Source organism: Lytechinus variegatus, chromosome 15, assembly GCF_018143015.1.
Source record: "Lytechinus variegatus isolate NC3 chromosome 15, Lvar_3.0, whole genome shotgun sequence".
NCBI lineage: Eukaryota > Metazoa > Echinodermata > Echinoidea > Temnopleuroida > Toxopneustidae > Lytechinus > Lytechinus variegatus.
This window is the reverse complement of record NC_054754.1, coordinates 14,659,351-14,731,439: the sequence shown is the minus strand read 5'-3', so window position 1 is coordinate 14,731,439 and position 72,089 is coordinate 14,659,351. Positions and strand designations below refer to the sequence as shown.

The window sequence follows — 72,089 nt, the reverse complement described above, 5'->3', positions numbered from 1 at the left end:
ACTACTACTACTACTACTACTATACTACTACTACTACTACTACTACTACTACTACTACTACTACTACTACTACTACTACTACTACTACTACTACTACTACTACTACTACTACTACTGATATTACTACTACTTCTACTACTACTACTACTACTACTACTACTACTACTACTACTACTACTACTACTACTACTACTACTACTACTGCTACTGCTACTGCTACTACTAATGCTGCTGCTGCTGCTACTACTACAATAGTATATACTACTACTACTACTACTGCTACTATACTACTACTACTTGTCTATTATACCATCACCACCACCACTTATACTATTACTATACTACTCAGCAGCGTACCTAGGATTTTCCAAAGGGGGGCAAATTTTTTGGAGGATATTTCGTCCTCGAAAAATACTACTACTACTACTACTACTACTACTACTACTACTACTACTACTACTACTACTACTACTACTACTACTACTACTATACTACTACTACTACTACTACTACTACTACTACTACTACTACTACTACTACTACTACTACTACTACTACTACTACTACTGATATTACTACTACTTCTACTACTGATATTACTAATACTACTACTACTACTACTACTACTACTACTTCTACTACTTCTACTACTACTACTACTACTACTACTACTACTACTACTACTACTACTACTACTACTACTTGTCTACTACCACTACCACCACCACCACCACCTTTACTACTATACTACTTCTCAGCGGCGTACCAAGGATTCTCCAAAGGGGGCATATTTCTTGGAGGATATTTCGTCCTCGAAAAATATATTTTTTAACATATTGTACGCTTATCTGTAATCAATTCATTGTAAATCTATTTTAAATTATTTTAATTATGTAATAATTTATGTGACACAATTTTTCTCAAAGCATGCTGAACTATGTTTTTCAGGATGTACCTCGCTCTTCTTAATCTTCTGTGATTTGATACGGCACCTTAACCGCCTTGGATATCTATGCTTTCATTTTGCATGGCTACCCCATGGTGCCATCATTCACTTTGCAAAGACTCACAGTCTCGTCATCTTACAATATACAAGAACTTAGTCTCTCGTTTTCAAAATTTTCAAAGAGAAGCAATTTTGAAACAAAAACGTGCTAAATTGTTCGGTTGTAATCCCATAAACCGCTACCGAATTATTGATTTTTACCTCTCCCTCAACACACTCAGTCGGCGATGTGGAGACAGTGGCGGTCGAAATAAGCCACTGTTATGGGCTTGGTGGGAGGGGCAAACCGAACTAACGAATGGCGGGTATAACAATCGCGTCTGAGATACTGTGCTGATCTATTTTAATAGGATTGAACAGATCGCCACCCAGATTTATGGTACTCTCCACCACATTTCGGAGGATGCCCCTAATTCATGCACTAAATTTCTTTTCTAATGACTAGTCATATGTACCCCCTCTCCATTTCGATTTTACTCGAGGCGCCCCCTGACTTACGTCCGTTATCTCCCCGTCCTAATGTTAGCCCGGAGTTCATTGTCATAATTCATACAATTTAATTTCTTTTTGAGTTTTTTACAGGGGGTGAGCTATTGTTCATTTAATAAAGGGTGAAAGTGTGGAAAAGATTTATCGTTTAGTCAGGCGTTTAGTGCCCCCTCCAAACGAAAAAATGTAACATTTTAAAGAAATCACTATATGCTTCGAGTCATTGCATTTTAAAAAAATAACTTTGTAAACATCTTGTGGAATTATTGGTTCACAAGATATTATCATTGGTCTAAAATTGTGAACAGGAACCAGAATTCAGGCCATTAAAGTGTTTGCCTTGATTAGCCCTTTGAAATGGATATATAAACGAAAAAAAATAAATCAATGAAACTCGGAAGTACATGAATAAACAAAATAATGCATAAACAATAAATAATCATGTACTAATGAGTACCATTTAGTCCTACACAAATAATGAAAACAAAAATTATCATAAAAATATACATGAATGATTGAACTACATCAGAAAAAACAAATCAATTAAAATAAATTCGAATGGCGTCATGAATGATTTAATACAAAAGAAATATCCATTGTGATCTTTACTTCATATTGTGTAGTAAACTGGGCGTGGTGGCTCAGTGGTAGAGCGTCCGCCTCATGAACGGGAGGTCGTGGGTTCGATCCCGGCCGAGTCATACCAAAGACTTATGAAAATGGGACCTTCTGCCTTCTTGTTAGATAATTTTGCAATATGCAGGACCCACTGGTAGAGCTGTGTCCTAACTGAAGAGGCTTCCCTGGGTAAATAAAACGTTATTATTATTATTACATTATTATTATCATTATTATTTATGAATGAATGAGTAATGTGCCTCGAATCGATACATTCCCTTTATTAACTGCATTAATCTAGTAAAATCTTAAAATTTTTACTTGACCTATAATTAAATCAATTTTGACCTGCTGATTTTCCTTCTCTTTTTTCCAGCTGATTTCTTCAAATGTACTTTTCTTTTCTGTTGATGCATTGAATTCAAAGTGATCTATAATCTATTTAGATCCAAAACTCCTTTACTTAATTTGACAATTATATTTATTATCTTTGTTTTGTGTAATTTGCTTATTGACTGTCTATTTTTCAAATACATCTTTTTTATTTATTTACTTTTTGTATCATATTATTGGATGTTCAAAATCTTCGATCTATGTAAACATGGCTACCAAATATGTGATTTATCAAACCTTTTCTCTTTTTTTGCTATGTTATACCATTATCATCTTGATAGAACTTACCTAATAAAAAAATGTCAATTAAAAAATGGGTCATTATCCAAAATGATTTTACGGTATAATTTGCCCCTTTCCATGTCGGCTTACACTCCAAGAAACATGGAAATGTGTCATGAAAAACTTTCATTTTCAGCAAACTTTTCTCAAAATTAATATAAAAATCCCCCGTCTCCTTTGGCTGGTCTTCACCCATCCCCCTCTCAAACACATTACAAATGGGGTAGGTACATATTATATTTTCCTCTCGAAGGTTCACTTTGGACCTAAAACGAATGTCGAAGTTAAGACATTTCGGAGGCGCAGAGGTCATAAAGATGATCCGATTAGACCGTTGGTCAAAACATTTCTTTGTATGGCTATGGAATATAAGAATGAAGATACACCGGTGAAAGGAAAGCGACGCCGCAGCATAAAAGACACACAAGTAAAAGGAAAGAATAGAAGCGATAAAAGAAACTCACTGAAGGGGGACTAAGATGAGGAATGTGTTAAGCTAGAATCGAGAAGAAAGCCCTATTTAGACGTCCACAGAAGGCTTCTATTTGGGTTTAAGGGATGAGTGCCTTTTCTCTAACCATCATCCTATTGTGAAAGGGCCTACAACAGATCAATAAAGGATGAGCGGGAAAGAGAAATATATTTTGACCGTTCGACTCCGCCCCGTTCATAACTTAAAACAGATCCTGATCATCGGGTGTGATCGGGTGTTAACTTTAAGATAGACCGTGTTTTTTAAATCGTGTACGAAAACGTAACAATGACCATCTCATATTGTCATTTTTTTCACTGGGTCAGCACCCGCCCAACTTTGCCTAATATTATGTAGTCCTTTGGGGTTAACATGATGAAAGTAAATATAATGAACACCTGAAATAAAAAGTGTTTATATATATAAATGCTTTGGTAAGAAGACATTTTCATGGAAAATAAGTTGAGTCTTGATTTTACGTGGGATGACGGCCACATGTTTAGTCCTGTATATAATTATATATTTATTCCAACAATTAAGATGCCATGATTATACCTACTTGAGCTGAGATTATATCCAATAATATGCGATTTATTTTCTCCAGAAGGATTTAATAACAGGTTGCCATTCCAATCGTCTTATATAAAGAAATGAAAGAAAATACAACGCAATGATTCGGCTACGAGGGGGGGGGGGGTGGAATGAACCCGTCGATTTCTCACAAGAAGGCACTTAGGAAATGTTTAGGATTATTTTTTATCACGCCCTTTTGATTGTGTTGATATATGGGTTTTAGCTGAAATTTCGCATCATTGGATAGCCTGCACGATATATTCTTTCAATATTTGAAATTTTTAAAACAATTAATAAAAGTAAATGTTTATGCCTCTCTATTCATGGAAGTCGACTGGTTGATTTTTACATCTGATCGGGGCAATGGTTACTGGACATTCGGCATTTAACATACGAGGAAAACCAAACTAAGTAGAGATGCGGTACGGACAATAGATATCTAGTATTGTGGTGCTTTATTGTCATCGATGTCCACACATGCAATGGACTGTGCTTTTCAACAGGTTTGCGTTGCAAATCCATAAAATGCGTCCCAACCGCCCCAGGCTGAATAATGATGAATTCAAACAGGTCGAAATCGAAACTTCTCATGTTCCAACATGACATGTGGCCGACATAACTTCCGCAAATGATGGCTCGAAGACGTGGAAGAGAAGGAGCGCAAGTAACTTTAAAAACCTACTTTCCTATTCGATGAATCTGTCTTCATATCAATATAAATTTTACTTCGATAAAAGGTAGGCAAAATTATAATCATTGACAGTAAAAAGTTGAGCTTATATAACTTAAGACGAGCTAAAACTAAAGCATGCAATATGCCTACAGAGGCTACTAGTAGCTGCTACCGGAAGATTATTGACATATTTTTTTTCCTGATTTTTATTCATAATGAAAAGATGTCAAAATGTATGTTAGATAGATTGGATGTTCAAAAGATGGTTAAAAATTATGGTTTAGTTGGCGGGGCCACGTCGGATGGATTCTATATATTTTGGTTCATTCAGTCGAAGTCAAGATGGGTCATATTTTGTCATGAATATTGTAGATTAAGAAAACGAGACTTCGTTGAACAAATTAATGATACCAGTAAAATATATTTCAAGCAATGCGAATATTTTCAGGAGACTTACTAAGAAAAAAAATTACCAACAGTTTGATGAAAAAAAAATAATCATTCGAAAGTAATTGTAGACGAATTGTAATTTGCCCCAAGTGTGTTTTGATTAGAGTACAAAATGTATTTTTGTTGAAACAATGTGAAGAATATACAATTCATGAAAACCTACATCTTTAATTGGAAATCGTGAACATATACTTTTCAGGGTGTTCTGGTTTAACCGCGGTGTTACACAAACACTGTATAAGTAGGAATCTAATCAAAACGACAGACTGTTTCTTTCTACATTCATGGAATATAATGTTCACGATTTTCTCTTCCATGTTTGCTTGAGTATCAGGATGATCAGTAAGATAAAACTATAAATTAGATAGTAAATCAATTCTACATATCGACTGAAATTCATGATTTAATCAAATTAAGTAAAAAACAACAACATCAACGAGTGGGTGAATGGATGAATTGTTGGATGAAGACACAAAATTATGTAGATGATTGAGACTAATAGTGCGCTATAATTTCAATTTGTTATCAAAATATCTATTGAAACAAATTAGTCAAATTGACTAGATAAGTAGTCAGCTGGGTACAACTGATATAGTCACATTTCTGACGTATATTCTAGTCAGAAATAACTCTGTTATCTTACGAACAGCTTAATGAAACACCCACCAGCTCTTATTTTCTTTATCATGCAATATAACCGTTCTTTTCATTGGCTTGTTTCAACTCTGTGTTCTCTATATTTATGTTTATCAAAAGCCAAATAAAATGATGATGATAGTGTGATGGTTATTATAGCAACAACAGCAACAATGATAATAATAATAATAATGATGAAATATTGAATTTAATCTTCCTGATTCTAACTCGGGCTAAAGCCATTTTAAGTTTCCAAGAAATGGATCAAAATAAAACTAGCATGACGCTTAATCATGATAACAATATCTGAAACAAACATAGTCTTATGTGTTTCAAGTCCATGAATGATGTCTAAATAACAGAATGACATCTTTTTAAAGATATTCACTATTCTGTAAATAAATATTAAAAACTTCTATCAACTTAGAAAAAAAAATATTATAATTATTTGCATTTTGCAATACCATCGGATTGCGGCAAGTTACGAGTTCTTTATTTCAATAACAATCTTCTCGATACTCATCAGTGTTATTCAAGCAAGAGACGAACTACTTCTCCTAATCCAGTTTTAAGTCAAAACGTTCACTCCAGATCAGACCACGCAAGTAATTTAAGCAAAAGTGATAAATTAATAGTCAAAGGATATTCTTAATTTCAGAATGAGTGAAGAGCCACGCCCATCTATATGCGACTGGGGCTAAACGCCTAAACGTCGCCTTATACGCTTATACCAGCGTTCATGGCTGGTCTGTACAACTTGGCGCCGCGCGGCATTATCCATTTCACTTGTTCTCGTCTGCATCCTGCACGAGACTCGCCACTGATCTGTGCATCTCTATTCATTCATTTTTAACAAGTTCAAAGCAGGGGCCGCGAAAGCGGAGGGGGGAGGCTTCAGCCCCCCCCCCCCACTTTTTCCCAAAACCATGTACAAAAACGTAAAAAATGACCATATGATTGTGATTTTCTGCATGGTCAGCCCCCACTTTGGTTCAGCCCCCCCCCCCACTTTGAAAACCGTTCCGCGGCCCCAGCAAAGTATTATTGAATACAGAACATGGGATGCTAACCAGGTCATAACAAGTTTTAAATAATGGATGAATAAGATATTAATATCGATATTGGTTCATGTCTACAATCTGCAGTCGGGAAAAAAGTCGAGTTCTTGTCATGCGTATTTTATTTGGATTTAAATGTCCACTTTAGGTTACATTGAAATAATGATTAAAAACAAATGCTCTTGAAAAAAAATCGTTCACCTTCGTTCTCAGAAAACACAAGTCATGCAGTACTTATACCAACAGGGGCGGATCCAGGAGGGGGCCGAGCCGGCCCCGGCCCCCCCTATTTTTTGACAACTTGCAGAAAAAGTGTACTCTTTACCTTGATAGAAACTACGAAAAACAGAAAGAAAAATAAGAAAGAGGTATTTTACCCATGATGTGTAATTTTCAGCCTCGTAAGGGCCGGCCCGACCCCGAAAGGAAACCAAAAAAAGGTGAGGGGAAGAATTGGAAAATAGACTTGATATAAAATTTTTCGCTCGCGCTTCGCGCTCGCATTGCCTGTGTAATGAATCCCATTCAAGAGGGTTAAATGACACTAATATATAACCAATATATATACATGTACAATATACAATATATCCAGTTCTGATATCAATTTGCACACATTTTTTTAGCTCGCACATCAAGCTTTCATTATTTTGTTTGATTTACACAAATTGTTGATGTGTATCAAATGTTCAGCTCGCGCTGCGCGCTCGTATTGTTTGATTTGTGAGAAACCTATGCTCTTTGGAAATTCTTACCAAAATTTGTCAAAATGCTCCTTTATCTCGCATTTAATTGTTTGAGACACACAGCTTGTTTATTTAAATAAAAACGCGCTAAGACTGTTCATTTTTTTCAGGTCGGAATATCAGAAATTTTGAACTCGCGCTTCGCACTCTCATTATTTGATTGGTGATACTTGTATCCTCTTCATTAATCACTAAAAACAGTTCCTAATTGAGTCACTTTTCACGTTATACCATGGTCACATTTGTTCTACGGCGGCCGTACGGCGAGTCGAAAACAGCCGTTTTATCAATTTTGATTCAAACCACCTATATGTAGTTGGACAAAAAATGTTAAAACGGCTGTTTTCGACTCGCCGTTCGGCCGCCGTAGAACAAATGTGACCATGGCATTACTATATGATAAAATTTCGGCTCGCGCTTCGCGCTCGCATTGTTTAGTTGGATACTTATCTTTGTTCATGATTATAAAAACTGCTCTGAATATTCAGTTCTAAGGATATAAAATATCAAAGATTTTTAGCTCGCGCTTCGCGCTCGCATTATATATTAAGACCACATGAGATACCGTATATTGTTTATAGCAATGAAAATTAACATATAATTAAAACTTCAGTCTTTAGTTAGTACTACCCCCTGAAAAACCAACAAAAAAAAAGCCAGATTGTAGCGGCCAATCGAGAAATATGTTGATCAAAATATTTTTCGGCCCCCCCTATTGGCGAAAGCTGGATCCGCCCCTGACCTATACTCTCTATTGATAATTTAATCTTACAAGTGATATTGAAAATTATGATATGATTCATTCCTATTACCTATTAGCATATCGAAGGTCACTGTATGAGAAATTTAATGGAAACAACAAAACAAACATGACAGAAAAAACATTAAAACAGAAAAAATAACCACTATAGATTCAGATGTACTGTATATAAGCATGCCACATAGGCAAGATCACGTACACAGCCAATATGGGTGATTGCGTCTTTATTCATTTAACTCTGTTCAAATTGTTTTATACAAAAAAAAACGGTGCTTCCTAAAACTGAAACTTATTCTATCAGAAGAATGCATTTGTCATAATTCAATAATCGTTTCTAAGATAACATTTTAAAGTTTTCCATCGTACCTATTTCCAGATAAATGGCTTTATATTATTTGTTCTGATCATAGAGAATTATGAAATATTCTTGCTCGCGGTCATAAAGATCATCATCGGATTTCCAAAACAAATCTCCATCGTATTCTCAATATAGAAGCATTAGAGAACTGCACTAAAACTTATGTGTAATACAATCATTTAAGGGAATTATTTGGTTTGATTTAATGTTCTCTTCTGCATACATTCATATAATTCGTATTAAGCATATTTGATTTGATTTTGATTGATTGATTTCCGTTTCACAAAATAATTATGATAAATATAACATAACAAGGTCGAAAATACTGCAAGACATAATAAAATGTATATAACACAATCTTAAGTTTAAGGAACATAACAAACATAAAACGATTTAATCTTTCTGGCATGAATCATAGAATAAACTAATGTAGGCCCTACTAAATAAATCATTAACACACACAAAGCATGACCCACGACCTACATAGTACAACTACAACATCTAAACTTAGCAGGAGAAAGATTGCCATCATACACAGATTGCTAGAAAAAATGACTACCCCAGACTCAAACCTATTAATTATCATGATTATGAAAGCTGGATTAAAAAAGAGAAATATGAACCTCAATGACCGATATACATATCATGTACATTATGATATATAATATTGGAAGGGGGATAACTTATTTATGACAAGCCAGTTAATCCATATTGTTAATTATAGATATATATTTGATATCCATCTTTCAAAGAATGTTATCAGTTCAATTCAATAAGAATGATTATAAATGTTTATTATTTAAATAATGCAAGTCAAGATGGAGAAAGAAACATCGAATTGTGATGAGCAAATAAACCTCAATCGTCAAACCGAAGACTAATGGCACCAACTTGTTTTTCTATTTCACTGCATCAAATCATATACTTAACTACATGTATACCATCAAGTGCTACAATCCAAACAAAACAGATTTAGAGAGGTATATCACCAAATCCTACAGAAATACAGTGCTCTATAATCCACGCTGGCGCAGAAAACACTTTTCTTTGGTTTTCTAAGGGTAAAAGGGGATGTCTCCCCTTTAAAGAAAGAAACAAAGAAGAAATGGAGAAGCCAGAAGTTTATTACCCGTTTTAGTTGGTTAATTAGCCCCTAAATGTTTTCAGAAGGCCCGCCCGCACTGATTCTCCCCTAAGCCATGCCGAATTGGATATTTTCATAAAAGACACGCAACGCGCTGGTGGGCAAAGAACGATCAGCGACGCCTTCTTTTCATAGGCTTCTGATTTGGGCTTTAAGGAGGGCGACATAAAAGGATTAGTGAATTTGTTTTTCCCCTATATTTTTCGAAACCACCGCCCATTACATTTGGTGAAGGGGAAGATTGCTTTAAATGGGCGGGGTGGTCGGAGAGGAATTCATTCACCCTTTGGGATTCCAGGAGGGATGCAACTAAGATGCAGAGACGCAATCGGAAGGGGCACTGATTATAAAACGTTCTAGCATGATTGTGTACCTGGTGGCCAGTACATAACAATCATGCGCAAGTTGTGGGATGTTTTGACCTATTTAATTCACAGTTGAATCGTTTATCAGCGAGGGATGAGCACCTGTCAACCGAAGCGGGCTACAGCAGATTAACTTGCAGTGCCTGAGGTAAGACATTTCTATTTTTCTTTTTAGATTTTCTGTTACCTTTGTCTTTTTTTGAATTCTTATATCATATTTTATTTTGAATTCGTCAACGATTGTTATTGGGCTTTAGAAAATGATATACTGGAGCATCCATAAACCATAACAGTCAACATTTTAAAAATCTTATTTCACATTATTTATTTATTTTATTATTATCTCTCTCCTTTTTTTTGGGGGGGGGGGGATACGATGACTATTTTACAAATGATAATGTGTTTCTTTGTTTCTTTATTTATCGTTTCATAAATGTTGTTCTAATGAAAAGTTTGAATACTAGCAACATATTTAAGCTACCGAAATCATACGATTTGATTGGCTGATAGTAAACTCTTCGTCATTATAATGAGCCTTTATGAAACAGGGCCCTGGACTTTATAAAGTTAGTGAAAATTTGCAATGAACATTATACAACAGATTTTGTAATTTGAGAATTTTTTGTTTCGCACAAAATATCGTGTCTAATTCGGGCTGGGTCCGCGCCGAATATCATACGCAAATCATTTGAGTTCTTAAAATAAATTATGTATTCGAAAGAGGCAATACCATGTATACTTTGAATACGTTGCATGGATAGGATATGGCAACAGAAATGGACTCGGAGACAGAATGTTGAATATTATTTAAAGCAAATATTCAATAATTACCATAGGCGGCGGAAGCCAGAAAATTTAGAGGGTGTCCACCTAAAATTTTATGAGTTGGTAACCAAAAAATTTTTGACAAGCAAAAAAAAAAAAAAAAAAAGGTCATCACCCTAAATTTTAGGGGGGGGACAACACACACGTTTAAGGGGGGGGGGCACGCAGGAAAAAATTTGACAAGCAAAAAAAAAAAGGTTATCAAAACTAAATTTAGGGGGGGACCGTCCCCCCCGCTTCCGCCGCCTATGATAATTACGCCTACACAAATCACCTAGAAGTGAAGTGGAGCAATTTTCATTGAATTCATGCTCCTTTATGGCTCCTGAAATGGTATTTTTTCAACCTGGATAGCTCCGCAACTGATATGCACTTTATCAAAGATTAAAAAAAAAATTCTGTAGAATTCTTTTCATAAAGAATTCATGTATATATTTCAGAATGACATTCACTGATATGGAATTCGATTTTCTTCAACGATATATATTAATAATGAATACCATACTCAATAAAAAGCTAAAGTGATTCACTTCTTTTGAAAGTGATCTTCATTTCAAAATAATGTTCCCAATGAAACATAATCTAGACTATTTTATCATATAGTAATCCTATCTACTAAGGCAAGCATATTGACGATGATGGATAATAACAATAAACACGCATAATAACGATAAAAGTAATAACTATTGTGTAAAAAAAATCAGTAATTCGCTAGATCACATTTTCACTTGTTACATGATTTATTTATTTTGACTGCAGAATAGAAGAATTTATATAAGATTAATCAAGATCTTTGCTATGATATGTTATTCTATTCTCTACCTTGTATCTTGTTCCCTGTTGTATGTCCTGCCTCAGCAGTTATACGCCAGGACCCGGACTACTCTTACTTTCTCTGTTAATTATGTTTGTAAATTACTATGTAGATGTTCATCTTATATGTCCTCTGATCCTTTATAAATATTTGAATAAAGTGATACAAAATCAGAATCTTCAAATGAAGATATTTGCTAGAAACATGCCTATTATAGGGGTTAATGGGACCGTAAATTATCATGAATTCCTATAGAGATGCAGAGACAAAATATTTCAAGGGATTGGTACTTAATCGAATTCCAATGCCTTTGAATTGAAGGGAGGCGGTCATTAATCCACTCGAGTAGTTTTTATATCTCTCATCTTCCTTTAAGGAGAAAACAAACAAATAAAGTGTCCAATGCTTGAGTAACTACCCACAAATCCATTTGTATGAGTGTATTCCTCCAAGTCGGGTGATTGTCAGGATGCGGATTATTTCTATTTTGCTGGAGGCTTATATAAATCCTGCCTGAGACTTATTAAGAAATCATTACGGAGTAAAATAGTTAAATATATTATTTTGTTATTTCAACCCTTTCACTCAGCGTATCTGTTTGTCGATCTGCCAACTGAAATATTCTTGAATCATCTCTTTGTCTTTTATTCTTATTAATCCCCCTCCCCGTTTCCTCTTTTTATTATCTCATTGTTCCGTTCACTCATCCCAGAATATTTTTCTAGAAAATAAAATGGTCGGTTGCATCCCAATGGCTTGCTAGGAAACACTGATTGAGCTATTGAGCTGTCCATTATTATACTATATAAGCATCGTATGGCATTATACCTATATATTTTTCGTAGCTCCATACTTCTACTGGTACCTAGCCACGCCCCTTCTTGATGCTGAAGCACCACCTATACACCCATTGAACTAAATGGTATTCGTGGGAAGATGCTATCGGGTAGGTTAATTAATAATCTGCCAAATGTAAAAGGCCCTATTCTAATTATCTATTTTTTAAATATGATTAACTGTATATATTTTTTGTGGGAACTTTACTGGGAAGGTATTCCAACAACCTTTTTGTATTAAAGGACTCATATACTTGGCAGCAAGTTTGCAACAACAACACCACCAATAAAGGTAGTTGCTATGTCGGTCAAGTAAATCCCACTTTCTGCAGCTGTCAAGAACATCTTATGTTACAATGCATTCGTCAAATATAAATGTTAGTATATAGGTTCTAATGTTCCCTCTTTAATGCACCAAAATACCGAAATACACCAACTCAAAAGAATTTAAAGGTTTTTCTCTCTTTGAGATCTTAAGTGGCACGGTAAAAAAATCTTCAATGGCTGTACCTGAGCTGCTTACTGCCCGCATTCCTTAGGTTGTGCTATTGTACTCAATTCTCATTGAGTGCTATATATAAGAGCTGAACTACTCTGAAACGAGAGTTGATTTTGGTCATGGGTGGCTTAACTTCTCTAGAGCTTTCATGTTGTCAAGAACAACTTTTGTTCGAAATATGCATAAAATTTGAATACTTAAGTTAGAACAAATTTCTTTGAAATTGTAGCACTAGTCCGTAGCCCTTGTGACGCCAAAAAAAAACATGCAGAGGTTTCTAACATATATACGATTGGATTGACATACCTTTCAGCAAGTTTCGTGAAATAGCCCACAAAGAGCTATTTAGTGGTGTCTTGTTGGGTCTGCCGACATTAACAAATAACTGAAAATGAAATGAGTTATCTGTAAACTGTCCAATTCTTTCTCGGTACACTTCCCGCGCCGGGGCCAGTAAGCGTCCTTGAAAAACACACTGCAGTCGACGATTTTTGCGGCGCCACCTTCATCACTACCGCCAACGCCACCGCCACCAGCAACACCACCACCGCCAATTCAACTCGCCACCACCACGACATCGCTCTTTATTTGCGAGTGTTATCCGTTGATTGTCCGAACGCAATTCTTGTTGACTTTTCATTCACAATCAAGAACTGTGTACGGACATCAGTGGTTGATACCGCTTACACCAAGTGCAGCAGGTCCAAGGTTCGAATCCGTTGCTGGAATGTGTTGCGTCATGCCGAGCCACTGGAAGCCATGGATGTCAACATTACAGTAAGGAGATTAAAAGGTCAGTATAGTTGATCCACGTTATAAGAACTCGTACCCTCCTCTAGTTAGATTTTCCTTGAATATTTCCTTTAAATAGCTAGACCACATCTTTATTACCTAGGCCATTCAAAACATTCAACAATAGGCTAAATTAACTCTGTATTACATGGAATTTCTCTTGATTGAATAATGTTGCTACCTGGACTTCCAAATATTTCAAGGCCTTCCCATGGATATTGATAAAATTCTTCAATTCTCTCAGGAAATTCATTTTCTTGCAAGATTTTTGCTAACAACGTACAGTGCTATTCATATTTTTGAGGCAATTCTTTATTTCCTCCAAAGAGTTTTAGAATAATTTACATTCAACAATATTTCGTCAACCCATCCATTTTATCAACACGATAAACCATATTTTTCTTGATTTTATTCTTATTTTCAATTTCAAATATGTAAATACTGTAATTGCAGATACAATGTACATTTAATTCAAATTCCAATTCTAACTACCAATGTATAAAACACTACAGAAAAGTGGAATTGATTTTTTTTTCAAATGGTGTATATTCACTTTACATTTCTTGTTTAATTAGAAGTTGTACTTCAAAATCGTCCACAACAAGAATACATGGATAGCTTGTCTAAACAAAGAATTATAATACTCAAATTTTTAGAGATGAAAGTAATTCAGTTGTCACTTGGAAGGCCAAATGTGAATTATCCAACCTATCAACACATATCTGCAAATTATATAAAAAAGAGGTTTTGAAATATAAGCTATAATAATGCTACTTATAACTTTCCTAATTTTGAACTGAATGATGATCCTAAGCACTGTTTAAAGACATTGAAATTTGTGAGATATTTCCTATTTCTGAGCAAGCGCCATGAAGGCCCAGCAGAGGCAGATACCAATGCTGTATAAGACCCCGTCATCATCATGGTCATAATGTATAAATCTATATCAACACCTTTCCAAAGCCCACGAGGCGCTCCTGAAAACCCAGGTCACATTAAAAGTTGAATAAAACATGACTTCAAATGTAATTTCATGTGATCAAATGAAATGTTTTTTAGATCAATCAAATTCGATTATGTTGAGACAAAAATAAACACACAGCACACTTTACAAGATGATTATAGCACAGAACCACATGTCTTTGTAGCTTTTAATAAAATCAATAAATAATTCCATCTGTACAAATAATTTGGAATAATGGATAAAAAGTTTAGATTTCATTGACAAAAATCAGGATCACAATTCGATATTACAGACTTAAAATACTTTTTTTAAAATAACAAATTTGTTATCATAGATAGATTGGAGCATTTGCTGAACTGTGAAACACATTGGCCTATATTGGAATAAATAGAAGGAAAAACATGTAAAAAGCTATTAAAAGAAATCCATACATAGTAATAAATTCGAAAGTGACAAAAACATTTTCACATATCGGAAACAAAATATTGGTGAAGTTTAAATGTGAAAAACTTTTCCAAAGTAACACAGCTGCAGACCATTTGATGAGTGGCAATGGGCAGTGTAAATCAATAAATCTATAAGAAATCATTATGGATCGGTAAGTGTAAAATATGTGAGAGAGAAAGAGACAAGGGGGGGGGGGGAAGAAAGGGAGTGTTGGGGCAGGGAAATCGGAAATCAATTTCAAAAAATGACCCACCTTCTATAACATTTTACATATGGATTGCTTGATAATTGTGAGGAGAAACATAAATATATACTTCATGAAATTAAAAACTAAATTAGTTCGTAACATTTATCACTTTTGTTCATACTGTACATCTCGGCAGTCCTAAAGAGTGCAGAGTGACACATATACATCATGCAAAACATTAAATATGGCACAATGATTGAATGGTAAGACACACAGAGGCCTCACAACTTAAACCAAGAAATCATCGATGTGTGATCATTGTCACATTCATCAAAAAACAGAGCCCCTTTTACACTTGGTTGTCAAGAGGTTTTAGCGACTTTTTACGTTATGTTACTAACTCACAGTACACATTACAGAACATAGTCGAATGACCATATGTGAATGGCCCACACCAATAAACTTTGAGAATGTGTATAGGTCAACATACAGCTAACAAGATATAGTCACAATGAGTATACAATTTTGTTACAAAACAAATGTTTGATAAACAAGTATATCAACAAATCACATACTTGAACTAAGAAACTTTCTTTTCAAAGCTTTGTAGGGTGCTTTGAGTTTTTATTCATAAAAACATATTAAAATCCTGACTAACTTAAAGAATATATATATATTTCTTCAGCATATTATCATGTGTTTGAATACAGGATTATGGATTCTCATATTCAGGGGAGTGTTTCATGCACAGACCTGGCAGTGATTTTCATTGACTCACAACCAATCAGATGCAAGGATTTCAGTAGCTTAAAACAATAGCCAGCAAAAATCACTGACCATTTGTTTCATGAACTTTCCCCCGAATTCACTTGTATAAATTCATATAACGCAAAAATTATTCAAGTACATGTAGGATGGGGCTGGGGTGTCCGGACAATTTAAAATGTTTAAGTCTTCTTTTTGTCTTTGAAACACACACACACAAAGAATAAAAATATGGATTCAATAGTTGTAATCTTCTTGAATTTTGTTTTCTATAATAGTGCCAAACATTTCATACTAAAAACTGATGAGACTTAGCTTGTTAACTTTTCTAAATGGCTGTTTAAAACAATTTCTGGGTGTATTATAATCTTGTATCATTACAAACTTATAATTAAATGCTTGAAATTGCATCTAAAATGATGACAGAATGATGAAATCAAGGTCATTATTGAAAAAAAGTAGTTATCTTTATTATTATCGTTAATAATTATAATATTATATTAGAACTGTTTACTAACATATTGCAAACATTTCATGCATACTTTAATTAGCCTGCCAGAGGCCTGTCTGACATAGCAGTAACTTATGGATGCACACTGGACTCCATGGCCCATATTCTCTGAAGTCAGGTATAACTTAGACCATGGTCTAACTCTGTGCTAAAATTATGGGAAGCCAAAAGTGCCAAAATTTTTATTAAGTTGTATGTTTTTTATGTTTACTGTACTCTTTCCTGATTCATCGATGGTGAAGACAATCATCTATTTATACCACACAATCATGAACGATTTGAGAGCCGAAATGACATGAAATATTACATCTCTACTGTTAGTGATTTATGAAACAATTGGCTATCCATACTTAAACCACAACTTTAAACCTGAGTTTAAGTTAAACCCAGCTTAAGAATACGGGCCCAAGTATCAGAAATGAATTTTACCTCATCACTAGCTTAAGACGATAGAAACTTGCATAAATTTGAATCACTTAGTAAATAGGCCAATTGCCATACGATCACAAACAGGGTTTTCCTTTAAATCTCCAGACTTTTGAACTGCATGTTGGTCTATGTAAACAATTTGCACATCATGTTTCATTAATCACAAGTACCTATTTGAAATTTTTAACAGTAATACTAATGAAAAAAAAAATACATCAACAACATTAGAATCAATTGCTGTAATCCATGTAAAACGTCAATGGCCAATGATAGCCACGACTGACAAATAACCAATCAGAATTATTCTCTCCAAACTAACAATTTACTAGTATTCCAAACCTTTATGTTAGAGGGCCCCGAAGGGGAATATAAGGCAAGAATCTTTTTATTATACCTTCATCACTGCATGAAAGAAGCAGATTTCACTGGCACAGATTCAATCATCGAGCCCATTGTTTTTTTTCCGTGCCATTCCCCCACTAGAATAGCGCGACGTTCAGGTATCTACATTCCGGCAAAAACACATCTATTATCCTTTAGCAATCTCTGTAGCTTGACGACCACTATTGGCACTGCTCAAATGAAAGCATACACGTCGTTCACAGGAATCATATTACGAACAACCTTTTTTCAACTCGTGAAGAATTCAACTGGTTTAGAAACATGCTGTTCTCTATATTTATCACGTCAAGGTCTAGTGGTTCTGTCTCGCACCTTTCAAACAGAGGGTCGTGGGCTCGAATAAAAATCCTAGCCATGGCAGGTTTTCCTTCAGCAAGAAATTTATTCTCGCTGTGCTGCACTCGACCCAGGTACGGTGAATGGGTACCCGGCCAGATTACTTCTTTTCATGCACTGAGCACCGGTGATAGTAGCTCAAACTAAAGCCGGGTAATAATAGCAGCGCTTTGTATCCTCAGGCAAAAAGCACTCTATAAGAACCAGCTATTATTATCATTATTATGATTTAGGACACTTCTTAATGGCCACTGTTACCAGTAAGCAACCTCTCTTCCAAAGAATAGGGATATCCAGGAATGATTGCCAGTTTCCACTAAAGAAGACTTGAGATGAATGTTTCTCTCGACACTGTCAGCCAATACTGGGTGGTCCTTCTCAGGGGTCACTGCTACCAGTAGATATTCCATTGCCCATTCCCATAAGTGTTGATCCAGGAACAACTATCAACACCTTCAATTCAGAATGATCTCATTGAGTGAAGATTAAAACAAAATGTAGCTCACAAAATCAAAAGTCAGACAGTCAAGCACGGTGCTTTCAGGACATTTCTTCTCTGGGGCCGCTGCTACCTGTAGGTGCCCCTTCCTCACCCCTACCCCCGACTCCTGTAGAGGGGTGTTCTGCGATGGCAGGAGGGTTGGGTCTTAGGACCACTTCAGGGCCACCATCATAGATTCCATGAAGATATTCCCACATGGCCTCTGAGATCTGACCTGAATCAGCTCCTGTGAAAAAAAAGTCAAACTGAAGATTTGATATTGAGTCCCTAGTTTCCTACCTTCCATCATGCAAACTGTGTTATTTGGTGTTCTTCAGTGGCGTACATTATACAATATGAAAAAAGCAAGTGTAAAAAGTGAAAATCTAATTTAAAAATCCATAACTTTCCATTATATATATATATACACACTGTAAAATGCAGATGAAGCTTGATGAACAACTTTTGCAGTGCAAATACATGTAGGTACATGTATGTTTGGCTGAATATCCTTTAGTGCATGTTTTGTTAAAGTAGATACGAAACATTAGCGCCATCTCGAGTTCTCAACTACTCATTTGCCAGTTTCCTGACCCATAATGCTAGTGTAGTCTAGTAATGTAGATCCACTTGAATGATAACATGCTAATTAATTACTCAACACCTTTATACCGCAATATAGTCTGGTCAGTTAGCGAAATTTTGTGGACACGGTGGACAAAAGCGTGATTTTTTCTCCAGACCTTTGTTTATGTATAAGAATTAAGAATGGGGTATGCTCAAAAAAATCTGGCTGCAGGAACAGTGAAAAAATGGGTGAAAATGTCAGAATTTATGAGTTCAGATTTGTCTGATATATAGACTAGCGCTAGTGCAAAACTCAATGGCAGTGCATTATTTTGCATTGGATTAGTTCTTGAATTCAGACCCTTTTTGAACAGATCTTCTGTTTGTCCTCGCACCTCAATGCACCAAATATCTGAATGAAGATGCTAACCAAGCCGAAGGGTGACGGTGGAGGGGGTTGAATGTTGGTGTGTATGTACATGTTTTGGTCTTGGGGGAAAGGTGTGCAAGACACATTTTTTGCATGTGTTGGAAATTGTGTTGCCATGGTAACAGTGTATTATTGCAAAAAATAAGGTAAAAATCTTGCAGTTAGAACCACTTCCTCTGTTTTTAACCGATTCTCATGAAATTTGGCACACACACATTGGTCTTGAGGTGAAGATGTCTAAGACACACTTTGTGTGTCTTTCAGAAATCTTGTTGCCATGGTAACAACATATTATATGGTGAAAATTGGGGAAAAAACTTACAATTCAAACTGCTTCATCAGTTTTCAATCAATTCTCATGAAATTTGGCACACACATTGGTATTGAAGTAAAGATGTACAAGGCACTTTTTGTGTGTTTCCAAAATTGTGTTGCCATGGGAACAACATATCATATGGCAAATTTAGGTAAAAAACTTGCAATTTTAACTACTTCATCAGTTTTGAACCAATTCTCGTGAAATTTGGCTCACACATTGGCCTTGGGGTAAAGATGTGCAAGAACCTTTTTTTTGCATTTGGCAGAGAGTGCATTACCAGGGTAGCCACAAATGATAGCCAGAAATGTAGGAAAACTTATTGTGGATCAAACTTCTTCCCCTGTTTTTAGTCAGTGCTCATAAAAATTGGAAGAAATATTCATCTTAGGGTAAAGATTCATATTAAATTCTAAATGTCTTCTCTGCATTAAAATGTGGGGGGCTTCATTAATATTTCTGGGTTTGGGGGGAAGGGGCAGGATTAGTCCTTTAAATCTGACATCAAAGAAGGTTAAAGGCAGTGGCCATTAGAAACATAAAAATGATAAACACTCTTAAAAAACGCATCCCCTTAAGGGCATATAGGCTGGAGGTACACTGGGTGAATATGAAACCTTCCGCTGAAGCAGAGGAGTTCCAACACTGGCAAGCAAAACAAAATGTGTACCCCTTCTACTTTCAACAGCTGATTTTCCAAACCTTAGTTCCACCTCCCCAAGATGTGCACCCCTTCCCATACCACTTTTAGTTCTACTTCCCCATGCTCAAACCAGTCTACACCTTTGTCCCTCAGGGGTCAATGCATTTTTAAAGCTAGACATTACTCTTTTTTTTGGGGGGTGGGGTCTTTAGAAAATGACCTCATAAAAATTACAGTTAAAGGATTATGACTAGGAACTTAACCCCCCCCCCCGAAAAAATAGGGGGCTGATATACTTTTTAGTAGAAAATGCCCCCCCCCCCTTCAAAGGTAAGAAGAGTCCTTTGCACTTCAGACCATTCATTTGAAGTTTAATGCATTCTGATTTGATAAAAAAAATTGTTTACAGTACCCAATTAACCATTGTTTATTTATATTCTCCTACTCAGTCTTTTATTCATATTCCGTTCCTACTCTTTCTTTTTAACTTTCACATCACTCTTGATTTTGAGCTTCACCATGCCATCTCCTGTTTCCTGTCTCTAAGTATATTTTTTCTGACATATTTTAAAGTGTACCTTTAATCATGCAACTAATTATAGAAATATAAATATATACAAAAATCTCTGCACTTGTTTTAGAAATTCACTTGCAAATTCATGACTCGGTATTAAACATACCATATCCAAAATATACCTATGTGCACAATAGATTTTAGCCTTATATTTTCTTTCATTTATTTTTTTCAGTATATTTCTGTGACAGCCCCTGCTTCATGCTTCAAATAAAACATTGATTAATTGGAGGCTTTAAATATTTGAGGCTTTAAATTAATATGCTGAAGTGTAAAGGATTCCCCCCTTTTTTTTGGGGGGGGGGTTAAGTTCTTAGTCGTTATAATTTCATTTTAATCTTTATGTGGCAATTTTCTAAAGCCCCCCCCCCAATAAAAAATGTAAGGGGTGTTTTTTAAGAGTGTTTAAGTTCCTCATGGTCATGGCCTTTAACCTTCTATATTTTTATGTTCGTTTTATGTTCGTTTATGTTCGTTATGTTCAACATATTTTTATGTTGTCAGTTTTTAAGGACCTTCTCCGCCCCCCCAAAAAACCCTATAAATATTATTGAAGGTGATTAATACCCTGCGCTATTATATGACGTTATAAAGGGGAATCAAACCCAAATAACGCTTGTTTTTAGAGGAAAATGAAAAATCAGACAAGTTTATAGGTCAAAGTTTGAACAATATCGGACAAACCATAACAAAGTTGTGAACATATTAAAGTTATAAACATTGGTAATCACTATACCCATGAAGACTTCAAATTGACCGCATATGTGATGTCATAGTGATGTAAGAAGGCAAGGACCACTCTTCCATGTACTGGAATAATTAATTAGCTAAAATTTCTTTTTTTCAAAAGTTTTACTTCAAATTATATCTTTCTTTCATGAGGACATAAAACATACTACCAGGTTTATATTACGGCCCCAATGGAATAGGGATTTAAGGGGAAGTTCACCCTGAAGAAAACTTTGTTGTAAAAATAGCAGAAAAAATAGTAAAAAATATTGGTGAAGGTTTGAGGAAAATCCGTTAAAGAGTAAGACAGTTATTAGAGTTCAAAATTTTGGATTTGTGACGTCATAAACGAGCAGCTGCCCCATGTGTTATATAATATAAAATGTATGAATTTCAAATTTTGTATGGTTCCTGATGACTTAATTTTGTTTTCTTTTCATGATCGGGTGTGAAATGATTTGTCTATTGATATACAAAAGTTACAGTGAAAACCATTTTCAATTTTCTGAGAAAATGACATTTCATTGATTTTTTACCATTCGCTCTGTAGGAATGCTGCTCGCATATGACGTCAGAAATCAAATAATTGAAATTCTAATAACTTTTTAATTATTCGATGAATTTTTCTCAAACCTTCGGCAATATTTTTTATTATTTTTTCTGCTATTTTTACAATAAACTTTTTGTCAGGGTGAACTTCCCCTTTAGGAGAAAACCAAAAATCCTGATAACTACTAGTCTTATGGGAAAGTTGTCCTTGTGGCCTCACCCCTTGTCATAATTTACTTACCCAGTTGCCAATTTGAATTCTACATACTAGAAGCCTTAGGGATCTTAATTTTAAAGCAGCCATAACTTTATTTTGCTTGTCCGATTTCTTTAAAACTTTCACCATTCTTATTTTTCTCCTTTTCCATGCACACAACATTATGACCAAGGCTTGATTCCCTTTTAATACTGAATATGTAGTTCAAATTGCAAGGTTTTTACCTAAATTTTGCCATATAATATGTTGTTCCCATGGCAACACAATTTTGGAAACACACAAAAAGTGCCTTGTACATCTTTACTTCAATACCAATGTGTGTGCCAAATTTCATGAGAATTGATTGAAAACTGATGAAGCAGTTTGAATTGTAAGTTTTTTCCCCAATTTTCACCATATAATATGTTGTTACCATGGCAACAAGATTTCTGAAAGACACACAAAGTGTGTCTTAGACATCTTCACCTCAAGACCAATGTGTGTGTGCCAAATTTCATGAGAATCGGTTAAAAACAGAGGAAGTGGTTCTAACTGCAAGATTTTTACCTTATTTTTTGCAATAATACACTGTTACCATGGCAACACAATTTCCAACACATGCAAAAAATGTGTCTTGCACACCTTTCCCCCAAGACCAAATCATGTACATACACACCAACATTGAACCCCCTCCACCGTCACCCTTCGGCTTGGTTAGCATCTTCATTCAGATATTTGGTGCATTGAGATGCGAGGACAAACAGAAGATCTGTTCAAAAAGGGTCTGAATTCAAGAACTAATCCAATGCAAAATAATGCACTGCTATTGAGTTTTGCACTAGCGCTAGTCTATATATCAGACAAATCTGAACTCATAAATTCTGACATTTTCACCCATTTTTTCACTGTTCCTGCAGCCAGATTTTTTGGAGCATACCCCATTCTTAATTCTTATATATAAACAAAGGTCTGGAGAAAAAATCATGCTTTTGTCCACCGTGTCCACAAGTAGGGCATTTTTGACGCTAACAGACCAGACTAATAATCATGTTAAAAACAAAAAAAGATATATATAGGTTCAATTGATGTATTTTTCAACACATTAACTGGTATGGATTCCATTTTTTTAAGCTTTTGATGAAATTTGTAAAACGAATGGTAACTGCATTGCATCAGTCAGTCAATGCAAACAACATTTTTCACTTGCATTCATTAATTTAGGATAACAAATGGCTATTCAAAGTGGCTAAGAGAGGTGTCATTGAGGTGGATTATGCTGGCCTTACTTGCAATAATTAAAAAAAAAATGCCGGGAATCTATACCTGTTGTATGTAACATTAATTTAACATCAGTAATCAATATACCAGATTAGTCGAATTTGATATGTTTACGCTACTTAGGGTATCGAATTAGGCGTTAATTCCACTGAGGGTGGCTTTTCTCATGGGTTACGCCATTTAGGGTTGCAAATTTAGTTAATGTAGTCACGCCGCTTATGGTGCATTTCTGAAGTTGTCGGACACGGGTTGGTAGCAGTCTATGTGGAGAGTGTCCTCCCCCAGGATTGAATACACTAAACAAATTGTGAAAAGAACACCTGGATATTGAGTCTGTTTATTTCAGCAGATGTGTGATTAACCTACCTTGTTTTAAAGTTGTGTAGCCACTCTTTGTCACTGCGATAAGTTTATTGTCGATCGGGCCGGGAGGTTCTAGTTTAAATGAGACAAGTATGTTAATTAGAATCAAGACCATGGATTTAGAAAGTGAAAGACAGTGGGTAAAAATAAAATGGTCAGACAAAATAATCCCCCAGACACAATGAAATGGCCATTGTTTACATAAATTTATCATTTTTATGGCCTGGACATAACTGCAGAATTTGATTTTCGGTTTATGACTGAAAATTAACATTCCAAGAGACATTTTGTCAATCTCCTTGAGAATAAATTTGAAGATGGCCTTGAGTATGTCATGCTGAATGTTTGACCTCGAGGACTCACCGGCTTGCTTGGCTTTGACAAATGCTTCCCATTGCTTGAACCACGCCAGGCTGATGCAGTAGACGGAGGTGTTGGTGGACTCGTCCTGTTGAAACTCTTCATTCATCTGAGGATGGATGAAAAAGATGAAAATCCATAATTTATTGTTCGAAATAGACATGAAATGAAATACTCTGAAAATTTGCTTTGCCCAATTTATCATGGGCCCAGCAGCTGCTGTGCAGCACCAGATCGACGAAGCTCTATCCCTTTAATCTTTGAACGCCAAACAGGGTAGCATCAACTCCCATCTTCTAATGTCTTTGGGTCTGACGCGGTCGGGGTTTGAACCCCTGACCTCCTGATCATGAGACGGACGCTCTACCAACTGAGCCAACACTACGGGATGGATAGAGAAATGGACATTTACAGGCTGAATCAACCTCGAATGTGTAATTTCATGAAATATATAGTTTGATCCCCAAACATTTTGGAACCTTGTGAAATGATTTATTGGTTTGCATGTTCATAAACAAAATATAAAGTGCTTTCAATTATCATGGCTTGAGTGTTTGTGAATGAAACCAAAAATGTTTGAGTATTGCATGGATTGGTGTAAGACAACTTGTCAAAAAGTCTACACCCATCCTCTAGAAGAAATCCACAATAAAGGCACAATGCATCTTTTCATAATAATAATCATAATAATAACTTAGATTTATATAGCGCTTTTCATAAAATCATATTAAAGTGCTTTACAATGTACAACATATGAAATGTACAAACAAAAGTGAAATTAGAAATAATACAACTAAGAAAAAAAAAATATCAAGGACACTGTAAATGGGGCTATGTTGAATATGCTTTCTCATGAGGTACGTCTTTAAATTAGATTGAAACAAAGTGATATTTGGGATACAACGGAGGGAAGCTGAAAGAGTGTTCCAAAGACGTGGGGCAGAGCTTGAAAAGGACCTATCACCAAAAAGTTTATTTTTTTATTTTTTGACTCTTAAGAAATTTTGATTCGCAGAACGAAGGGACCTACTGGGAGTATATGCCTGGATTAATTCGGAGAGATATTTTGGAGCATGTCCATGAAGAGATTTTACTGTTAGGAGTAGAATTTTGAATTGTATACGAAATTCAATGGGGAGCCAGTGCAATGGTTCATAGCTGCTTCCTTGTATGCTCCATGATATTGTCCATGATGAAGAGTGAGGACTGGTAATGAATGGCCACTTGCGGCATTCCTCAGGGAATGATGCAGCTTTGCCTAATGTTCCAATTTCATCTTGTACATTACACTCACATATTTCTTATGAAAAGTTTGAGTGGAAAAACAATTTCTACTTGGTAATTTGGTGACATGATATTTTGAATGAATTATCTCACTCCTAAGTAGAGTCAGTCAATTTCTACTCGGTAATTGTATAAAGATGTCAATACTTGTCTTCATTCACATATTGACTATTAAATGGCAATTCTCTGTAGAGTTAGGGATGTCACAACAAAAAGGTACAATAAGCATCTAAATTTGCTTTTTCTTACATAAAAGATCTTTTAAATAGCCCATTGCCTGTTTTAGTTGACATACTCAACAAATTATGAGTGTGTCGACTAGGAAAGGCAATGGTCACTCCCCACTATACAGTCACTTTTGTCATTGAAATACAGTGCAAGTCTCCTCTCCATTAACCCTATCTTGGCCGGGGGGGAGGGCCTCAGAGGCCCCCCTCAACGAATCACGCGATATTTTTGCCGTGCAAAATTTTTTGACCGCGCCGCTCACAGACATTTTACTTTCAAGTCTTGCGCAACTTTTGAGACCAATTTTGCGTCACCCGGGTATGTGGTTCCAAAATTACGCAACATTATGTACGTGCATGTCAGACCGAAAATTGCTCAAAACCGTGATTTCGTGTACAGTCAATGCAAATTGTGTTTTCAACCAAAATTCATAAATGTATGATTATTTTTAGTTTTGCTGGTCTAAATGTATTTATTTTATGCTTTTTATGATCACAGAAGAGTCCCCAACAAATTTCATTGAAAAAACAATGAAAAACTAAGATATAAAAAAACAGAGAAATACATAAGAAATTGCAAAAAACAATATAATACATAAGAAAATGAATTGATATCACAATTTTTTTCATGTACACTTGCTAAGGACACCACAAAGAGTTTCTATACCAACAAGTGGAATGCCTCTGGCCGTCTCACCTGCATCACGCGGTTCAATATAGCAGCAGTGCTGACTTTGAATACTACTCTAACTCGCACAAGATGTTCAGTGATACATGGTTACTCTTATGTCCACTTTTTATGAACTAGACCAATAAACTTACAGAGATATGATGGTTATTCAACAAAAAACCCCAACATGGCCAAAGTTCATTGACCTTACATGACCTTTGACCTTGATCATGTGACCTGAAACTGGAACAGGATGTTCAGTGATACTTGATTACTCTTATGTACAAGTTTCATGAATCAGATCCATAAACTTTCAAAGTTATGATGGTAATTCAACAGATACACCCAATTCGGCCAAAGTTCATTGACCTTTGACCTTGGTCATGTGACCTGAAACATGCACAGGATGTTCAGTGATACTTGATTACTCTAATGTCCAAGTTTAATGAACTAGACCAATAAACTTTCAAAGTTATGATGGTAATTCAACAGATACCCCCGATTCGGCAAAAGTTCATTGACCCTAAATGACCTTTGACCTTAATCATGAGACCTGAAACTTGCACAAAATTTTCAGTGATGCTTGATTACTATTGTGTCCAAGTTTCATGAATCAGATCCATAAACTTTCAAAGTTATGATGGGAATTCAACAGATATCCCCAATTCGGCCAAAGTTCATTGACCCTAAATGACCTTTGACCTTGGTCATGTGACGTGAAACTCATGTAGGATGTTCAGTGATACTTGATTAACCTAATGTCCAAGTTTCATGAACTAGGTCCATATATTTTCTAAGTTATGATGACATTTCAAAAACTTAACCTCAGGTTAAGATTTCGATGTTGATTCCTCCAACATGGTCTAAGTTCATTGACCCTAAATGACCTTTGACCTTGGTCATGTGACATGAAACTCTAATAGGATGTTCAGTAATACTTGATTAACCTTATGGCCAAGTTTTATTAACTAGGTCCATATACTTTCTAAGTTATGACGTCATTTCAAAAACTTAACCTCAGGTTAAGATTTGATGTTGACGCCGCCGCCGTCGCCACCGCCGCCGGAAAAGCGGCGCCTATAGTCTCACTTTGCTTCGCAGGTGAGACAAAAATTAGTACATTTGGAGCTTTATTTAGGGAGTTAGAGGAAAAAGTATGATTTCGCATACTAATTACGCATAAATTAGCATAATCACTTAATAGCGATTCGCATGAAATAAATTACTATACAATCTTGTAGATTATGTCCGAGGCAACCCGCGTGCCAATTTTCGGCGCGATCGCACGGTCGATGGCCGAGATCTTAGGGGGGGGCCTGGGAGGCCCCCCCCCCGGCCATAGGTACTCCCAAAATACCCGGGCCTAGATTGGGTTAAGTCAGCTATTATCATTCTTTAATTGCCTTTAATGCTTTAATCCAAAATTGCATTAGCTTTTTAAATGTATAGCCTTTTTAATGCATGTTACTATGGTTTGTTTTTAATGTATCATTTATTGTGCCAACACAAACTTGTAAACGTGAATTTTCCAGCTCTGACTGCCTTTTTTTTTCATGTGCAATTATTATTAACATGTTTGATCATTAATGGAGACCAGTTCTAATAGAATTGCATTGGATTTCTATGCCTATGGCAAAAAAAATTGTTCAAATGTAGGAATTGCTGTTATTGTCTGATAAGTGGTATCCTTGAACGGTAGACTTACTGTGATGAATGTATCCATTTCTTCCTTCCTCCTTCTCTCTAATAACTCCATCTCAGCTTGGCAGACAGAGCATGGGGACAAACGATTGACAGCCGGCCCTCCACCAAACCTGCAATATCACACCAAAGAAAATTACAAAATTGAAATGAACATCTTGAAGAGCATTCTCATTGAAAACAAAATAATACAAGATAATTATGCTATGAAATATTCATATGGACACTTAAAATAAATGATTTAAGCACTGGGGATATCATTATTCATGCTTCTGGCATTCTGCCATTATAAAGCAAAATTATTAAAATAATTACAAGTCACTTAAATCAAAGTGGAAAATTTTCATTAAGTTTTCGCATTTCTGTTATTTTCTTAAAGGATACTCTATCTTGTTGAGGGAGGGGGGATTGATGAAAAACATCCACTGCCCATCTTTGGTGTTTAATCATGTGAGAAAGATGTGCAGAATGTGTCAGGCAGGGAAAAGTTACATTATGCATCTGGACCAAATAAGATTTGTTGCGGTTCTAATTTCTTATAGTTCAATCGCCTGAATATTGAATGATGAATTTGTTTCAGATGAAAATAAATTCTAATTTCATTCCACTATTTTGTAAAAATATGTTAGTAATCCTGATAAACCATCACTATCCACAATACTAATATCAAATTATCAATTTAAATCATTAAACCATTCCTAAACATTATTTAAAGGACAAGTCCACACCAACAAAAAAATTAATATGAATAAAAAGAGAAAAATCCAACAAGAAAAACACAAAATTTCATCAAAATCGGATGTAAAATAAGACAGTTATGATTTTTTAAAGGTTTGCTTGATTTCAAAAAACAAATATATCATATCCCTGTCGGTATGCAAATGAGGAGACTGATGACATCATCGACTCACTATTTCTTTTGTATTTTATTATATGAAATACTGAATATTCTAATTTTTCCTCATTGCCAAGTGAAACAAAGATTAATTCCTCCCTGAACATGTGGAATTAACATTATTTTAATACTATATGGGTCAGTCAAGTTGGCCCTTGTCGTCAAAATTGTAAAAAAATGAAAAATTTTATAATTCAGACAATAAAAAACTAAAGAAATAGTGAGTGACATTATTGACTCTCTCATTTTCATGTCACTAAGTTGTGCAAATAACTGTTGTGTGAAAAATAACTGAAACTTAAAAATGTCATAACTTTGTTATTTTACATCCGATTATTGATGAAATTTTTAGCATTATGATTGTTTTTTTTTCTCCTGATTCAAATCAACATTTTTCTGGGCTGGACTAGACCTGTAAAACTACAATTACTTTCACCACCATTACAACCACTACTAAATAAACCACCACCACTACCACTACTACCACCACTGCCACCATCACCACTACCACTACTACCCATATCTCAACCACCACTACCACTACTACCACTATTACTACTATTACTACTACCACCACCACCACCACTACTACCACTATTACTACTACCACCACCACTACTACCATCACAACCACCACTACCACTGCCACCATCACCACTACCATCACAACCACCACTACCACTGCCACCATCACAACTACTACCACCACCACCACCACTACTACCACTATTACAACTACCACCACCACTACTACCATCACAACCACCACTACCGATGCCACCATCACCACTACCATCACAACCACCACTACCACTGCCACCATCACAACTACTACCACCACCACTACTACCATCACAACCACCACCACCACTACTACCACTATTACTACTACCACCACCACTACTACCATCACAACCACCACTAAAACTGCCGCCATCACCACTACCACTACTATCCATATCTCAACCACCACTACCAAGGCACCACTCTATGCTTACGTTCGGTAGAGATGATCCCACACTGGCTGCGGTATCTTTAGAACTAATTTGTCCACGTAGCTTGCCTTGCTGGGTTGCACTCCTGTAAAATACAAACAAACAATACAAACACATCTAGTTTTCAACTGGAACAGGATGGTGCCTACACAAAGCATATGGGAATAACACGTTTCTGTAATCAACAGGTTAACAACTGCCGGACAATGTTTCTCAAGATTTCTGCTTTACAATTTTACAATAAATGAACCGTTTTATAATCATTTATGGGGGGGGGGGGTGGGTAGAGAAAGACTCTCATGAAGTTTATTTCTAAAAACCAATTCCTTTTATGTCAGTAACATGTTAGTTTTCTGATTAGCTTAAGTTTGACATACATTTTTGGCTGGTCATTTTAGAAAAATGGGGGCTTTAAAGTGTAATGGATAAATATAATTTATTTTCTTTAATTCTATAATAGAATATTCTGCCTTCAGATAGCACTTCATACATCAGACAACATCTCAAATGGCTATACATATCTTGTGGATCAATATGAATACCAAAAAAACTTGCCATTTACCAGGAGAATCTTGAGTTAGAGCTTAATGTCCATTAATTTATATTTGTGATTAGTCCCAAATTAACACAAGATGTGTAGAGTATCCACTAGTCCTTCTACACTTGAATCACTTATGATATTCCTTTAGAGCTTTTTATCAAAACACATAGGACTAAATCACATAATGTTGCCAATTTGCCCCCAAAGGATTAGGAATCAGATTTAAAATTAAATGTTGTAAGATTACCTCCATGTTTACATAGGAAGTCGTGATTGGTGATCGGCCCAGGTTCGGCAAAATTGTTCAGTTTGTTCAGCCATTGGAGAGATACATAGAAGTGAAGAAAGCTTGGCTTTATGACAGAAAAAAATAAAACGAGGTTTAATTCAGAGTACAGGAAAATGAAAATATTCTTATGTTTATCATATCTTTCAGTATTTTATAAAGGACCATAAATCACATATGATCGAACATGATCAAACAGAGAGCCTTTTATCTCATTTCATTTCATTTTCCATTTCATTCATATTCTCTTCTTTTTTTTTAGTCTGATAATATGCATACAACAATTCCCTAATGATTAGGGAATAACATACTTCAAACAAAAATTCAAAGTGCTTTTTTGTAGATGAAATGACAGAGGAAATTCAATGAGGGTAAGAAAAAGGAAACAATATGGGGAATACAGAATATTTCAAAAACATATGCACAACGAAGGTATCATAGGCTTCCTGCTTGAACATACAAAGGAACAATTTTGTCATTATAATTCAAAATATTAAGTTAACACAAAATACTAAAAAAAGTCTAAACCCTGAAATGCCGCCCCCCCAAAAAAAAAAAAAAATTACACTGAGTGAAAATTCAACCTGACCACTGCATGGATTGATCACTGGTATCATTTATTAACAACGACTCACCCATACATGTAGCTCCTACTATTTTCAAGATACCATTCATTTGTTAATACCATTATCATGCATCAGAATTTTTTTTTCTTCAAATCTAAACATTTAACTGTGTTGTAAATGTTCAGTACTTGTCTAAATAGATGCAAGAATGTAGAAAATGGGGGGAAACCAACCTCTTCTTGTTCGAATAAGTCAATTACTTTCTGTCTCTCTCTTATGGCTTCTTCAGATGTCTTTCTGGAATGATAAACAACAAAAATATTGATGTCAATAGATGGATAGAGATAGATAAAAAAACAAGTGGAATGCCTCTGGCCGTCTCACCTGCATCACACGGTTCAATTTAGCAGCAGTGCTGACTTTGAATACAACTCTAACTCGCACAAGATGTTCAGTGATACATGGTTACACTTATGTCCACTTTTTATGAACTAGACCAATAAACTTACAGAGATATGATGGTTATTCAACAAAAAACCCCAACATGGCCAAAGTTCATTGACCTTACATGACCTTTGACCTTGATCATGTGATCTGAAACTCGCACAGGATGTTCAGTGATACTTGATTACTCTTATGTACAAGTTTCATGAATCAGATCCATAAACTTTCAAAGTTATGATGGTAATTCAACAGATACACCCAATTCGGCCGAAGTTCATTGACCTTTGACCTTGGTCATGTAATCTGAAACGCGAACAGGATGTTCAGTGTTATTTGATTACTCATATGTCCAAGTTTAATGAACTAGACCAATAAACTTTAAAAGTTATGATGGTAATTCAACAGATACCCCCGAATCGGCCAAAGTTCATTGACCCTAAATGACCTTTGACCTTAATCATGAGACCTAAAACTTGCACAAAATGTTCAGTGATGCTTGATTACTATTATGTCCAAGTTTCATGAATCAGATCCATAAACTTTCAAAGTTATGATGGGAATTCAACAAATATCCCCAATTCGGCAAAGTTCATTGACCCTAAATGACCTTTGAACTTGGTCATGTGACGTGAAACTCATGCAGGATGTTCAGTGATACTTGATTGACCTTATGTCCAAGTTTTATGAACTAGGTCCATATATTTTTTAAGTTATGATGACATTTCAAAAACTTAACCTCAGGTTAAGATTTCGATGTTGATTCCTCCAACATGGTCTAAGTTCATTGACCCTAAATGACCTTTGACCTTGGTCATGTGACATGAAACTCTAATAGGATGTTCAGTAATACTTGATTAACCTTATGGCCAAGTTTTATTAACTAGGTCCATATACTTTTTAAGTTATGACATCATTTCAAAAACTTAACCTCAGGTTAAGATTTGATGTTGACGCCGCCGCCGCCGTCGCCAAAGCGGCGCCTATAGTCTCACTCTGCTTCGCAGGTGAGACAAAAACTAGAGGAACAAGTAATGTATAAAGTCCAATTTTTAACAGACCAAACCGATCCTAATGCAATATAATAGAGAAATGTATAATAATGATGATCACTTGATGGTCGCACTATATTTTTTTGAACACAACACAACAAAATGAACATTGGAGTGTTTGTATGTTCAAATGAAAGTTATTTACTTCATAATTCTTGTCACACAAACCAAGTGAATACTCAATAAATAGGTAAATAAGCGTGGAATTCTGCCATTAGTTGGGCCTTCTTCCCAAAATAAAAATCGAGAGGCAAAACTCTTCGAAAGTCATGAACCAGGATGCTCCTTTGATTGGCCTTCAATAGAGCTTCTATCACAGGTTTTTTCCAATTGGTCTAATGCCAATTCATCTAATCACCAAGTTGTCTACTACCATTTGGTGTATTATCAATTCGTCCACTATGCACATGGCCAAATTGCCATTTCGTTCACTCATCATTTCGTCTAATAACCAGTTGGTCCAATAGCCATTTAGTCCATAAACCATTCGGTCTAATTGGAAAGGTGTTAATTGGGCGAAATGAATGAAAAGAAAATGGGTATTAGACCAACTGGTTATTAGACGAAATGGTTATATACCAACTCGTGATTAGACAAAGTGACTATTGGACCAAATGGTTGTTAGACAAAATGTTGATGGACGGAATGGCATTAGACCAAATGAAGGTAGACCATGTGGTGAGTGGACAAGTTGGCAGAGGACCAATTGGCAATTTACCCTCTCACTGGCATGGGATATTCAGAGATGCCAACATGAAAAGGAACATTTCAGTATTTTTCAAGCTGAAAATCAGTATTTCAGTGAGGAAATCAGTATTTTCAAAAAATACCATAGGACAACACATAAACCTAAAACTTTAGAAATAAGTATTATACATGAAACCATCAGTATTCTTCTCATTTTTCAGTACTAAATACTGAAAATCAGTACTACTTGGCAGCTCTGGATATTAGTTGTGCCCTTTCAAAGTATTTCTATTTGTGCTGTAATGTAAAAACGTGCCCTACACTACAACAACCTTGCCCTGAAATAAACTTTAACAGCTGAATAAATAAAAATCAATGGAGACACAGTCTTACTTGTAGAAAAGTACATAGGCTTCACAGTTGGCGACCTGGAGCGGGCTGACCTCGGTGACGTAAATATCATCATACTCGTACCACTGACCATTTAGCCAATTGACAGCATAGCTTGTATAGTGACCGCCTGACAAAAGTAAACAAATAAACAGGTGAGACTGCAATAATAATGAAATCAAAGAGAGACAATGAGGGGATCCAGTTCGTAATTAAAAATTCAGTGTTAACATTTTGGTGTTAGTGTAAGGCAAATGTTTTTACATAAGCACAGCACCAAACTTAAAATGAAGCAGGTGTTGGGATGAATTTTGTTTGGTGTTGAGTAATCGAGAGTGTGATGTAAGTTATCCTTTGAAAACTCATTATAGGTGTTAGAGTTGGGGAGAACAATTTGATGTGTGCTTTGAACACCAATTCATACACTGAGCCTAAATCACCTCGTGAATGAATGAAAGCAACAAGACGGTTCCATGACATTTGCTCCGGCGACAATTGATCTGCTGTAAATTCCACACAGTAATGGAATAACCAATTTCAACCCTGGATTTTAATGCTATACCGTATCATAAACCTAACCCTAAACCTAGCATGAAACCCTATTGCAACCCTCACCCTATATCTGAGACAAAATAAATCCTGGAGCAGTTGTCGCAGGAGAAAATGTTTTGTCACCAACGACAGATGGAGAGGAAAAGACAGATGGCAGGGAGAAAGAAATAGCAATAACACACACAAGATGACCACTACAGGATGGACTGAAGGATGTCACATGGGAAAATATATAGAAGCAGAATGCTATCATCATTATTTTTAAAGGCCCCAAAGTAATTCTCACTAAGAAAGTACAAAATAGACTGCCATTGACTGGTATGCATAATTGAAAAAAAAACTCTTTATTTGAAAATTTAATCAGGAGGAATGTTTTCATCAACATAAGAAAGGCATATTCATGAATCACTTTGTGATTTGGGGGCTGAAAAAGTAATTGAAATTACCCTACTAGATTAAAAAAAACCCAGATAAAACTCATACCTCCTGCTGTACCATGATGGCATATAACAGCGCTCAGATCATAGGTAGCACACTTATTCTTGCAATCTGTGAAAAAATAGATAAAACAGAAGAGACTATTTATTCATGAAGGTTTTTTTAAGGTCAAGTCCACCCCAGGAAAATGATGACTTGAATAAATGGAGAATAATGAAATTAGCATAGTGCTGAAAATTTAATTAAAATCGGACGTAAAATAAGAAAGTTATTCTATTTTAAATTTTCGCTTATTTTTCACAAGACAGTGATATGCACAACTAAGTGAGTTAGTCAATGATGTCCATCACTCACTATTTCTTTTGTTTTTTTATTGTTTGAATTATACAATATTTCATTTTTTATAGATTTGACAATAAGGACCAACTTGACTGAACCATATAGTATTAAACAATGCTAATTCCACATGTTCAGAGAGGAATTAATTGTTGAACCACTTGACAATGAGGAGAAAATTAGAATATTTCATATTTCATACAATAAAATACAAACGAAATAGTGAGTGGATGATGTCATAGTCTCCTCATTTGCATATCAGCCAGGATGTGCATATAACTGTTTTTTTAAATTAAGCAAAACTTTAAAATGTCATAACTTTCTTAGTTTACAATCAATTTTAATGAAATTTTCAGTGTTATGCTTGTTGGATTTTTCTCTTTTTATTCAAATCATCTTTTTGTCGCGGAGGACTTGTCCTTTAAATATAAATATAACTGTTTTCGCTCTCCTATAATTAAAAATATCAAAAACTACTGGAAGTATTTTGCACTTTGATTACTTGGTGGTATTTCATAACTTGGCTGGGCTGATAAAATGTATCTCAAAATGTATATATTTTTATGACGGCTCAAATAACCTAGATTTTAGAGTTATAACATGCATAGCAACCTTCTTCTGCCTTGGACAGAGTTCTTCACAGGTATCAGGAGACTATTTTCAGACAATATGAGACTGCCACCATTGCTATATCTTAAAAAAAAACAGCCTTTTCTAAGCTGCCCTCAAAATCTTTAAACTTTGAGATACAAGGTTTTATCAGCTAAGCCAAGATGAATTTCAGAATTCAATTGGTTCAAATGGTATATCTGTGATCTCATGAAGCAAAGTACTGGCAGGATATCAAGTAACGACTTTATACCCCCATCATCTTTCTTCTTTGTGAAGCGAGTTTTTTTTACGCACATAGTCAAAGAAACGCACATAATTTCCAAGTTTAAAGAGAAATGCCAGTAGTTGCAGTAAACACTGATTTCATGAGAAAGTCTGTAAAACCAGGCTTAATTGTCAGTATATCATCGAGGATCTCCTGTAGATCTGGTACAGTTACATAAACTGAACTTTGTGAAATCTTGAAATCTACGCTGAAAAATGTTTACACTGAGGATCACCAACACAGATAAGCTCACATGGGACAAAGTATTATTGTTTTGAATGTCGGCCCGACGCTTGACCCGAATCCTGTGCTTATTTGCTAATTTCTCAGCAATTACACAATTTTTTCCAGAATCCTTTGGCACATATTTTTTATTTATACAAACAGATACTGGTGGTGATTGCCTCGGATTCTGTACGAACCCATTTTGATATCGTTACCACAACTGGCATTTACCTTTAAGCAGGAATTCCATTTGATTTCTAATTTCTTCAATTATAAATGCCCCCATGTCAGTAAAGATGTGGGTGAATAGAAGGGAAAATATGCTTAGCACAATTTTTTGCACCTGCTAACGACTCCACTCTTCCTACGAAGGAAGAAACGTACTATCAGTCACAAACACAGCAATAAATCAATGAGAGGGATACACAGAGACGTGATTGATCTGATCAAACTCCACTATATGGACATCCATCAATGTCGTAATTTTCACCCGGTAGGGATTAATTTGAGGTCCATTCAATTCAAAGTGTATAATCATGCTAATATGAGTCCACATTCGTCATGGTCTTAATCTATTCCATGTTTGGTTTTTATCTGAAAGATTTTATTTATAGACCTATAATTACTTTAATTACAAATTGACTTGATGATTAACAGTTTAATATACTTTCACCGAATGTTCCATCTTATTTGGTAGTTTAACTATGCAACTGTAACATTATGTTAATCTGCCCTGCTTGTGTCAGTAATGTGACCATGTCCTGGGCTCTCTTTTGTTCTGTAAATGTATATGTATAGTCATTCTTACACTGTTACTATATTGCTTTTCGCAAAATAAAGTGATGCAAAACGATATCCTTTGTGAACAAAGGGGAGCATACTGAATTGCAAAGACAATGATGAATGCATGAGTATACATCTAGAAATTTTTCCAACAGACATGCATTTCAGATGTTGGCGTTGCTGGCTTTCCATAGTTATGGTTGATCAGATCAATCGCGACTCTTTGTAAGACGGGGCCCTAACCTTTTGCAAGGTATGGAGTCATGTCCAGGCTGTCCAGCGGGAAGGAGACATAGCTGTTTATCTTGGAGGAGTAGGAGGTAAAGGATTCGTGACGGAACCGCTTCAGATGGACGCAGAGGACTTCTGGGAGTTCCAGGACTTGCACGTACTTTACCCCATTTCTTAATCTAGCCAGAGGTGAGAGAAGAAATAATACTTCATAATCCACTTCATCGACTTTTACGAAACTTGGAATAAGACCTAGTATTCTTCAAATTGACTTACTGATAATTAGAAATTGGATTATTCTCTGCCAATTTAAGTCATTATCAAGTAAGAATGTAAGCCATACAGAAAACTTTATCATCATCTTTTTTCTCCTACATAATTATTGCTTTCTTCCAGACTTATTTATTCAATATTGCTTATGTGAAATTTTATTTTCTCAGATTTCGAATTCAAGTGTTTTTTTTTGAAAACTTACTTTTTACATTTTTCACAGCTGTACATGTTGTCACCTGTGAAAAAAAATTAGAAAAAAATAAGAACGTTGCTAAAATCATTAAAAAATACCAACTCCCTTCAAGTACATGTAACTTGATGCTGGGGAGCGTTTCATGAAAGGACTTGTTAGACGTTTTATCCGACAAGTCCTGTTTTATCCGACAGTTACTATAGTAACAGTGCTTCTCAACCAATCAGAATCCAGGAAAGTTGTCAGATCTGACAACTTGTCGGACGAAAATATTGATGAAACGCTCCCCGGATGTTGTATGTAAAAAAAATTCATCTATGTAATAACTCCGATGTAGAACAAATACTGCTTTTTCGTGAATGAGAGGTACAATGTATCTTTTTCAAGAGTATAATCATTAATCAACAATATCATTTAAAAGGCTATTCATTGCTTATTACAAGAAAAACAAAAGAGGTTAGATGTTTGCCATGCACCATGTATAAGAAGCCAAGCATCAAATTTCTGATGAAATGTTTATAGTGTTATGCTTGTTGATTTTTCTTTATCTATTAAAATCATCTTTCATTCAGAGTTGACATAAAGACAAATGGAAGGAGTTGCGGTTAATGATGATTTCAATAGAAAGTTTGTAAAAACCAAGATTTATTGTAACCATATCATTGAGGATCTAGATCCAGGGTAGTGACATAAACCGAACATTGTGATATCATGGAATCTATGCTGAATTACTATCACACTGTAGACACAGAAAAACACACATGGGACTGTGCATTATTTTTGCTTGTGAAAAAAAACACAATATGCTTTAATCCCATGATTGCTTAGCTAATTTCTCAGTAATTACACAATTTCTTCCAGAATCCTTTGGCGCATATATCTTATTCATACATAAAGACAATAAGGTGGTCATTTCATTGGAAACAGGATGAACTCATTTTGAAATCAACACCACAAATGTCATTTGTAAAAACAGTCATTACCTTTGAGTTCATCTGCAGAGAAGAATGCAGCCAAGCAATTATCAAGGGTGATATTAGGACCCCATAACCAGCTCCTGAAAAAAAAAAACAGTAAGAACAACAATATTAACATTCATAAATCAACAATGCTAGTATTAAAAACACCAAGAAGCCATCGCTAGACACTTGCAATAGATTGCAAAGTTGATAGTAGGTCCGAAACTCATTCATAAGTCTTGCAATTGGAAATTAGAAAATTGAAAGAACTAACTTATTTGCTTTTTATGATACTGTACGAGCTGTTATTTTCACGTACATAATTTTTCACAAATTGCGGGGTCCCAACATTTTCCCGGTTTGTTGAATTTGTGATTGGAAGATTTACCAAACACTTTGACAGCATTTCAGAGAAGCAAAAATAGTGCAAAACTATGCTCCTTAAAGCCCCCCATGCTGATGTGTCTTTTGTACATAAGTATGTCCCTGAAAAGAACAGTTGGAAAGTGTAAAAGTGTTGCTGAAATTTCACTTTTTTTGTATCTTTAGATCTGAAAATTCATCATGTCACAGTGTGATCTGTAAAAGAAATCTTTGAAGTTGTGTTTTGTTAGATTCATTTTTTTAATGGTTGATTAAAGTGCAAAAATGTTGAATTTTGTGAACAGAATCTTACACCTCTAACACCTATGGTCTTGTGACTTCTGAATATTAATGAGTATGCAAATAGATGCCAATGTACCCATGTATAGAGTCAATCAGATGACAATGAAATCAAACTATCACTCGACTTGGACATTCTAAAAGTTAAATTATATCATGGGAATTGAGGATTTCTCATTCTTCCAACATTTTGTTCTGCATTTCCTCGCCCTCCTCTATTCTTCTTCCCTCCATCTTTACTCACACTGGTAAGAAGCTATAAAACCATGCCATCCATCCTGCATTCCGATGAGTGTCTGCACACGAGACCGTGGACTTGTTAGGCATCCCCTGGATCCGGGCCAGGTCCTCCTTCCCTGGGATGGGCAGGGACAGGTCCTGGAACGTCTCCTTTTGACAAGACACCTAAAATCATCATAACAATCAAAAGCAACATCTGTCTAGTGATAGCCACAATCACAGCATTAAATTTCACATGAAGTATATTTCTTCAGGCCATCAGACATCACAATGGAAAAGTTATCATTCATGAGTCTCAGACTTAGGAGGCAAAAAAGCGCAGTTGATAGAGCTGAGGTCTCCCAGTCCGGTGACCTTAATTTAAAACAAAGTCAATGCGCTGGTGCCTTTTGGTATAAAGGCATTCATCCTTATCACTGATCTGGATCTCCAGTTGCAGGAAGCACTCATTAGATGATTTTGTGTATACATCTCACGCAGAAACTATTTTTCTGGCTCAAACACCTATCGAATCGGACAGATTCGTGATTAAAAATAGCTTTTTAGACACCATAACGAAAATATGTTCACGTTTATCCGACAAATTATTTGCAACCTTAATTCTACTCAAGAAAAAGATGACTGAATGTAAATACATGGCTAGTGATACACAACAAGATCATAATCAAAACTTACATTTTCACAAGTGAGACATTGCACTGAGCTTAGGATCTTGCCATCAAACACATCAGATATGATGCTACGATATTTTGGGGACTGTTTCTTCTTCTTAACTGTGGATATAAAGTAAAAAAAAAAAATGTTTAGGAAGCCAATTTAAATGGAGACAATATTATATACATTATGGCCCTGCAATAGATTCGCAAACACGCTAAACCAATGTGTTAAACACAGCAAAACATTGTTTTTATCAAGAATTTCTATCGATGCACGACGAGTTATAAATAGATTTTTCCTTTATTTACAATTTTTTTAGCTGCATTTCAAGAGTTAAATCATCAGCAATAGCACAATTAATTTTTTTCTTCAAAATTCCACTTTTCCCCAAAAATGTTGTGAAGTTCCTCTGTTTTCTGACTCATAGAAAATTTGACTGTTTACTATGGACCACTCTAATTGCAATACAACTTAAATCTTAACTTTTTGGTACGAGTACAGTATGGGTATGATTTACTTTAGGGAAAAGAGAAAAATCAACTTTATTGTAAAAACAAAAGGTAGGAGTCAAGAAAGGAAAAATACATCCAGCATGAATAAAAATATCAAGGAATAGAGACCGGGATATTCAAAACAAAAACCACTCCCTGCCTCAAAGCAAAGGTGAAATGAAAAATGTGCCATTCGAAATGAGAGGGGAAATCATTTTCAAATGAGGGACAAAATTCAGAGTAAAAGGACGCCAGGTTTTACCATGCTCTCTGCTTGTGTTCATTCCTTGGTCCCCTGAAGCCATCTCATCAATATCCTTCTCACTATCGTACATCTCCCGATCATACTTGACGCTAGATGATGACGTGGTGCGTGTTCGGCTATTAACTGTCACAATGAGAAGGGAAAGAATCACACATGAAGGTAGTCTGACTCTGTCATTACAAGACCTGCAGATTAGACTAGATCTGAAGTGAGCCATGTCGAAGATGAAGGTGCAATCAGAGGCAACTCTAAAACCCTAAAAGAACTGCTATTTCGGCGTTCCAGAAATATCGTGCAAAATGTTGAGGAGGCCATCATTTATTTTTCATATCATTTTTATTTTCATATGAAATTCGTGAATTTTGATGCAATACATGCTTATGCAGTGCGAGTTCGGTCTGTTGATTGTTACGTCATTACAACATGCGCACTGCTGGTGCATGAGCTGCAGTCTCGGTGTGCGAGGGCAATGGACAAATTCGTATGTATCCAAAATTGCACGGTTGATGACGTCATTGCAAAATGGGCTGAATGAATGATATCAAACAACCAATCAATTCACAAGGATCTTCATGGGTGTCATATAATAACTTTTATGCAACAGGGCTGTGGAAGGTACTTTTCACAGAAAGCAAATTTACTTATGACAGGTGATGACTGGACCAGTTATTTTGTCAGGTTTTTAATAAAATCACCCACAAGGAGTATAATCTCAAGAGCTCAGTGTTCAATCTGTAAACTTGCACTGGTAATGTTTCTAAGGACATCTCTCGTGTGACTTTATTTACCTCTTGGTACAGGGTTAGGATGAAGTGGCTCTGTCTCCGAGAAGGAATCCGTTGTCCTCTTCCGATGTGGATGATTCTTATCAACCCCATGGATCCTGGGTTCCTCGCCTCCTGCCGAAGCACCATGATGGAGCGATGTCCTCTCATCCGCATCCTCCTGCATTTGGGCGTTGTACTGGTCATTATCCGGTAAGCTCCCTGAGTCCATCTCCTCCGAGATGCTCAAGGAGTCGTTGGAACGGGTGCGGTGGTAGGGGGTGTCCAGGGACGGGGAACCCGCGCGGTTGCGGCGTCTCGCCGTCTGCTGATCCTTCTCTATGCTGTCCTTGACGCCTTCATCAGTGTCATCCTCCGGTTCCGGGTACACCGGCTCCTTCAGCTCCTCATGGAGACGATCCATGATGCATCGAAGGAACTCTTGTGAATCCTGCCATGCATGAAATCAATAAATCATTTGTGATTTCATTCAAGATAAATACTTTATGCCTTATCTGATTAGTGTTTATTGTTCAATTGGCATTATTAACCCTAAACATTTTCTGCGATCATTCCGCCGCGTGAATGTTTTTGACCGCGCCACTCGCGGAGTTTATACTTTCGAGTCTCGCGCATCTTTTGAGAACAAAGTTAAGACGCCCAGGTTCGCGGTTCCAAAATTACGTAACATTTCATAAGTGCATGTCAGACCAAAAATTGTTCCAAAACGTGATTTTGTGTACAAAGTCAATGCAAATTGAGTTTTCTGATCCTATTCATAAAGATATGATTATTTTTACTTTAAAAAGCTGAAATCAATTGAATCAACCCCCCCCCCGCCCCCCCCCCCCCGGCCACTGAACAGCCAAAAAAGCCCGGCCTAATTAGGGTTCACAGTGCTATATTTTCATATGTATTATTTTCATTAGCTACATTCACAATCAAGCTATCAAGCTATGCACATATGGTAAATATAAAGTGAAAAGAAAGAGAGAGGGAAAGAGACAAAATGAGACAGACAGACAGACTGATAAACAGAGTGACAGACAGATGGAAAGTCATTTTTATTATTCTAATCTATACTCTTTTGAAAGTGGTGGCAATGAGAAGGACAAAGTACAAAATATGGAAATAGTATTAGAGAGAAGGGGGAGAGAAAAAAATAGTCAATGAAGGATACAGGTAGTTTAGGAAATAATTTCTATGTTTTGGGGGCTATTTTGCAATACATTGGGACAATTGCTGAATCGGGGGGGGGGGGGGGGGGGTTCTGTCATTTCTGCTCACTTTGTGCAATGAGCAAGTATGAAATAAGTATAAATATAATCATGATGAAGTATGTAGAATAGCGATTTTATACTTATTCTTGAATATTGTTTGTGGCAGATCTTGGGGCGATACTTAAAAAAAGAGGGTAGCCCCAAACATTCGATGTGGTAAATTTTTAAGGGGCTAGTTCGGCTATCATGAGGGCGAAATCACCAGTGGCCCTCACGTCTTTCCTACGCTGGATACAGGAATGAACAATGGGGGGATGATCAAAGAGAATAGAATGCTTACCTGCTGTGTAAATCCCTTGAACATAGGGAAGACTGCCTTCACGCTGTTGACTAGACTTGATGGAGTTAGGTAACTAGGTCTGAAAAGGAAAACAATCTAATTATTGGACCACTTTCCTTCTGAAGCTCCCTTATGGCATGGTCTAATGATCAAGCTTTCATTATATTGAAATAACCATAGGGAGGTTAATGGGAAACATTCTAATTTATCTTCAAACGATCCTTTCCCCTATGACTTTTCTGAATGCCATGGAGGTCAAGCTTTTCAGCATGCCTGGTACAACAAGAAAATTAACCTTGTTGAATTCTAATTATAATTCAACTTCACCTTTTCAGTTCTAATCAATTCGCTCCATGAATATACAGGCAACTATTTATTAGAATATGCTATTAAAACATCTACAGATATTGCAATGACAACTATTCATAATCATTTTTCTCTCATCGAAATATGAAAGTAAAATGAGAATTGCAAATTTCAAGATAATGAAGATATTCAGAAATGTTTCAACATATTGTATTAAGACAGTATATCTTTACAAAAAATAGTGACTTTGGCCACACTTTGCTGCTTCTGTGTCATATTGCTGGCATTCAAGATAAAAATAAACTGGAAAAGTGCTACTAAAATAAAGGGGAATGCTAGGAGCATTTCATGAAAACAAATAGTAATTTCCATTGTCTTTTTTGTTATAAGCCACTGAAATCCTTGGATGTGATTGGCGGAGAGCAAATTCATCAGTGAAAATCATTGACAAGATGTTTCGTGAAACACCCCCACCCTATATCGTTGGAAAGCTTTCGGTAAGTAGCATCACATCTAGACTAACCTTCGGCGTCCCCATATGTCTTCCATGAGCCTCTGGTACGCAGCTGCAAGGTATGGCTTCTTCTCCGTCTTCACAAAGCCACCACACTCCAAGAAGAAGTGGGCAAACGCCGGACTATGAGGTTCACGAAAAACAATAAAATGCATACGCATATCAGTTCTTGCCTTAAATCCCAACATTAATCTTTTCATAAAATACAACTTTGTATTGCTTCATAATCAGAGAATTTTCCGATAGGCATAGACATGGAAGCACTAATGACATACTAGCACAATAATACTTTCTTTTAATAAATAATAATAATAACAATATAGGGTATTTATATTGCGTACATATCCACCTTGTTAGGCGCTCCTACATATCACCCGGCTAAGCTAGGCGTTCATAGCGCACACAGCTTTTTACCCAGCTTCTGTACCCTTCTCGATCCAAATGAAAATGCAACATCTAGGGGACCAGCTGGCGGGCATGAGGTACATCCTTCCCCCTCCGTCTCACAATATTTTTGGCAAATTTTAAGAAAAGGAGACAGAAAAGACATGGACACATCATAAATGGTAAAACCTGGCTGTGTATAGCTTCCTTGCTCGCCGTGCATTTTCAGATATCTAAAACAACGCTGGCTAAGATTTTTAGTCCTAAAAACAAGGAAAGTCATTGTTTAATGTAAGACTTCCTTTGTACTCATGCAAAGTAGACTGCAAGGAATAAAAAAAAAAGCCAGATGAACTTTAACAAAATGATTTTTCATAATCTTGGGTCCGAGATGCATTTACATGAACAGTGTGTTCCATAATTTTGTAACCCTTGTACCCGGGCATCACCTATTCGGCCTCAAAAGTTCTGAAAATTAAAAAGATAAAGTCATGAAATGATGCAGCACATTCTTCAAATATTGCAGCTATTTACCCCCCAAAAATGTAAAGGGGCCATTATGCCCCCCCCCCCCCCGAGTATCATAATGACGGGACCCAAGCAGAACAGTTTGAATGAGCCATCACAACATTCAGGTGGTTAAACTCCCAATGGCCAATCAGATCTATTCAAATCATTGTGTCATGTGATCCAGACTTACCAATTTGAAAGAGCCTGTATACCCGCGTTCAAGTAGCACGTGTTTCCAAGATTTCTCAGTCCAGTCAAGCCTTGATAATAAAGGCATAATATGTCATATAACTTACTCATTACTAACTCTAATACTTGATAACCGAAACTTAAAACACACTCTATGAGTTACCTTTTACTCTACTTTATATAAAACAGGAATATGCATGTTTATAAAACGGGTTCAAGGATGTAGCCAATGGTGAGTGCGTATTCAAGTCACGTGTTCATGCTTTCATTATGCGCAACCTTCCGGTCGTGCATTTTTCGTGCAGCACTGTGCATTTTTGTGCAGCACTGTGCAATTTTTGTGCAGCATAAACTGATACGCGTTCAGTAAAAGATGCTGGCTAGGATTTTGATGCGCTTACTTAGGCGCGCATAGCAGATACGTCTGTGATGTCATAATTGACAGTCTTGTGATGTCTTCGTCTGTGCGATCGTACACAAGTTGGAGGGATTTGAACAAGATTTAAATGAAAAATTCATTTTGCCGACCCGTTTTATAAAACAATTAATGCACATTTTAAGATTTGTGATGTTAGTGACGATGCGAGCAACTCTCGGGCATTCACAATATTATGCAAAAGCACTCGGCGCAAGCGCCTCTTGCTTTCGCATAATTGTAAATACCCTCGAGTGTGCTGCATCGTCATAACACCTCATAAATGTGCATTAATTGTATAATAAGCAACCTCTTTCATTATCTATTCTGTAACTAACTATATAACCTAATTTATATTTATTACTTACTCCACAATTTACTCATTAGGTCTACTCATAAACAGGCAAATAACTACACTGCAACACATCATCTTATCTAGAACTTACTCTTTAACTACACTTTACTCATATAACTTTATCATTCCACCATACACCATTAATAAGTCAAACTAGAGAATACAGGCAAAACTGTATCAATTAACTTACATTACTCAGGAGGTACTGGAACAAGCATATGTAATTTTCAAAAGGTTGATGGAATTTAAAATATGCATGAAGATGGGGATCATGAATACCAATACCATGATGAAGAAAAAACTTATCTGAAAGGGGTATCATGAAGCAGGGAGCTGTTTTATAGCACATTACATACTGGGCAAATGCATGTTATCATCCCACAGAATTTGCTCCGAGAAAGGTAACCGTTGTAATGATTGTTTGTCGGAAAAAGTTCTTAACAAGCTTTTGGTTGAATTTACTTGTTGCCAACAAGAATCTGGTAGTTCCTGAACAAAGTTATGAGAATTACAGATTTCAGTTGTCAATGGGTTAACATTCCACGAAGAAAGCATCATCTTACCTCTTGGTTTGGTTTCGTCTCGTGCTATTTCATCCAGGGCCTGGGTGACTGGAGTACTTACTGTACGGAAACTAGGGATTCTGCAAGAAAAATAGATAACGATCATCCAGAATTTGAATCATTTCTCATTCTGGTTGGCGCGACTACAACAGACAAGAAGTGCCTCTAGTCTAAAGTGATTGAAACTGATGATCTTTGAAGATAATGTGGGTGTAATACCCTGTGGCTTTGGTAAAGGGTGAGAGATGACAATGAAAGGTGAGATCTCGCATCTCATTTTCAGCTCTATCTCTTCACCGCCCAACAGTCCTTTTCAGCACTTACCACATGGTGATCTGTAAACCCCTCCAACATGCATGAAAACTGTTTATTGTAATACACTAACCTACTGTAAGAATTGGGAATCACCAAATAATACATTAAATCAAGCTCCCCCCCCCTCCCAACTGTACAATTTCAAAATAGCCAGGGCAAAATAGTGTTTGATCATGGATATTTTTCATCAATAATTTAATGATTTCATTTTTCAAAATTTCTCTTAGTTAATAACACCCCCAGTGCTTTCTACCATAAGAGTACACCTACTGTTTCAAGGCCACATCATCATAAATGTTTCAATTATCACACTAAATTAACAACTGATCACCATAACCAAGTTTATGTAAAATATTACATTTCAAATCTTTTTCCAATGCTTTTTAACTCTTTGTCTGCCGTGCACGGAATCCCCTTTTGCCGGATTAATTCTGTGGATACCAGAAATGGGTGCTCTGGATTTGCATGCGTTGTTTACAAGGCTGTAACTACTTTTTTATGCTCTTTCTTACAGAAAAATTTTCTGTAGTAAAGTTGTATAGTATGAAATTAGCTTTCTATTGATGTATATTTCATAAATGTTTACCCATGTTTAGAAGATATATCTCTGATCAATGGAAACCTTCGAGTTTCAATTAGCAAACTATAAGTGTACAGGCTATTCATTCCCAGATTTTTACAAAATATGAGAACAAGCTACTTATAACCTCTTTGTCAAAGAATAATAGTACAGGCCCAATACTCTAAGCCTAGGCTTTTTTTTCAATGGAAAGGCAGGAAGTGCAGCTTAGGGAGCTTAGCTTTTGTGATTGATAGCATTGTATAAATCAATGTAATAGGATTGTTGTGAGATTTGTGCCTGGTTGTACTTGGTGGAGCAGCAAGTGTGCCAATTGGCGAACTTGGCAGACAAAGAGTTAAACACATTTTGATTTTTTAATCTTTCGCTGATCTGTAGATTAACTTTGAAATCAATTTTAGTTGACCAACTGACCTCATTTTCATTCTACTTACTGAGGGTAGTATTCTGGTGCTGCGGCTGCTCCTGAATGCTCCATCTCCTCCTCCTCAGTGTTGCCATGGTGACGGTGATGCTGGTGAGGATGGGTGATGCGTTCCGGTCCCGGGACGCCGACCTGCTTCCTCCTCGGATGATCTGCACCCATGCTGGCCTTCGTCTTGATGAGCACATCGGGAAAGACCTCGCAATCGCAGTCGTAGCACCAGGTGCGTTGAGATTGAAGATTTATGGTCAGTTTGTGATCAGCACTCTGCATGCACGAAACAATGTTAAGGGGAGTTTTTCAATCAGATACAAGGATTTCATTAGCTTATAACTAGTGCTGCAAGTCAGGCGGCATGTTCGGGTTTGGTTCGGTTGGGTTCGGCAATTTTTTTCCAAACTTTGGTTCGGTTCGGGGTTCGGCAATAAATGCCAAATTAATTTTAACATATAAAAAATAAAGATCGCCGACCCACTAACAAGTAATCTATTGGATGATCTGTCATATATTTATAATAAATTTTGTTTTTAAAAAAAATAGTTATGAAAATTGTTGAACTTTCTTTTGTTTTAATCTTTAAACAAAAAAATAAGTCATTTCTACTTTCATTTTTAAAATGAAAATAAAAAAAAATCAAAAGAAAAAAATATTGATAACGAGAGAATCAGGACAGAAACAGAATTACAAAGATCAGAATATTTTTTTTTCATGATTATTTCATGTTGCTATGATCATGATCGATTACGATGTCATTGCCAACGCAGCTCCTCAAATTAGAAAGTGTTGATCGGGAATGTCGAAACAGTAGAAAAACAACCTCCACTCAAATGTTAATATACCGGTAAAATTCACATTCCAAAGAATATGAGTGTTTTAGAAAGTCCCTATTTTCTGAAAAGTGGTAAAATCTGGTCAATGAATGACTTTAAAAAGATAAAATATCAGTCCATTCTTGGTCCAGAAAGATCGACACTACGTGACTTCAAACATATTTCCAACACGAAAATGAGTACATGGGACTGTAATGTGTATTTTACTGTTGTGAAATCACTCGGCGTTGATCGTCAGAACTAAGACGGAACTGATACTTTATCATTTAATTTTCAGTAATTGACCAGATTAAACCACTTTTAAGAAAATATTGACAACGGAAAAAAGTTTCAAGTTCGGAATACAAATTTTACCTGTATAATAGCAACCGAGAGCAGGTTGTTTGGACTTCCTGTTTCAACTTTCCTTACCAACCATTTCCGGAACATCGATCAGGGAACATGCGTTGATTTGGTTTGAATTTTTATATTTTCTGTTTTCTCACCCTCATTCCTTCATCTCTTATTTACCTATCTTATATTAATATGGAAATTTCAGAAGGTGGAATATATATACCTTACCATTACTTTGTCAGTCACAAGGAATTAATTTGTCTTGTCTTTTTCTTTTTTAAATACAAAACAATTAAATGTACGTCCGATTACAGCAATACGTAATTCAACTACACTTTTTAACGGAGTTAAGCTTAAAATGTCCCCACATTTTTTAAGGAAAAAAATATATTCATGTTTATAAAAAAAAATTGAAAATGATAAAAATGTAATCAAACACGAGACACGAAACTGTCATACTTTGTCATTTACGAGGGATGAATTTATGTCTGGTTCTTTTTCTTTATCAAATACAAAATGATTAGGTCCGATTACGATCACGATCGATTACGGCAATACGTAATTACACCACACTTTTATACCGAGTTTAGCTTCAAAATGTCCCCTCATTTTATCAAGAAAAAACATATTTATGTTAATAAAATATTCTTAAGTTGATAACAGTTCATTCAAAGACGAGATGGGAGCTATCATAGTGGATTTTAAAAATATATTGAGTGGAATTCTGTTTGTGCACAATCGCTAACCAATATTTTTAAAAATAATTTTATACTTAAATCTATGTAGTCATCCTCATTGCATTGCATATTAACATACTTTTTTTTTTTTTACCGAACTTCCGAACCAGGCCTCTGTGTTCGGTTCGGTCCGGTTCGGAAGTGCCAAGTTTGGCGAACTTCCGTTCGGTTCGGCAGGCGCGCCGGAACACTTTCAGTTTTGGGGGGGCAAAATCCCGAAGGGGGCACGATTTTTTTTACAGCGTGAGATACCGAAGCGATCGAGCGGGAGAGGGTGTAGGACCCCCCCTACGGTAAGGACTTTGTGTAAAAACTGAGTACAAAAGTTGCGTTTCTAAGAGCGTTCAAAAATAAATTTCTTGAAATTCAAACATAGAATTCACTACGAAAGACTATACTCACAATCTATGAGAAATTGAGAACCTATGAAATCTACGCGCTAAACAATCGCTTCGGAATAAGTTTTTTGTGTCTGATCAATTAAATTTCCTATATTGACTCAAAATACCAGAAATTACATTTTTCATGCAATATCCTTTCAGTAATATTTATATGTACATTTACATAAACGGACGACACGAGAGAGCACAATCATAAGTTTCAAGTAATTCCTGTCAGAACAAGGAGCGTATTAAGCAGAAGAAGCGCAACAACAGAAACAAAATAAATTCTAATGAATGTCTTTTCAAGTTCAAAATGTCATACTGTTTTGACGTGGCAGACGTCAATAAGCACTTAAATACCCATTCTATGCAAATCATTTCTGACATCAGCATTGGATATAGTCCCTGATTATCCATGCATGGGCAATACATTTCTTATTTTGTAACTGAACCAAAAAGAAATATGTCAAGCTTAATTGTCTAACAATTTAAAACTTTTCTGAAAATCATTAAAGTTTAAAACATTCATTACTCGATTTATGTGTTTCCTTTTGCATGTTTTGTATGGCTGGGAAGCACTTTTAGATGACCGCTTCAAAATCTTCTTTTTTCTTTACATATTTTCTGGGGAAAATGTGACCATAACAGGAAATGATTATCAAATTCCAGGAAATATTCATTTGTAAGTAATCATGAACTGATTAAAGGGATGGTCCGGGCTGAAAATATGTATATCTTAATACATAGAGTAGAATTCACTGAGCAAAATGCCGAAAATTTCATCAAAATCGGATAACAATTAATAAAGTTATTGACGTTTAAAATTTAGCAATATTTTGTGAAAAACAGTCGTCATGAATATTGATTAGGTGGGCTGATGATGTCACATCTCCACTTTCTGTTTTCTTATGTTATTAAATAAAATCATATTTTTTCATTATTTCATTCTTGTGTGAATAATATGTCTCCCTTATAATGAAATAAGTTGCAGCAATAAATATCTAATGCACTAAATCGGATGTCAATCCAATTTTTCTAGTTCTTGGAGGAAAAAAAATGTGAATAAACCTATTTTCATATAATAAAATACAAAAGAACAAGTGAAGATGTGACATCATCAGCCCACCTAATGAATATACATGACGACTGTTTTCACAAAATATTGCTAAACTTTTTAAATTCAATAAATTTGTTATTTGTTATCCAATTTTGATGAAATTTTCAACATTTTGCTCAGTGAATTCTACTCTAACTATAAATACTTTCAGCCCGGACCATCTCTTTAACAAACTACCGCAGTTCATAATGTACATTATGTAACATTATATAGAAGAAAACAATTACATTCCAATAGCATGCAGATATGGTTGTCGGTACACCATGTGGAGTTTTCGAAAAAGTGGATAGAGGAAGAAGTGAAATCGATAGGGGAGGAAGTGAAAAGTTGATAGTCGAGTAATTTTTTGTTTAAATGCGCGTAGTCCTGAAAAAGACAGTAAACCTGAAAAGGTAGAAGAGGATTGAGTATTTGATAAATAAGTACTCCTGCTCTGCACTCCATTCGCCGACTCAAGCTAGCGTCTTCTCATTTATCCAATAATCCAACTGCTCAAGCCTCTTTATCTCTTTAACCATTTCTGTTTTACAGTCATTTTCAGATTCCATATGTTGCTCGAGTAACTTGCGTTCACGCACGTTCGGGTCCGGTCTGAGCGTTTCTGGGCGACCGCGCGTTTGTTAGCCGACACAGCCAGCATTGCATTGGTGAACCATGCACTTTCAATTTGCCATTCGGTTTTAGTCTGAAATGTATTCATTAAAAGGTTAAACGTTACCACACTGTAATAAGATGGAAAAGGGGCTTCTCAAAGGTATGTTTCACAGAGGGACATGTTTGTCAAAAGACGCAAGGCTTACTATGATTATGTAATTGCCCTGTTAGGGGCGAAATTTTTTCATTTTTGACAATGGAAATGACAATTTTTAGGCAGAAAAGTGCCTTCATCGTTTACTTTTGTCCTTGAATAATTTATCATTTTTTTCTTCAGGGGGGCATGTTGGGGGGGGGCAAAATCTCGTTTTGCCCCCCCAAATTTTATTTGGGGGGGCAAGTGCCCCCCTGCCCCCCTGCTTCCGGCGCCCTTGCGGTTCGGCGGTTCAGCTGCAGCACTACTTATAACAATAGTCAGTGAAAGTCACAGACTATTTGTTACATGAAATGCTGATGTCACTTTAAAAAGTACACAGTAAACTACTCTTTTTAAACAAAGTAACAGTGAGCGATCAATCAATGACACAAAATTAAATATGCTCATATTACATAGCAACAAACATTATGCAAATGGATACAGAAACAATGATTTAAATAATCACTAATATCCCCAAAGATTGTGATCACGGAATCTGTTTATGATTGTGTTTCGCCTTGCATTCACTGGTAATGATAGGGGTCTCAAATAATTTCACTTTTGACTTTCAACAACATATTGGTATATTCCAAAATACAATAACTTGTCCATAATTACTCCTAATGAAATTTCTTTTGGTGGATACTTTAAGCAGAGTACTTCCAAGGTGGTTCAGGTTGAAAAAAAACCCCCTCATATTTAATTTATTTATTTAAAACGGTTTAATTCAACAAGGGTGTCTATAGGGGCTGAAAAGCCGAATTGCATTACCCTTTACAATCATTTACATAAAAAATACAATCAATATCAAACAATGAACAGCTCAATTTACACAAATTCTACATCATAAATACACTTATATCACTATATAAATTAAATAATAAATTGATACTGATAGTACAATATTTCAACCTAAGTCATGAAAGTTAAAATACTAAATGTAAAATCATGTCTAACAACTCATTCCACATATTTCAAGACTTTTAAACATGATAAAGAACTTACCTCCGAGTGCTCAGAACTGTGATCTTTGGCTGATTCTCCACACCCGACATAGCGACATCCAACCTGATCAACCAAGATAAGATAAGAGAAAAATCATTGGTTACATGCAAATTTTGAAATTCTGTAAACATCTAACATAGCTAAGTCTCTCTGGAGAGAATACATATTTCAAAAGGACAAAGAATACCGTTTCTGTGACCACGATGCAGGGATTCAAAAAAATAATTGCATTCATATCTGGCAGTACACAAAGAAAGCTGAAGATTTTTTGAAAAATTAGTATTCTGTAAGTCATAATACCCTGAACTGACAGAACCTCATCTTTTTTTTCACTCTCTTGCTGCTGCCTTCTTGTGAAATATTTCTCTAAATTCATCTCTTTGCAATGAATGTCTGATATTTTATTGTCTACCAGGAAGCACACATTATATGACAATTTCCAAGACGTATTACCATAATACTTACCTCTAAACACAACCACAGGTTAGGTCCTTTGGTGCTGCAGTCCCGGCAACGTCCCTTATTAAAATGAAATGAAAAATACTTGATTACGTGCATTTGTCAGAAGGACTTATTTATTTCATTAAATTATTTATTTATTAAATTTATTATTACAATAGAGGAAAGACACAAGAATCATGCAGCACACTTGCCAGTAATTAGTAATAGGTCCCCAAATTAATGCTTAGTTTTAAGACTCAAGTTTTGAATGTCATATTCATTACTGGTATGCTTCTAGCACATAGATCCATCAATGAAAATGGGTAAACAGGTTTCCTTAAAAAAATGTCTAAAGATAAAAGTCAGTTGGACAAACCAAAAATGTGTACTTCTCATAAAACACTCCCACTGGCTACACAGACAGATGTTAATTGGTTTGGGGATACTTCAAAAAGCTATCTGTACAAGGGGAAAAATGGTCTCAGAAGATACTCCATGACTGTTTTAAATTGGGTTTGATAACACTTTCAGTGACACATGCCTGTTTGATTTTCTCCATGAAATCAAATTATATCATTTCTCCTTCCTGGGCCCTGTCTTACAAAGAGTTGCGATCAATCAATCACAACTATGGACGGCCAGCAACATCAACATCTATTATGCATGTTTATTCAAAACATTTTCTAACTATGATGTATAATCATGTATTCATTGTTTTCTTTCATTATGCTTCTCTTTGTTTACAAAGGACTTTGTGCAAATTTTCTGTAGAAAAAAATATGACACTGATGGATTTCCATAGAGTTACAATTGATTGGATCAATCATAACTCTTTGTAAGACGGGTCCAGGGGTCCGTTGCAGAAAGAGTTGCGTTTAAACGCAAGTAAAAAAATCAATCGCAAGTCCCAAATGCGCGCTGTTGATTGGTTGAAAATCAAGTTGCGCATGATTTTTATAGTTGCGATTGATTGCAACTCTTTCTGCAACGGGCCCCAGGAGTGCCCTTTTAAAGGAATCATAGCACTGACCTGTTTAAAGCCCTGAAGATGCTCTTGCAAGAATCTCTCTACGGTAGTAGAATGAGGGCACTGCTTTCCTGGCTTACCCATGATTCAACAGATCCCTCTAAATCTGAAATACAAATTCTACATTGAATTAGTAGATTTAACAAGGCCCCTAAACCACATATCAATAAAAATTCACTTTAAACTATCTATACAATCATGTCGACTATCTATATGCATATAGATCTAGAAGAGTGAAAAATATGGTCATGGTCATGTATCATGACAAAGCAAAAAAAAGAGGGAAAGAAAAGAGAGAAGGGTGAAATATCGTCGCACGCACCGCAAACTGTCCTCTCTGCGCACTTCGATACGAAAGTTAGTTTCGCAGAAATCGCATTTAAAGAAAAGCTTTTTTAAAACCAGCAATAAGTGCACATACAAGAAAAGTAAATTATTTGCCGGTGTCTTCGTTCGATAGTTTAGGTTCCAAAGTTTCATCCCGTATCTTTATATTTTCTTGAAGTTAATTATTTACGCCACAGTGGGCATCGTAACAGAGAGGACGGTTCGTGGTGAAATCGCGAGGCGCGAAAGCGCACTGTATATATTTCGAAAATATGATATAAGTTTTACAAGGCCTATGGATATGTACATCAATTCAGTGGCTACTAGGCACAGAAATGAAGGCTCTCAGTCAAATTCAAGTGGCAGGAGCCCTGAACGAAAAGGTTAATCAAACTCTTTCAAGACGGTAAAACGAAAGAGAATTTTTCAGATAAAGCCAAAGAGGAATTTATATTCATAATCGAAAGCATACTTACGCAAACAACTGTATTACGTAATCTTTTGTCATACACTGTATGCATTCTCCTTACTCGAGACTTGAGCTTACATGCTCATTCTTGGTTCTGCAGTCAGAGCTCTATTCTTGAGAGCCAGTACTGCTTCCGTTACCAAACTGTTCTACAATATCCTGTTTCAAATTTGTCTTTTATGTAGTATTCAAGGTAGAAACAGAATGTAATTAACTTCCTGACAGAAAGTGGAGAAAGAAAGAAGAAATTTCTACAAGATTTTATAAGCAGGAATGAAGCAACAACCAGGGGGATATGCTTCGGATAACGTGTTAGAATCAATCACTCCATCCATTACTCAGCTTGGAGATAAAATGTTCAGGAATAGTGCTGCCACCACCATGACCGACAACTCTACAATATACAGCAGTTGACGCAAAAATCTTATGAAGCTCAAAAGAAAAGTATAGATGTGGGATGCATCCATTTGATTCCTTGGCCAAGATAGTCCCTTACAAAGTTAGACAATGCTTGCACTGCTCCTACCCAGAACTTTATGCTATTTCAATGGCAAGGAGAGAGCAATGCCCAGGCCCTCTCAAGGGTAGCTGGCAAGCTCTTCAATAATGCTGCATGAGGGGATATGGAGGGACTTTTGATATGGAGGGACATATCAAAATATATAAATTATTTATGATCACGAAATAAATTTTAATATTTGTTAAATAAGATTTTTCATCTCTAAATTGTTCGTTAAGACGGCATTGCTTTCCGGAAGTACGTCATACATAAGCGGTTCAAGGGTCGACGCTATTGTATTTCCGTTGTTTACATGTGGAACGAGGGGTCTACGCGGCATCAGTTAGGTAAGAAATCTTCATTTTTTTTACATTTTTTAAAGTAATATTTAAAACCTTCCTACGCATTAGGCGTAGGAAGGTGTAAGAATTAATAAAATTAACAAAATTCTAGTGAGTTCGGTTTAAAAAGATGGATTTTTGGGGGGAATCCATCTTTGTTTTGGTCCTTCGCTGAAGACACTATGGAGAGAGTGTCAAGACGTCAATGATGAAGAAGTATATGACATCTCTAAAAAAATCATCATCATTGCGTCCTCAAGACTACGTAAGGGCACTAGTATTCAACCCGTTTGGAGAGTTTCCTCAAATATATTGAAATATAGAATTCACCTGAATTTCAGACGGGCGATCAAATTATTCGGCGATGGTTTTTGGCACTAGTATTCAATCCGTCGGCACTAGTATTCAACCTAGTGATTTAAGATGGCCCTGACTCTCAATCTGCCCTTGTCCCATCCGACTATGGACTACACCATTTGAGATGAGACCTAACAGTAACAGTTAATTATTCTAAGCCAGAGACTTACATAGATCTAGATCTAATTTAGCAATGTAAGCCCTTATGAGATTTGCTATCTATCCTAAGTAGATTGAATACTAGTGCAATTCAGTGCAAAAGGCCATCGGCGCATAATTCGATTTCGATCCTCTGCACATACAGTCGACAGATTGATAAAGAAAATACTGACAACAGATTACCCTGGAAATAACAAAGATATGAAATTAAGATAAATTCCCTATTTCTACATATTTTCGGGAATATTTCAAAATCTTTGAATTATGCCGGGTTGAATACTATTGCCCATACGGCAAGTAATATTATTCTAATCTAACGTTTGTTAGTTAACTCGACTCGAGTCCAGTTACGTTAGGCTACATTATTTTTAATGTTGTTAGGGCTTAGGCCTTTTCTAAACTTTGTTTTGCTACTCCTGTCTTAATTTTGATAATCTCCATTACTTTAATACTTATAAATTACTTTAAAAAAGGTATAGACCTATCGGCAGATGATCATCTAACGTTAAAATTATTAGAAATATCAGGATTGGAGACGCAAAAGATAACGAGTGGGACCGAGGTCGAGGATATAGTCTTTAACCGAGCTAGCAATAATTTGTCTTGATTTACCACCAATCAACGAGCTAATTAACTTTGAATGGTATACATAGAATATGGAGCCTACAGATCACCTCATTGCCTCATAAAGTAAGCAATTTAGAATCAAGTGCCGATTCTCACCAGTTCGCCATTTCATCTGAAAATTCCAGGAAAATCGAACTTCAGTGATCAGTCTAGTCTTTTTGATGATAGAGTGAAAATTAAATGACTAGTTCTACAGCAACAGATGGCGCTCTCGTAGAATCGCTTTTATTCCCGAATTCATTTGACTTCTGACAAATAACAAAAATAAGTGAAAAAATATTATTATTTGACGAAAATGACATTGAGAAAGGGATTTCGCTACTGTACAGGGAGTAGAGTGGCTCCTTCCCTTGTGACTTTTTTTTCAAGGAGTCAAAATTTAAAGGTCAAGTTCACCCAAGTAGAAAATATGATTTCGATCAAAAGAGAATAGGCCTATAAAGTATAAATCAAACAAGCATAACGCTGAAAATGTCATCAAATCAGATGTAAAATAAGAAAGGTATGGCATTTTCAAGTTTCGCTTATTTAATCAGGGGCATGCAAATGAGAGCGTCGATGATGTCCCCCACTCTTTGTTTTTTTAATCGTTTTAATTATACATTATTTCAATTTTTATACATTCGATAACAAGGACAAACTTGACTGAACCATCAAAAACAAAAGGGTAATTCCCCATGTGTAGGATGGAATAAAACTTTGATTCACATGACGATGAGAAGAAAATTAGGATATTTCATACATAAAATACAAAAGAAATAGCGAGTGCGTGACGTCACATCGTCAAGGATGTGCATAATAATTGTATTCTAAAATGAAGCGAAAATTCAAAAAGGCCTTACTGTTTTCCCGTGCGATTTTGATGAAATTTTCATTGTTATTCTCGTGTAATTTAATCTTTTTATTCATATCATCTTTTTATTTGGGTTGACTTGGCATTTGATTTAGGGAGAAATCTATAAACAAGATTTTAACGAATCTTTATCAGTACTGAGATTCTGAAAACCAGCTTTTATTTATAAAATTTTTAGGCCCGTTATTATTAGCTTTTTTTGTAATAGTAGAAAATCAAATGCCGTTAGGAAGTCATTGCGACCAATGTTTCAGTAACTTGTGGAAACAATGATTAAAATTTCGATCTGTTTCTGGCAAATTTTCTTTTGCATGGCTCTGGGAAGCGGCCCGGTGCTGACGGTGAGCTGGTATAAGCACCCCAAGATCGCCCTTTGCCGCGTGTGTTATTTTCTAGCATGCACCCCCTGAAAATCTGTATAAATGTATTTATTTTTATCATTATTTTTGTAGCGGGAAACCTTTCATGTTTTTTTTTTTGCTTGTCAAATTTAAACCGGTACTCCCTTAAAAAATCGTTCCAAGAGCCGGGATCTTATATAGGTTGATTGTTTATACTTTACTCTTTGTTTTATTTTTGCTGTTGTATAAAAAATAGAAATAAATTATGATTTTGGCTTGAACTATGCATTATTGCCTCGAGAAAGCACGAAAGGGAAATAGTTTAGAAATAATTCAGAACTACTTGTATAATCGTGTACAATCCTATATTCATTACTGCCATAATTATCGTCACCATGGTCACCACTATCAACATCATCTCCCGGGCATACCAACACCAATAACATCATCAACATCACTAGGCCCTTCTGCTACCGACACTACCACAATAGTCATCTCGATCTCCTATAGCTCCATCATGCAAGTAGTCGTCACTAAAGCAGCAGCATCAGTTTCATCATCATAACCATAATAATCGTCTTCAATTGCATCAAAATCAACATCAACATCATCATTATCATCATCATCATCATCATCGTCATTATCGTCATCATCAACATCATCATCATCATCATCACAATCGTCATCATCGTCATCATCATCATCATCAATATCAGCATCAACAGCATCATCATCGTCATCATCATCATCATCACTATCATCATCATCATCATCAATATCAGCATCATCAACAACATCATCGTCATCATCACCACCATCATCATCATTATCATTTTATTTATCATCTTTATCCCGATCACCGTTGTTGTCTCGTCTCATGTCAGGTCAGCATTACACAATCACATACTTGGCATCGAAATCCCATCCATTTCATTATCGACACCAACAATAAAAGTAATCAATCAAACAGAATTAATAAAGAAATGCTTAATTTTATGTAATTTTTCATCAAATGTCTTGAGCCAATTTGTAGAAAAAGTTGTATTTAAACGCAACTAAAAAAATCGTATCAAAGTTATAAAAAATGGCGCTTTAGTTTACTTGAAAATCCAATTGCGTATGATTTTAAGAGATGTGTTTGATTGCAATAACTTTCAAAATCTCAAAACCGGGAATCTGCTCAAGCAGTGTATCTTGAATGTATCAATGAGTTGGTACACAGTAGCTGCGTTATTAAGGTAATGGAAATTTAAGTTTATTGCAGGTTGTTGTTGATGTTTTTTTTAATCGAGAGACCCGCTTATTTCAAATACACACTCAATATGTAAATCATTGAGAAATCATTAGCTAAAATTCACGATTTATTGATTGTAAATTTCAATCTTATTTCTGCAACATGGCGAAGATGTATGCAGTATCTACTTAATGTCAATGCATAAATAAGTCATCGTTTTTTGCAGAGCCGATGGCAATTAAAAGAAGGAAGCATGTCCATTATTGGTGTATAATAGCTCAGGTAACGACATACAGCTATAGCGACACGTGGACAGTACCCGAGATGTTTGATGCCGCAAACTTGAATGATCACCCTTTCCCCCATCGACGCTGTCATCGTGGTCGAATTGGTGTTGAATCGAAGGCGGACCTGGAAGAGAACAAGAAAGAATCGCACCGTTGGGAGATATTGGAAGGGATATGGATTTAGAGGGACAGAGAAAAGCCGAGAAGGCGATGATGCGGTTTCAACAAAAAATGAGCAAGGACGAGACGCGCCAAAGAGAAAGAGAGAGAGAGAGGGGGGGGGGGGGAGGTAAAGGGGGGAGGTAAACTAGGAGACAGAGAAAGAAAATAATAGTCGTGAGAGAGAGATAGACATAGAATTAAAAACGTTCAATATCATTTATACGCCGTACTCGGTATCAACCCCAAAATCAAAATGCTTAAGCTCTTGTCTTGAACTTATTTAAAAGCTTTTTTTGCACATTTAGTAAAGGATGGACTCCGACCCATGTCCTTGTGTAAACTCACTCATATCTTTCTCCCCTCAGCGTAGGTGTTAAGTAAGCATTGTCGACGTCGTCGTCGGCCAAGATATCGATGTAATCATTTTCCACTTTTTCCTGTGCCCTTTTTCTTGTAGGTTTTACGTCGCCCTCATCGGCTGAGTCCTGGTACTGATTCTTACTGTGAATAATGGACGAAATGAAAAGCAAATAACTTGAGAATATAAGGGAATTTAACTAAAATCATTTTGTTACGTCTATCCGAATGGAATCGTTTGTTTATTTATTTATTTACTTTTTTTACTGTAGGCTTTGATTCTTGTCTAATTATCTATGACAGAAATTGCATAAAATAAAGGGATGTTCCGGGCTGAAAATACGTAGAGTAGAATTCACTGAGCAAAATGCCGAAAATTTCACCAAAATCGGATAACAAATTCAAAGTTATTGAATTTTAAAGTTTAGCAATATTTATGATAACAGTTGTCATGAATATTCATTAGGTGGGCTGATGATGTCACATCCCCACTTGTTCTTTTTTATTTTATTATATGAAATTAGGTTTATTCAAAAAAAAAATTTCAAAGAACTAGAAAAATTGGATTATTGCTGTAACTTATTTCATTATAAGGGAGACATTATTTTTTACACAAGGTGGCCTTTAGAATGCCCACCCTTAAGGCGACCGCACACCTTACGATTGGTCTGCGACCCGATTTCAGAATAAAATGTGGTAGAATTTGATGCTAATATTGAGACTTGGAATATCTTACTGTGTAATATTCTTAATCATCGTAAATACCTATGTTAAAAATCTGTGACTATGATCATCCTTCTTAGAATAAAAGCGCATTTAATATCTAGTCGTAATGACGTCATAGCAGTCGTACGATTGGCTACGATTTGAAATTAATTTGGCTTTACTCCAGAATAAAGGCTTGTAATCTTTCAAAATGGTAATATTAGTATTCTTTCAATTGATGGTCCCAGATAATCCACATTGGACCCATATGGGGCCCAGATATTTTGCTATCGGGGTAATTATGCCGCTTCGCCCATATAGATACCACATGGGGCCCACATGGTTTTATTATGTGGGTTCTAGGTGGGAAAACCCATATAGGCCCCATATGGGTTTTATATGTTTCTATCTGGGCTCAGTCGATCCATATTTATGCCACTTCGCCCATATAGATACCACATGGGGCCCATATGGTTTTACTATGTGCGTTCTATAGGTGGGAAAACCCATATGGGTCCCATATGGGTTTTATATGTTTCTATCTGGGCTCAGTCGATCCATATTTATGCCACTTCGCCCATATAGATACCACATGGGGCCCATATGGTTTTATTATGTGGGTTCTAGGTGGGAAAAACCCATATGGGCCCCATATGGTTTTATATGTTTCTATCTGGGCTCGGTCGACCCTGAAATAAGACCATATCGCCCATATAGATACCACATGGGGCCCATATGGTTTTATTATGTGGGTTCTAGGTGGGACAAACCATATGGGCCACATATGGGTTTTACATGGTACACATGGGCCCCAGTAGGCCCACATGATTCCCATATGGGCCCCAGATACTTTGCTATCTGGGTAAATATTCAACTCGCGTTTCGCACTCGCAATATCTGATTAGTGAGATGAGTATGATCATGATTACAATGACTACAAAAAGTGCTTCGTGTGTTCAGATGTAATTTAAAAAAAAAATCAGCAGGCGCTTTGCACTCGCATTATATGGTGATATATATTAACTCTTAATGGATTCCTTAACAAATGGTCCTTAAAATATCCCTGTTTTGGGGTCATATACAAAAATTTAAGCTCACGCTTCGCGCTGGCATTGTTTGTTTAGCGAGACAGGTATGTCTCATAATAACAAAAATTTGCTTATAATGTCCCATTTTAAGTCTGAATATCAAAAAATTTCAGATCTCGCCTCGCGCTCGCATTATCTGATCAGTGTCATACATGTCTGTTTAATGGCACAATCAACCAATCAGGTTGCAGGGATTTTCTTATCCATTCTCTAATATACATAGCAAATGAGCGCGCTTCGTGCGCTCACTCCGTTGCAAGAAACTTTCGATCAATTGCAAGTCTATTTTCGTTCCCGAAATAAAGCATACGCCGTGCAATTAATAAAATTGCAACAGAATAGTTGCGATTGATTGCAAATAATTTCTTGCAACACCCCCTAAGTGAGTCAATTTTTTTTGCTGGTGCCCCCCCCCCCCCCTCATTGCCGTGACCCACGGTACGCCACTGCAGTAAACATGCAATACACAGCGACAAAACGTTTTTCATTATTTTGCCACATTTATTAGGCCTTCCAGAATTCCCTGCGAGTTAAGCCTAGATGTAAGGGTAAACTCTATTTGACTTTGACGAACCCCCGCCCCATCAAAATTTGGGGTGCATGAACGTACTTAAATACCAGCAATCACTGCAACCACCTTTAGATACGGCCTACATTACATTAATGTTTCTTGGTAGAGCTAGGACCAAAATTAAATAGTCGTGCGGCCCGACAAAAATTTATAATGATTATGAGTCATTGGCATAGTTCAGAGAACTAAGGGTCCCTAAAAACTTACGTGAATTTGACATATTTATCCTTTTCTCTTTGTTTCTTGCGAGGGCTGCCTTTGTAAATCTGATCTATTTCAGCATATTCAGGTTCATCGTAGTATGGCTTTCTCTTGGTGCTTTCTCGCGGCCTGTATTTTGTGCAAAAAGTAAAAGCATGATAACAGATTATGCACTCCATGTCCTTTACGTATCGAAGTATAATATAAGAAATCGGTTACAGGTTTATCTTTTTTTTGTCACAGAGAATAGATCGTATAAAGTTCTAAAATGTAAACCTCCTACCATTCATAGTTATTTTGTTTCATAAACGTGTATGACTCCCATTCCATACTTTAAGTTTGCCTCTCTGGCCATTGAAGATGCGAGGAAATTTTTGTTTATTAAGTCAAATAGAATTTTTGATGGTGAGTTTGTTGTTATATTGACCGTTTATTAGTGAGAAGACACTAGGTATTGTACTGTCACGGCCGGAGTCGGGGGGGGGGGGGAGGGGGCAAAATAACGGAACAGAAGTAGACAGAACATGTGCTATCATTATTGATCGCTTCCCTGTTTTTTTCCTAACAGACAGGGGACACCATCGTATCATCTTAACCCACATAAACCCTATATTGATCCACCAAGCCATTTGATCTTGATTCTTACAATGGTGCTGGGGGCCTTTTATAGGGCATCTTTCCTCCTGGCCCTGGCCCGGGGTGGTCCCAAGTGGTGTTGAAGTTGATACGCATTGTTCATCATCAGCTGCTTGTGGTAGTACAACCGGTCCTGCTGTGCATAAGGGTCGCAACAAGGTTGACACCAGCAACACAGACACGGTCCACCGCAACCCGCACAACAGCCAGTATAGGGATCGCAACAGTTTGTGCAACTCTCGCCGCAGCCGGCGCAACTATTGGTGCATGATTTGGGACAGAGGTCACTCAACTTCCTGCAAGAGACAAGATAAAACATCGGAAAGTAATTATTGACAAAAAAGGATTAATAAGTACTGTTGTATTCGAACCATGATAAGTTTTCATCTATCTGTATATTAATTGGTTAATAATAATAATCCGCTTTCCATCGGAATGACGTGTCTAAGCGCTTTACAGATATATTATTACCCCGGTCATCGGATTCAATCAGTCATTCCCGCACACAATGTGTACACATCCTCCACTCCCTGGGGAGTATATTAATTGGTTATTTCTAATAATTGATATTACACAGTAAACATGGTAAACGCTGTTTAAGATTTTATACAACGCTTTTTTACTATATGAACCTTACAGTATTTGCTTATAATAACCTTTTAGACAATCATGTTTCATTTGTTGAAGATTAGATATTGACAAATTAAACTTTGTTGCTTAAGATCTAAACACTGTCTTGTTTCAACTGTTTAAACAATTACTGTATGGTTCATATAGTAAACAGCGTTGTATAATTTTTACTGTGTAGATTGCTTTATCCATTCCTCCATTGTCTTATTATTTCATTTGTCTATTTATTTCTCTATTACTCTGTTTCTCATATTTTCTTCATTTAACCATTCGTCAATTTAATTGATTATTTAAATCATCTTATTGTTTAGTTCTTCATTTATTTGGCATTTTCTTAAGGGGCGCTTTAGCTTAATCGGTGATTGATAATCAAATCTTGAACAGCCATTGTTGATCTATTCCCCAAAATATTACGTGATTGAATTGATTTAGAAGGACTAGAATTTAATCTTATTTAGTGGGTCATTTACTTAATAAGATAAAAAACAAATTAAGCCTAGACAAATGCAATTTTGCGATATTATGAATATGACAACAGGTTTAGGAGAGGAATTATTTATTTCTACGATCATTATAGTGTTTTACTTTAGCCTGCCAGCTTTAGAACACAACTTTTTCGAAATGTTACTTGCAGATTTCTGAATTAAATTAAAAAAAAAAAAAAAACATGAACAGATAATACAAAGGGTTAGTTGATTGGACAGTGCGAATTCAGGGCCCCGTCTTACAAAGAGTTACGATTGATCCAATCAATTGTAACTCTATGGAAATCCATAAGTGTCAAAATTTTTCTACAGGAAATTTGCAAAATGTCCTTTGTAAACAAAGGAGAACACACCAAAATTGTCAAGAAATCAATAAATTTATGGACGTACATTCATATCTACATAATTTTTTTAAAAGCAAACATGCATTTTATATGTTGAATTTGCTGGCTATCCATAGTTGCGATTGATCGGATCAATCGCAACTTTTTGTAAGATGGGGCCCAGATGTACATATTTACTCCTGACCAGTTAATTTTCAGGATGATAAGATGTTAAGATGATAACTTGCTTCGTTTTTAATGTATCTTTTTTAAGTATTTACCCTTAAGTAATATCATATTTTGTTAAAGCACTTAAAAATAATAATCATCATGATTTTTTTTTAATTTCACTATTAGCTCCCTTGGATGAATTCAAATTCAGTCAATCAAATCGAGTAGCTCAACTAAAGCTAATAGAGCTCGATTATCTCTAGCATGGAATAAGTTAATCATCCTTTTTTTTCTCAAGAAATAAACTTTGAGTTTTTATTTTTGCGTGACTAAAACCTCTATGCCCCTTTCCAATCTTAAAACCAGCGTATATTAGACCCATATATTCAAGTACTCAACCATTTGACTTATAAAAGATATATAAGAATGTAGATGAAGGTGGCAACATGCATGCAGGGGCGACCGTCTCTTATTTTGAAAAAAAAAACAGATAGAGAGGGAGAGAGGGGTGGGATGGAGAAAGGAGGAATATTAAAAAGAAAGGTCCTCGTCCTTTGTAATTCAATTGAGAAAACAAAATGATGACGTCACCTTTATGTCGTACCTACCCTTGCAAAGAAAATTTGGAAGGACAATGTGCTTCCGCTTTTTGTTGCTGAATTGAGAAGGCCTACTTACTGTAGACAATACGTTTTTATATCTATTGTAGAATTTTACGATGTTGAGTGTAGCCTTTGAACATGGCAGTACGGTGGCCGAGTGGTTAAGGCGTTGGACTTAAGTTCCAATGGACGCAATGTCCGCATGGGTTCGAACCCCATCCGTACTAAGAAGTCTGTTTTTTTCATAAAATATTTTCTTTCTTCCTTTCATTCTTTCTTTTTCCCTTCTTTCTTTCTTCTTTCTTTCTTAATTCTTTCTTTCCTTCTTTTTTTCTTTCTTTATTTCTTTTTTTCTCTCTTTCTTCCTTTCACTCTTACCTTCTTTTTCTTTCTTATTTTCCTTATTTCTTTCTCTTTTTCTTTCTTTCGTTTTCTTTAATTCTTTCTCTCTTTCCTTCTATAATGTTATATTTTTTCTTCCTTTCTACACACGGCATACACTAGTCACTCTCTCACAAACCCCCACCCTCACGCATACGCGACATCCGGGGCAGATAACATAGACACCATTCTCACTATCTTCCTAAAACTTGTTTACTGAAAACTAGTTTAGTGCAAACTAGTTTAGTGGAAACTATATAGTTTAACGTGCAGTGAGAATAGTCGAATCAATCTTGGAAGCGATCTTTCAAACCGGTTCAGAAAGCCACCTCGCGATTTAGTTTACAAGATCGCTTGGCCTCGTTAAACTGGTTTTAGCGTAATTGAGGACACAACATTATATACATTCAGTGTTCTTGACTTCATCGTTTTCTTTTTAACGAGGGGTTATGGTATATGTGAAGTCATCGAAAAAACTTACAATTAGTCTTGCGACCAGATTCGAAATAAAACGCATAACATTTGTGCGGAATCTGTAGATATGGAAGACCTTACTCTGTTAAGTTTTAAATCATCACTGTCATGTACACTTATCTTTAAATTAGTGACAATAGTAGTAGAATAAAAAGGAATATCTAATCGCAAAGGCGTACAGTAATCGCAGGCTACGTTTTGAAACAAAATTTGCCTTTACACCAAAATAAAGGTTTGTGATTATCCAAAATATTCTTATTTTTTATTCTGAACCTCCGATCCTCAATATGCAGTCAGTCACTCAGATTTTTTTTTCAAAAACATGATGGTAAAAAATTTAGTCGCATGGTGTGCAGTGACCATAAGGGGGGGGGGGTGCCAGGTGACATAAAGCGGATTTCTTTTTCTTTTCTCATGAAAAAATCAGCATTGTAGACCATAGTTAGACGACAAAGCACCCGTTCCTGTATATGACAACTCAATCCTTTGGCGACATCTTCTCCTCTCAACGACTCCGGCCCTCTTCTCACATTAACCTAGCCCCCCCCCCCTCCTATATCAAAGCAATGTGTGGTTACAGGATAAAGGTTATAATACGACTTAAAGGCGATATCATTTTTTGTTCGGTGACCCAATCTTGTTTTGAGAGTAATCTAGTTCTGTACTATCTCCTTTAAAATATTTCCTTCTCATCCCTTTCCTTCAATTCATGACGTGAAAAATCTTAAAGGTGACTATATACCCCCTGAGCTTCATGGTGCCGCCCTCTGACCACAACCCAAACCCTTTAGCCATCATCTTGTCCTTACCATTCAGAAGGCTTTTGACACCACGTGTAGCAGAAGCTCACGACTGCAGATATTGTCACAGACCCCAAGCCTCCAATCAACACCCCTAGCAAAAGATTCATCATCAACTGATCTGTTTCATAGAAAAGTCATCAACAATTACAATGATGTTTAGTTTGCTTACTAAATACACAATCTTAAAACCGAAGCGCTAAATCACTCAGGTTTCTAAATGCACAAAATTAAAACTATTCGTAAAAAAAAATCAATTTACATCTATTACACTGACGTTTAGTTTGCTTAAACAGGCGCACTAAATCTCGCAGGTTTATAAATGATTTTCAAAGTAAGTCAATTCCACCTATACTAGGTTAATGCACTTGAGCTTTAATCTTAATTCAAGCAGGTACCATGAAACAACTGAGGAGTGTTCCTTGAATATTTGATCAATGATTTTCATCAACAGATTTTAAGAGCTACTGATATTCCTTGTGTCTGATTGACTGAGAGCAAAGTCGTCAGTGAAAAACACTGACAAAATTGCAACTATTCATGAAATGCTTCTAGGGTAATCCTTTTTTATTGATGAACATTCTACTTATATGAAGCAAACTCCGATACCTTTGCATCCTCCTCCTAGTTCCTGTATGGTCTTTTGATCACACTCCATGCCCAGACATCGTCTCCACTCTGTTTGTCGTCCCGTCATCCGATTACAAACACCCTTTGAATCGTCTCTACATCGCCTCCATCTCGATTGCTTTCCGACGCCACACGAGACATTGCAGTGTCGCCAGTCCGACCAAGGGGGGCCAATCTCGGTTTTTATGTCCGCGACGTCATTGGCGTAATTATCGTTGGCCTCTCCATTGTTCTGAAAACTTTGCTCCGTGTCGCCGAATCCCAAACCAGCATAATTATCATCGCCGTCATCTTTATCAACTTCGACCGGGTGTTTTTGACTAAGTCCCTCAGCGAGAGCATTAAGCTCGTTTTCGATATTGTGGTCGTCCATTCGATTGAGGTCATCGTCTGTCAGCGTTGGATCATGTAGAGATCTTAAATCGGGCTCTTCCACTCGCCGGAAACTAGCACTAACCACTTTGATCCGGCTCTTACCGGCTTCATCTGCGTCTTCATCGTCTCTATCACTGTCTGAATTGATGCTTGGTCGTCTAGGCTCGCTGTCATACGAGTTCATCCGATCTCCTGGTGATTCGTCATCAGTTTTGTTGCTATCGTCTTCACTGGCCACTCTTTCGTCAACGCGCTGACGCCAGCGACTACCGGGTCTGATGCGAATCCTTCTTCGTCCTACATATCCTTCATTGCCTGTGCCACCAGGATCTGGACATTCCAAAGAAAAGGAAAACCTCTTTAAAGTGGACCTACATCGGCATACGTAGGCCCAAAATAAGACTCTATATAGATCTAGGCCTAGATCTAAATGAGATATTATATAGAGCTAATTTAGATAGGGTAGGTATTTTAAGAAAGATCATAAACACTAGAGGAGACTAACGTCATGACTACCATGACTACATACACTCCAGTATACAGATGATGATTCCTTTCTTAGGTGAATAGAAGAAGAACTCCCCTTAAAAAAGGGTCAAACGCAATATGATGAAGACGAGGAACTGCAGTATTTTTCTGAGCATTTCCATGATCAAGAATCTCAACAATTTACCGCTTCCGTCCTGTTTCTACCTGACGTCAAATTAGCAGATTCCTCCAGAAACGACCTCAACCTACTTGTCTTAAATTTCTTGCATACGATTCACCTCTCTCGATCTACCTTACTCTCACGCTAATATTAATGCAGTATTAAACTGCGGATCTCCGATACAGCGGAGGAAGGATATAGAAGAAGATGATGAGGAGGGGCCGTGGAACAGGGTTGTGGACCCCCTCCCAGCTGTTTGTTTTTCTTACCAGCGTCCAAAGTTTTTTTTTATTTATGTATTTTTATTTATTTATTCTATTCATTTATTTATTTGTTTAAATGAAAGTTGAACATTCTAATTGTGGTTCATTGCATGGTCAGCCCCCGCACGAAAGCGAGAGAAAAAGAAGGGGAGGGGAGGTCGTTAATCTTTCGATTTCATAGTATTATTGTATTATAGAAATGATTTATAGGTGATATTTTGTAAATATGCATATTGAACTATCATTGTATAAATGACATGTATGATGGTGGGCCCCAAGTCTGCGCACCTAACAATTTGAGTTAAGATTTAACATGAATTTCTTCTTATTTCACAAAATCTTTCAGTTGATAATGTTCCTTACATCATAATGAGTTAGTGTGCCAAATATCTCGTAAAAATTTGAAAGAAATATATGATTTTCTTGGAAAAAATCTCGGGAAGTCATTCACTTTGCACACGATTCGAGGATTTTGATGACAAAAGCTGTATTTTGAGGCTGTCACATGAAATGCCCTGAATTCATTATTTTCCACCATTTTGAGTCGGATTTTTTTTTATGAATACCTGTCTATGTAGTGCATGTGTAAAGTTCGTGCTCGTTGCGTATCTTCTGTAACTAAAATCGCGCAGATACGCGGGTGCGCAGACTTGGGAGACCGCGCAGACATGGGGGAACTGACCATAACAAGATTGATAGAGAAAATAATTGAATTGAAAATCAAAGCCTACCTACCTGATGTTCCGCGACCAAAGGCAGCTAGAAGACAAGTTGCCAAGAGAATCATCCATGATAGTTGCATATTGATTCTACACTCGTCATCATCATATTTTTAGCCAGAAGTAGAACGTGATCATTTGGCCTTAGGCTAGCTACATTCTGAAATTTTCACGATGATCCATTGATTTTGATAAAACATGTGTTCATAAAGTTGTCCTGCAAAAGAAAATCATTGCAGTAAAGCTTAATAATAGCGCGCGTGCTAAGTGAGTCTTCCGCGCACTGTGGTGAGCGCAGTAGTGCCGTTAAGTTTTGTAGCGTTTGATTGCGCAAAACAAATATATTACTGCGCGCATGACGCATGCGCAATGGTTTTGGCGCGAAAGTCATTCAATGAATTAAATTTGGAGCACGTTGCATCATCGCTCGAAATATTATCAGAGGGCAGTGGTGATATCCAGCTTTAAGTTCTAACTGTTAGACTTGAAAAAAAGATGGCTGAAGCAGCTTCTGAATCTGGTGAGATATTTTTTTTCCTTTCAGTTATTTTTTCTGCAATCAGTTTTTAAGTTTGATCAGGGTCCCGTAACACGATTAATCCTTCATTTGAAAGGACAATATTCTGATTGGCTCCAAGTCAGTTTACTAAGTAAAATGCAACAATGATACCTCTGCCATTTTTACCTCTGCCATTTTACCTCTGCCATTATTACCTCTGCCATTTTTACCTCTGCCATTTTTACCTCTGCCATTCTTACCTCTGCCATTTTTACCTCTGCCATTTTTACCTCTGTCATTTTTACCCGGCACCGGACTCGAACCCACGACCTCCAACCCTTGGACGCTCTTCGCCAACTTCGCCAACATCATCTTTTGTTCTTTATTTTCTCAAAACTCATACATTAATAAGAAAAATCAATTGTGAACAATATGTATTTGTGATAGAACTAATACTGTCTGATATTAGTTTCAATCAATGAAATATTGATTGCAAATTTCTTGAATTTGCCATCTTTTCCGAACAAACGACCCATTCGGGCACTGTTACACTTTGGTGAAGAGAGTGGATGCGTGGTTTATTTTATTTTTTGTCCCTCTTTACTCTTCCCGCTAATCTCGAGTATGGACCAAAGTTGATTGGATTATTTCTACAATACATTTTCAAGGAATAATTAAGGGGCTGCATCAAGTCCATGAAATGACTTGTCGGACGTTTTATCCAACAGTTCTGCAATCACAACTCAGCAAATCAAAATCACGGAAAGTTTTCAGATTTGACAAATTGGCGGACAAAAAAAATGATGAAAGTGAAACACAGACTCCCCAGGATATAAGTAACTCCCCAGGGATATAAGTAACTGTGGAATAAAATCAGGGAAGGTTTTCTCTTCCTCATTCTTCCTCAACAGCTGATCAGGAATCATCAGACCAGTGTCACCAGGAATGTCAATCGCAAAGGAATCCATACAGCATCCCTGCCGAAAGTCATCGACACTGTCCCATGACTGCAACTTGTAGGACCGGATCCTGTGATCATCAACATGACCTTCACGATCGACTGGCATTTCCAGACGTTACCCAATCGAGTGAGAAGCTATG

The 72,089-nt window shown here is 36.3% G+C and overlaps 2 protein-coding genes and 1 non-coding gene across 4 annotated transcripts; 1 reads left to right on the top strand and 2 right to left on the bottom strand.

The window, feature by feature from the left end:
- Positions 1-14,905: 14,905 nt before the first annotated feature.
- Positions 14,906-57,723, bottom strand: LOC121428597 (ubiquitin carboxyl-terminal hydrolase 20-like). 2 transcript variants are annotated; one of them, XM_041625354.1, is made up of 25 exons: positions 57,649-57,723; positions 54,777-54,879; positions 53,771-53,824; positions 53,306-53,368; positions 48,121-48,377; positions 46,792-46,871; positions 45,460-45,529; positions 44,385-44,498; positions 43,556-43,634; positions 42,020-42,446; positions 41,229-41,354; positions 40,494-40,591; positions 39,823-39,983; positions 38,940-39,013; positions 37,966-37,999; positions 37,503-37,669; positions 35,084-35,149; positions 34,052-34,178; positions 31,712-31,775; positions 30,874-30,979; positions 30,089-30,170; positions 28,200-28,308; positions 24,317-24,422; positions 23,957-24,025; positions 14,906-18,555 (listed from the first exon to the last, which is right to left on the bottom strand). In XM_041625354.1, the coding sequence occupies exons 2-25, from the start codon at positions 54,855-54,857 to the stop codon at positions 18,368-18,370; spliced, it is 2,802 nt and encodes a 933-aa protein (XP_041481288.1). In that variant the 5' UTR covers positions 54,858-54,879; positions 57,649-57,723; the 3' UTR covers positions 14,906-18,367. The 2 variants fall into 2 exon arrangements, with proteins under 2 accessions (XP_041481288.1, XP_041481286.1); XM_041625352.1 differs by having other exon boundaries at positions 57,600-57,707.
- Positions 57,724-60,078: 2,355 nt separating this feature from the next.
- On the bottom strand, positions 60,079-64,349 carry LOC121429308. The gene is made up of 4 exons (XM_041626313.1): positions 63,998-64,349; positions 63,358-63,480; positions 60,775-60,930; positions 60,079-60,391 (listed from the first exon to the last, which is right to left on the bottom strand). Exons 1-4 carry the CDS (start codon positions 64,081-64,083, stop codon positions 60,355-60,357), a joined length of 402 nt encoding a protein of 133 aa, XP_041482247.1. The 5' UTR covers positions 64,084-64,349; the 3' UTR covers positions 60,079-60,354.
- A 1,992-nt stretch (positions 64,350-66,341) lies between these two features.
- On the top strand, positions 66,342-66,425 carry TRNAL-UAA. The gene has a single exon. It is a non-coding gene; the product is annotated as a tRNA-Leu (tRNA).
- Positions 66,426-72,089: the final 5,664 nt, after the last annotated feature.

Coding starts and splice junctions, on each gene's coding strand:
- LOC121429308 (XM_041626313.1), bottom strand. CDS start 64,083: ATGCGTATCAACTTCAACACCACTTGGGACCACCCCGGGCCAGGGCCA. Junction 63,481..63,997: donor AAAAGGCCCCCAGCACCATT/GTAAGAATCAAG, acceptor CACAAAATACAG/GCCGCGAGAAAGCACCAAGA. Junction 60,931..63,357: donor GATAAATATGTCAAATTCAC/GTAAGTTTTTAG, acceptor CATTATTCACAG/TAAGAATCAGTACCAGGACT.
- LOC121428597 (XM_041625354.1), bottom strand. CDS start 54,857: ATGGGTAAGCCAGGAAAGCAGTGCCCTCATTCTACTACCGTAGAGAGA. Junction 53,825..54,776: donor ATCTTCAGGGCTTTAAACAG/GTCAGTGCTATG, acceptor CATTTTAATAAG/GGACGTTGCCGGGACTGCAG. Junction 30,171..30,873: donor CTTCCTATGTAAACATGGAG/GTAATCTTACAA, acceptor TGTATTTTACAG/GAGTGCAACCCAGCAAGGCA.